Below are 72,089 nucleotides of genomic sequence, written 5' to 3'. Positions count from 1 at the left end.
TCAGGAACCAGGCACCAGACTCCAGACTCTGCTATCCTCAAGCCTTGGACAGCTCCTCGGACACTCACAGCAAAGGCTTTTTTCAGCAGTCATATTAGAAAACCAACTTTATATTTTCTTCATATCAGGTCAACACCCAGACACATTTTTGTCTGATTTAGATCTCTGTGCCTGCATACATCTTTTCATCTCAGTATTCTCACACACAGCCCTTCATGCCTTTCATTCTAGTACTCCCTTCCAACTACTTCCATTGCATGGACCGAAGACACATACATTCCTGTTTCCCTTTTCACTACCATTTATGGATTCCTGAACTCTCTTCCATATTTATTGAAAAATATGAATCTTGGCTTAGGATGGCCTCCATATGGTATCATGAGATGTGAGTGTCAAGAAAAACAAGTAAGCTGGCTTCTAAGGATTATACCATTCTGAATACTTCCAATTTCCATGTCAGTGACCAATCTGATGACCTAGAGTTACTATTTCTTGAACTGTTCCATTCCATTCAACCTTATCCATGCCTGCATACTAACTGGAATCCAGATTTTCTCATTACCCTTTCCTACCACTCTTCTTATTATACAAAGTTGCCCATCCTCAAAAGTATGATTGATTAACTAAATGAGAGGATGTATGTTAAGCAACTAGTTCTGTGTTTTGGTATGTTAAACAGCAACTAATAAGAGGTAACTATCTATCCTCCAGTCTCAATGTTAACAGGCAAATTAATACAATATTGCTCTTTTCATTCCACCACACAGCTTTAAAAAATATATGTTGAAATGACACTACTCAGAGTGTCATAAAATGTGTAGGAAATTGTAAATTTGCCATTAGAGATAGCATATATGCACAAAGCAAAACAATTGTTAACTATTTACATACATAGAGCATGTGTCTATGTTGCTTTTTCTTTGTGAAAGAAGCTTCCTTATTTTTCAAAATAATCTGGTTATGCAATGGTTTCAAGGAAAACACGTATTATTACCTTCAACAACTATTTATTATTGTTTCTATTTATTATTTTATTTTATTTATTATTATAGGTATTTATTATTATTGTTATTGTTTATAGCAAGAGTCATACATGGAGATTGACTAAAGTATTTGGATTATAATTTATATTTGTTTGTGAAGAAAAATTTATTTAGGGGTGCCTGAGTGGCTCAGTTGGTTAAGCATTTGCCTTCAGCTCAGGTCATGATCCTTGGGTCTTGGAATCAAGTCCCACATCAGGCTTTCCGCTCAGTGGGGAGTCTGCTCCCTCTGCCTGCTGATCTCCCTGCTTGTACTCTCTCTCTCTGACAAATAAATAAATAAAATCTTAAAAAAAAAAAAACCCACACCTTATTTATAGATTTTATTTCAAAATATCCATATGGGTCATCTAGAACAGCTCTGTGCTACAAAGTAGTGACAAGATGGTCTTTAAAATTGAAGGTCTATATCAATAGCAGGAATCCATTTCCCCCCAAAATGTTTCTGTAAAAGACTACAAAAAAATACTAGTAGAAAGGAAAATACCTAATTTCTTCTCTCTGATGTAATATAAAAAGCATGAAGATGACTCTCAATATCACCACAGGAGAGTTCCCATCATGTCTCTTGTGGGAAGATGAATGTCAGTTCTACTCACCCTTGAATTATATTATTTTTGGCTCCCTTCATTAATCAACACTGAAATACTTATTGATGTGGTATTATAAAAGAAAATGGTTAAACTAGGGAAAATATTAGCAAAGTGGAAATTCCCAACACGTTACAATATGCTTAAATGCCTCACTGGAGACGTTATCTGAAGTTCGTGTTATTATGATTTGCTTTTATGTCCTTGTTTTCTCTTCATCCCCTATGGACCAATTGACATTTTGCAGTCATTGAAAGGCCTTGCTCCTGCTCATGCTTAAAGCATAAGAAGAAAACAAAGAGCAATTCACAACTCTTCTTGCCTTTTCTACCTAACAGATGTATTTGCTTCTTTCCAGAGAACTGGTTTCCACTTGCTAACTTTTTACCTAAATGACATGCTGTCTTTGATCTCTCGATAGCAAGGTTCATATTCAGTAGGATGAAGAACTGAATCCTCACAACTGACTCCTAAGGAATGAACTGAGGAATATCGTTGATGTTGTCAGATATGCCATATTCCCAATTTCTTTATTCCTTTGTACAAATTTTCTACTCTCTTCAATGACCTCTAAAACTTGTTCAAATGTAGATTCCGAAATGTTTGGTTTGCTTTATGGCTATTGTAATACTGCACATTGACAAATCCAATAAAAGTCAAATATGTGATATCTCTTATCATTTAACAATAGTGAAACAAGTAATGACCACTAAAATTTTAATTATTGTTATAAACAATAAATTATTGTTCTATATTCTACCTAGGTAGTTTAACACTTGTCGGGAAATATTAAAGTTTCTATCATAATATTCTTAACTTTTCATGTATATGAATAGTAATAAAATATTCAGTGGACACATATGCAAATAAAGATCTTGGCTTTTTTTTTTTTTTTTCACTGTTCCCATCTTCCTGTAGTACCTAAGAAAGTAAGGTGACCTATCTGAATTTAGTTTCTCATAGGTAATGCATGAAGAAAAATTCTATGTCTGTCTCAAAAGGATTAAATGAAGATTGGAGAATATATATAAAGTTTTCTCCAATACCCAGAAGTCATTGAGTAAAATTTTCTTACTTTTCTTCTCCTTTAGCTCAGATTTTTTGAAAAAGAACAATTTGATCAAACTAAGAATTAACATAGGAATTATGTAAATATGTAGTGAAAAACAATTAGATGAAAGATTATTTTTTACAATGTTAGCTACTTTTTATTCATCATACTTCTAATATGTACATACATCTTTGCACTGACACTCCCACCAGATGGCAATGTTAAGACTTATGTTGCTATTTGATTAATTATAGATCTGTATATATATTGGAGAAATGATCAGTGAACCAACTAAGTTATTTGTTAATAACATTTATTTCAACTCCCTTTTTCCTTGTTGAATTCATACATGTGTATGTCATTTTTTAAATTAAGTTTTGCATTACTTTCAAAGAATGTGATGGTTGTTATACTAAGAAAATCACTTCTTATTATTGTTACTGGTGTTAGGAAAGCTTCTTTTGAACTAACTCTTAAAAGCATTATGAAGTGGGCACCTGGGTGGCTCAGAGGGTTGGGCCTCTGCCTTCGGCTCAGGTCATGATCCCTCTCTGCTCGATGGGGAGCCTGTTTCCCCCTCTCTCTGCCTGCCTCTCTGCCTACTTGTGACCTCTCTCTCTGTCAAATAAATAAATAAAATCTTTTTTTAAAAAAAAGCATTATGAAGTAGTATAAAATAAGACTTACCTACTGTCTTCTAATATTAATAAAATCAAAACACAGAAGCCAATTAGACATTGCTCATTAAGAGTACCTGAAGCAGGAAAAATATGAAAAAAATTCTCCATGAGCCTTATACTTAAAGGCTTGACTATTATTGGGAAAGTGGAATAAAAGGGGGAAGGAGGATTACTTATATTACACAAAACAAAAGCCAAGAAAGTTTTTCAAAAAAAGGAAAGCAGAGAGAATTAGATGTTTAAGTAGTTGCACTCTCTTGCTACACAGTCTACTTTGGTCAGAAGAAATATTACTCAAATAAAAATTATGTAGATTTTGTTTCTTTCTTTGTTGTTTTGGGATTTTTGCTGTTGTTATTGCTTGTATTTAGTAAATGACTGTTCTCTAGATAAGATTAAGATTCACACCATTCTTTCTCCAAATGTGTGTTTGCAGACTGAGGTTGCCAGACAAACTATGTTATTAATGACAAGGTAAGTTAGAAATTTAGAGTAAGCATTCTTGGCAATTTGGCAAGGTAGTTTTGTCTATTATATCTGAGATTGAAAAAAAATGAAGTTTATGTTTTCTTTTCTCTTTTCTCATTTCATTTTTCTAGCAATTCGTTTTTAATGTGTTTTATGAAAATACGACTCCAGAATGAATTGGGAGATGGTGGTGGCCTTTCCCTACAGGTAGTTTATACCTTACACAGCTATCTTTAAATGATTCCAGATCTTTCTTCTTTACACAGTTATGAACATGAGGCACAAATTCTTTCTCTTGGATTCCACAATCTTTCTTTCCACACCAATTCCAATAATATTGGAAAGAAAAGCAGTGGGATTCTATTTTATACTGACATCATACAGCTTACAGTGAGGTTTTATATTAGCCTATGCCTTTTTCATTTCCTACTCACTGAAAATCAGGCTTCCTTGATCTTAAAAGAAGACCAAAGTCACATTGAATTATAATGTAATAAACTTGAGATGTAACCATCTAGAAGCCTTTATTGAGCCTCTGCTCAATATTCCACAATGCTCAGTATGCAAAAGACTTGAAAACTCTGGAACAAAGATAAATCTACTGAAAATAATTATTAAACAATATAGTTGCCAAAGTGCTAACTTTTATGCTGTTGATTCTGAGTAGTGTAGGAATTCAGAAGAGGAAATCAGTTTCTTCACCTGAATAATGAGGTAATAACCTCTACTTCACATGAGCATGAGTTAATGTATATGACATCCAGTCCAATGACTTGTACATAGTTTCTTTTTTTGTTGTTGTTTTGTTGTTGTTGTTGTTGTTTTAAAAGATTTTATTTATTTGTTTGAAAGAGAGAGAGACAGTGACAGAGGGAACAGAAGCAGGGGGAATGGGAGAGGGAGAAGGAGGCTTCCTGCACAGCAGGGAGCCCGAGACAGGCCTCAATCCCAGGACCCTGGGATCATGACCTGAGCCCCAGGCAGATGCTTAACAACTTAGCCACCCAGGTGCCCCTCTTTATTTTATTTATAAAAAAGCACTCTTTGAAAGGATGAATAGAATTCATACAGAAAAGAAAGGAAAATTTTGTATAAGAGATTTTGCATTGGTAACATGCAAGATACCCCATATTGATTGATGCTGTGATAATTCCTGCAGAAAGAACAGAGAGGAACAAAAACAGCTTTGGAGAGAGTTCCAGAGACAGTATTTTATTTACTGTGATCTGTAAGCTCTGGTCTCCACTACTAAATTCACATCCACTTCTATGATCAATGCAGGTTTGAATATGCCCCTACTTTTTTAATAAAGCTTTTAGTTTGTGACATAGAATAAGACCAAGCAATGATTCTCATCCTTGCTCTCCTTGAATAAGAAAGGGTAGTGATTTTTTTTTTTCAAAAATAAAACTACTGATGTAAGTGATGACACAAGTAACCTAATCGCTTGTTTCCTTCCAGTTAGTTTAACCAAAGTGGAAACTATGAAATAGGGCACAAATAGCAATTATTTCCTGTCTTTCAGCCTCCCCCTGGCCTTCTGCCTGTAAGTCAGCAAAGTTCTAAGATGTTCTAAACTTTCATCTTTTTCCTCGCTTTGTAACTTGAGCTTGATTGCTCCCTCTCTGCTGTGGGAGAAAACCATATTCTGTAATCTTAAAAACAGAAGTTCTAAAAGTTCCATTTTATTTTACAGTGATTTGAATAATGAAAAGGTCTCATTTATTTCCATTTCTCCTTCCTTTTCATTTTTTCTCTGGTAGAGAGCTCACCTTTGTACCAGAGCTTATTTCCCACAGGTACATCAGTCAGGTCTTGGCTCCATGGAAGAGCATTTCCTTTTTTTTTTTTTTTTTTTCCAAATTATTTTGAGATTTTATTTCACTCTCCATCTTTAAATTATTGTTAGTATCAGAATATATAAATAACTTATATGAGTCAAAAGCCAAAACCAAATAATCAATCCCATCAAAATTTGATCAAAAGATATAAACAGACGTGTCCCAAAGAAGCTATCCAGATGGTCAACAGACACATGAAAAGATGGTCACCACCACTCATCATCAGGAAAATACAAACCACATCCACACTGAGATACCATCTCACACTCCTCAGAATAAATAAAATAGTGCAGGAAACAACAGATGTTGGTGAGGATGCAGAGAAGAGGGAACACCCTTCACTCTTGGTGGGATTGCAAACTGTGGCAGCCACTATGGAAAACAATATGGAGGCTCCTCAAAAATTATAGTACTACCACACAAGCCAGTAATTGCATTATTATGCATTTACCCAAAAATACAGAAATAGTAAATCAAAGTGTTATATACGTGCCTATGTCAATAGGAGCATCATCTTTTGGTGGAGATTTTTTTTTTTTTCTAACTGCAATAGCCAAGAGAGCATTTCCTTTTAAAAGCTGTCGGGAGTTTCCCCTACAGACAGATGCTTGTAATTGGATCTCTTTACTTCAACAATAGTGATTCCAAATGGTTGTTTCCAGAGGAAGCAAACATTTCTGGTTCCAAAATGGTGTGGTAACAGAACCCTCCCTTCAACTACTCTTAAGTGAGAGGACTACATAGTTTGAACTTCCTGACTGATCAGGTATTATGAGAAGGCTTTTGGTGTTAGGCAGTTTCTGTTGTGGGAGTGTGCAGTAGTCCCCTCCTTATCTGCTGGGGATGTATTCTAAGAGCCCCAATGGATCCCTGAAACAGCCCATAGTATTGTGTCCTACATATACAGTTCTTTCCTAAACAAGCATACCTATGATTAAAGCTTAGTTTAGCTTATAAATTAGAAACAGTAAGAGATTGATAACAAAAACTAATAATAAAATAGAATAATAATATAGTGTAATTAAAGTAGTGTGATGCGGTATCTCTTTCTCTCTCTCTTAAAATATCATATTATACTCACCATTCTTTTTCTTGTATGAAGTGAGATGATAAAATGCCTACTTGTTGAGATGAAGGGAAGTGCTTGACACATAGGCCCTGTGACCTAGTGTTAGGCTACAATTGTCCTTCTGACCCAGGACAGAAGGAGGATCATGGGCTTCCAGACTGAGGTTGATTTTGGGTAACTGCACAACCATGGGTAAGGGGGGACTACTGTAGTTGGTGCTCTTGCTCTGTAGAGATCTGTGTGAGCAAACTACGAACTGTGCTTTTCTCTCAGCACTACAATGACGGTTAACTGTCCGTCTTGTGCATCCATAGCTGAATAAATCAATTCATAAAATTCAAATCCTATAGTTTACCACATGGAACTCTGAGGAACATTAGATAAAGTTATCAAATACACACAGTAAAGCAAAGGCAGTATGGAGGCGGAGAGCAAAGCTCTAGCATACTTTGATATCAACTCTTGTTGTCTCCTAAAAGACTTCATAGAAAACACTCTTCCCAAAAGAGTTTCATTTAATGCTTGCAAGAAGCCTGTGAAGTTGGAAAAGCAGGTATTGTACCCTTATTTTACAGCTGAACAAACCAAGGCTCTAAGAGGTTGGGTGACTGACTAGTCATGAAGCCAGGACATGAAGAACATCTGCAAATATCCATTCTGAGCCTCTTTCCTAGACACCAGGCTACCTCACCACAAAAGAACCACAAGAGGAATGAGCAGTGAAAAAAGGCATGACAAAAACAACAACAATAATGAAGCCACATATAGTTTTTTTTTTTTTTTTGCATTAAATTTGGTGGTCTAAAACTTCAGATTCTCTTCTAAAATCTGTATTCCAGAAATCCACCATGTTTTATTGTTTATGACCATACTAATTTGGGGCTTACAAAACCAGACCCAAGACAAGGTTTTGTGTGCAAGTGGTTTATTTGAGAGGGAAGTTTGGTGAGAAAGTACAGAAGTGAGACAGAGAAGAGAAGAGGCCCAATAAAGAGTACATGAATGGGGTTATCTATTATCTACATGAGGACCCCATGGGGAAGCCCTTGAGGAGAGTATAAAGAACAAAATAGAAGTGTCTCACTAAGGAAAAGGAAGCTGGGTTGTTTCACACCAACTCTTGTCTCGTTGACTGAGAGTTTCTCTCAGATGCCCTGCCATTGATGGGCTTACTCCACTTTGTATGGACCAAGAAGGCTCAGGGAAGAGAGAAACTCCTCATACAGAGAGAGACAGAGAAAGTTATGGCGAATGGGGAAGCTCCAGAGAGAAGAGGGGATATCAGACAGGGTACCAACCGTATCTGCTAAAATCACCTGGAAAGGAGGTGACACTACAGGGTGTTTTTATAACTGTGCACACCACAGACAGAGTCCAACAGTGAGGCAGAGAAGTTAAGTTTTTTTTCCCCTTGCCTAAATATTAGTCACTGGAATACACGCTTAGTATGTGTGTGTGTGTGTTTGCGTGTGTGTGTGTGTGTGTGTGTGTGTGTATTTCTGAGTATATAAATGTGTGTTTATGTGTTTGGATATGTCTATCATTCCTTCAGTCAGATTTCATCCTACCACATTGTTTCAGTGCAGAATTTCTTCATTTATAGGCCAAAGTTTACCTATTAAGTGGTCAAATTTTATTCTCTGATTTAAAACTAAAAAATTCTAAATAATTATTGATGACTCCAGTAAAAATATTGGACAAATTGCTTGAAAAATTATCGCAAAATGAAATATAAATAGCTAAGAGGCATGAAAAAAAGATTAACTTCACCAATAATCAAAAACATAAATTTACCAAAAACTGACACCAAATTAAAATATGGACTGATTAAAAATATAGTCTTTAAGGTTTTCTTTTTAAGATTTTATTTACTTACTTGTTTATTTGACAGACAGAGATCACAGGTAGGCAGAGAGGCAGGTAGAGAGAGAGGGAGAAGCAGGCTCCTCACTGAGCAGAGAGCCCTATGTTGGCTTGATCCCAGGACCCTGAAATCATGACCTGAGTCAAATGCAGAGGCTTAACCCACTAAGCCACCCAGGGGCCTCAAGGTTTGTTGTTTTGTTTTTTTTTGTTTTGTTTTTAATGACAGAGAATTTCTTAAGTTCTAATGTTGAATTTTTAAACAGGTTCAAAATTGTAGATGAAATTTCATATATATACATGGGCTTGGAAGTGGTTACACTTGGGAGTACTGTTTCTAATTTTCCTCTCTTCTCTGTTCATTTCCCATATTTCCACATTTTTTTTCTTTTTTTAAAATTTAATTTAATTTTATTTTTTTCAATGTTCCAAAATTCATTGTTTATGCACCACACCCAGTGCTCCATGCAATACATGCCCTCCATAATACCCACCACCAGTCTCACCCAACCCACCACCTCCCTCCCCTCCAAATCCCTCAGTTTGTTTCTCAGAGTCCCTCTCTGATTTTCCCCAATTCACTTCTCTTCTCCATTTCCCAATGTCCTCTATGTTTCCACATTTCTTATAATGATGATGTATTATTTTTATACTTAGAAGAAATTCAATAAAAATTAATAATACTTTATATGTGTCAAACTTTCTTGCACCATCTTTAGCCATTTTATTTTACAAATGGTAAAGTAGTTGGGATTTGGGAAATAATTCCATACTCATTATGTTTGCCCTACCACATTCTTATAAACTTGATCTTTTCTTTTTTTTTCCAGGCCAAAAAAGGAAAAAAAAAAAAGTGTTTTGTTCAGTATTTCTCCTGAAGAAGCTTGTTTTCTCTGTTCTTGGACTTTTTCTAAAGCTATTAAGATGTTTTGCAGGTTTTTAATCACATAGAAATATAGAATTAAAAGAATGCACTCACTATAGCTTTATAAAATAATTGTTTTTTGTTTTTATGTTCATTTGTCTACGTTTTTCTTCTCAATATAAGAATGAACTAATCATAATGTAATCTATTATTATCTTTCCATAAACCACAAAACATCTTAACTTAGTAATTCGATACTTAAATAAAATGGTCTAAAGCAGTGTACTATGATGTTAAGTGTAATGAACTTGACATTCAGGAACTCGGTTTCCAGTGAAAGCTGCATTAACTCAGATGAATGGGATCAGTAGATATCTAATAGCTTACCTCTGACTGTAATGCTATACAATGCACTCAACACAAGTGTTTTCCTAAGTGCTTCTAACTTCAAGGACATCGAGGAGACAAAGCAGAAGTTTCCATAAATTATGTAGGTCACAAATTGTGGTAATGCCAACTTGTAAAATGCTTAAAACTCATGAAATACATAAATGCTACTATATTAGACAAGCAATGATCATGAGAGCTCACCATACCCTCAGACTCATTTCTGGTATAAACAACTGCAGACCATTCTTTTATACCTGGGTCTCCATGTTTTATAGCACGTGACACAATCACCACGGTCTCAACTAGGAGCTGAGACCAGTGTCTGAATGATAGGTGGCCATTTTTAGATGCTGATGCAAGTCCTCCTAAGGGGATGATTAGTTAATCAAAACATTTTTTTCTTTTATAGTTTTTGGAAGACACACATGAACAAATCTGGAGGCCTATGGAAGGCAAAGAAACTGAAAAACACACAAGAAAACGAGAGTACACAGAGACTACGAGGCAGTAAAAGCCACGATCAAGCAGAAGCTGTGAGATGCAAGGAAGATCCACACCAAGAGAGAGAAGCAGAGATGAGAAAAACTAAGTGTTCAGAACAGTAGGCTCTTGGGCCACTAGAGCTGCTGCCATGGACAGAATCAGATCCAGCTTTTCTCTGAGACCCGAGGACTTAGATGCTGAGATAAACATTCTTGAGTAATTGATAAACCAACCCGTGTCCCCACAAGTAACCTGAAAAAGCAGCTGTTTCTTGCAATGAAGGAGTACTTAACTAATTTCAGCACAGAGGTATAGAACTATCAGAGATGATAAAGGGACAAGACATAAGCCTCCGCAATTTCATCAGATCTATGAAGAAACGCACAAATATATCTGATTTTATTTTATCTAACATAAATACATACTCATGCTAAAATTCAAGAGAAGTCCATTTTAATACTGCTGTTTAAACATGAACACTGCACTTATTTATAGACTTGAAGCTGGAAATTTGGAGATTTAAGGGGGTGGAGGGGGTGGCATCTGATTACATTCTATTTGGACATCAGAACAAACAAGTGCAAAAGAAAATATGCCTCTATTAATAGAACCACAACTTAAAAATATGAATTATATTCTAAAAGTTTACAAGATCAAGTTGTCTGCAGTTAGATACAAAGGTCTGTTTCTAAACTTTTGTTTGTTTTGTTTTTAATATATGTTATTTTTCTCACTATATAGGTGCAGTTTCTGTGTGACTTTTGGTGTGTGTGATCTGGTTTCCCTAGGCACATCTCTTAAGTTTTATTTCTTCTATGCTCACAGTTCTTTCATTTCCATTATAGCCAAATTGAGTTCTAACTATGTATCTCAATCTCTCGTTTAACTTCTTCTTTCATTTTTTCTTTATCTTTATCTGTGTCTTTTTTTTTTTTTACAAATAAAGCACAAGGAATCAGAGAGAGAGAGACTAAACAGAATGTTATGTTTCATTCTTAACTTTGATATTCACATAGCAAAAAGTCATAGTATTGATATTGACTTATATTAAGGGAGAGGTTTAGAGCTCACTTTCATGTGTGTACAATGGTGCACATATATAAAGTCAGCTTGAGGTCTTAAAACAAAGACTAATAGAAAAATGTCATATTAACAATGATTGCTTTGCTTTTGAAATATGATAAGAAGCAAAGAGGAGGTGTTAGTTTTAAACTTTAGGATGCATTTAATGCTATAGAAATAATTTTATTTTTTCCTTTTCTTCCTCACAAATGCTATGAAACACAGGATATCACTGGCTTAAAATTAGGAAATGAGCTCTGTGAGGTCACTGAGGAAAACAACGGGATGAGCTAGGAATATAATCACATACGGCCTCATATCTTCTTCCTTCCTCTCCTCCTTCCTTTATGACTACTAATATAATATTTTTTCTTTATCTCTAGGAGAAGTACTGTTTTTGCTATTAAAAAAAATGAATCCAGACTGAGAGAAGGCTGTTTTAACTGTAGCTCTTTATTATGATGTAATAAAAAATAGAAGTTTTTTCTGTGTGACAAGAATTAATTGATTACAGTGGTAACATTACTTTGTGTATATGAATTTGGAAAATGTCTTTTGGTTGACTTCTATGAAGTGTTGCTTTTAATTTTGACTCATAATCATACAGGAAGGAACCTCTGATCTAACCCACATTCTAATGCAATCAACTCTCAGAGGCCAATACTAAGAAAAAAAGAAACAAATATTTTTGAAGTCCTAAAATATACCAAATATTTCCTCAAATCATTTCTTATTTATCTCATTCATGCCAAGATAAAACTATTTTTTATCTAATTCTCAAAAAATCTGTGTTGGAGATTAAGTTACTCTCACCAGTCTGTGGGATTTGTAATGGCCTCTGTTCACAGGAGTTTCTACTAGAATATGATACATTCTTACAAATCACAGAACAGAGTCTACAGATGAATTTTAATTGGTAAGTGTTTCCAGGCCTACTCTGCCAACTTAAAATCATACAGAGACAATTTAAAACTGAGGCTTGAACAATTGCTTTGTTTGGGACACACAAGAGACATGATTTGAAATGTTTTCTATGTTTGTCAAAACCATCTGAAGAATATTTCAAAGTCATCTCTAAAAGAAAAGAGAGGTTTTGTTTGTTTGAATTTTTTTTTGTAAATTAAAGCAATTTATATATATTTTTTCCTTTTTTTCCACTTTGACTATAATCTATAAAGTGTTTTAAATCCCTGGCTAGATATTTTAAACCTATGAGCATCGTTGCATGAGATTACTACATTTAAGTCAATACAATTGACATGGCCTCCCTTACTGTTCACTCAAGTCAGAGGTCATGAATTGATAATACTTGTAGCATTTGATAGCAAATGTAAGAAAAAATGGACTGGTCATAAACTTTATTTTAAAACAAAGTAAGTACTCTTGTTTATGTCCTCAAACTGAAATAAATCTCACGTGCTTTTAATCTTTTTCTTTCACCATGTTAGTTTGCATAACCTAGCATTATACTTCTAAAGATTTATTTTTTATTGTTATGCTTTATTTGCTTATTATTTTCCACAACTGTTTATAGAACAATGAGGAATAATCAAATCAAAGTCAGAGATGAAGCTTCAGATGCTTTTAATTCTCCTCTTCTTCCCAACTTAAACATGATGTTTTGAGGAAGCAGCCCAGAAATGCACAAGTTCCTTTGAGTAGCTGACTTAGAAACTGATCCTAAGGACAGACACAATGTATACAAGAGTGAAGAAAGAAGAGCACATATGATCTTGGGAGATAGATCTTCATCCCCCATCTTCTCTAGACCTTTTTTAAAAAAATAAGCAACGTAAAGTTGTCAAAGGTTGAACCTTTCAACAAGATTCAAATCATAATTGAGCAACTTCTATGTGCTAAGTACCATCAAGAAGACACTGGGGATACAATGATGTCTTAGTCTGTTCAGGCTGCTATAAGAAAATACTACAGACTCGTTGGCTTATAAGCAATAGAATTTATTTCTTATAGTACTGAGGCTGGAAAGTCCACAACTGTGCTGGCAGATTTGTGTCCTTTAGTGGAAGGGGTGAGCAAGCTCTCTAGATCCTCTTTTATTAGGGCATTAATTTCTTTCCTGAGAGCTCCACCCTCATGACCTAATCACCTCTCAAAGGTTCCACCTCTTAATACTATCACACTGGGCATTAGGATCTCAACATATAAAATTTGGGGGCATACAAGCATTCAGACCATAGCAAATGATGAGTAAAAACAGAGAATATTTTTCTTTCACAGACTTTACAACCTAAAAGGAATGGCAAATAATAATACAAATAAATGTAAAAATTCAAATGAATAAATGAAACAAAGCAAGGGTGTATGGTATCATGAATGGACTTATTTAGGAAGATCAAGGAAGTCTTCCATGAAGAAAATGGTATTACATTGAAATTGAAGAAAAGTTAAATAGTTAAAAAAAAAAAAAGATAGATTCTTGCCGCATTGTAGAAAAAATATATATCCATGGTGAGAGAAAGCAAAATAAAGGAAAGGTATGTGAAGAAGGTCTGCATGCCTAGAGAACAGAACAGAGGAAGTGTGTGATGTGAAGTAAGACTAGAAAAGTAGATGGGGCCATCACCATGCAGGACCTTACAAGCTGTGAGGACAAGTTTTGTCTTTATCCTAAAAGCAATGGCAATCTTTGTTTATGTGATATGATTAAATATACTTTTTTAAAAAAGAGATCACTTACTAAAATCTCAAAACTAAATTAAGGATGATCTAGGGTAGTTAAAGGTATGCTAGGTGAGAGGTGATTGTAATTGAGGGAGGAATTCATTATGGTAGCTTTAACTGTAGGAGGTAATGGTAGAGACAGAGAGAATACATTAAGAAGGTAATATCTGATGTAACTTCGTGGTGGTTGGATAAGAAATCTGAGGAAGAGGGACCTGTTAGGATGGTCAGACTGACTCCTGGTGCCGGGCTTGTGCGATAGGATGCATCGTAAAGCCAGTCACTGAGGTGAGGGTCGCTGGAAGAGGAACTGGGGGTAAGTTTGAGGTGACTTACAGAGATATTCAAGAGAAGATTTTAATAGGCTTTAGCATGGGGCACCTGGGTGGGGCACTTGGTTAAGCGAAACCAAGACTTTCAGCTCAGGTCCTGATCTCAGGGTGGTGAGATCAAGCCCCAAGTCAGGCTCTGTGCTCAGCATGGAGTCTGCTTGAGACTCTCTCCCCTTCTATTTCTGCCCCTCATATTTATGCTCTCAGTCTCTCACAAATGAAAAATCTCTTAAAAAAAAAAAAGATAGGCTTTAGCTTTGTGAATCTGGAGTTTGGAAGAGGAGACTTTGATAGAAATATAAATGTGTCAGTTATCTGAATAGAGATGTTCATTAAGTCTATATGTGTGAGAGAAAGTACTCAGGGAGTAAGGAGAGAGAAGAGGAGCAAGCATAGTCTTAGAAGGTAAACATACATTCAAACTTAGAAAAGAACTTGAGAGTGAGAACTCAAGCAAGTCACTTCATTCTTTCTTTCCTTTGTAGTTCTATCCTTTTTGAACTTTATTTACCTGATTTGAAAATGGGTATCAGAATATCTTCCAAGGGTGGTTGTCAGTTCAAATTAACACATGAAGTAGCTTCCCTGGGCCTTGCAAGTAAATACCAAAATAGTTGAAGTTTAATAAACAATAGAAATGTTGATGCAGATGATAATGATTGGTGGTGGTAGTAGTGATTTTATTTCCACTGATCAGATAGTTATCCAGTAAAGCAAAAAAACTTTGCTTAAAATGTTAGTCCTTTGAACTAAAATCTTTATAGACATTTCATCAATTTTTTTCTTCAACAATGGAAACTGAAAATAATGTAACCTTTCATCGATGACTCAGGATCATAATTTGAACATCGGTTATTTTTAATGAGCTCTCATCTTTTCAAAGGTCATTTAGGAGTATAAACCTTAACATTAATTAGGGCCAAATTCCAACACTGATTGACGTGTTGTATTTGATGATTATAGAGTTCTGCCATGATCACCCCTAAGATTTTGTTTTTAGTCTTCTTGAAATCAGATAACTCAGTTAGTTAGAATTGTGACTAAAATAGATATAGATAAAGTACAACTTAATGGACTCTAAATAAAAGGTACAGGTTTTGTGACATTTATTGGGATGGATGAGAAATCATAATTGCCTCCTTTCTGATGGCTATCTTTCAAATGGTTGAGATTGTTAGACGGTATACATGTTGTAGGCTTGTGTATTAATTCGTAGTGTGTGTGTGTGTGTGTGTATAATATTCAATCTTAACCAAATTCTCTTTACATAGAATTATATAGAGATACATATTTACATATAGTTGTATATTTATTTCATTTATACTTTGGTTAATTTTTCATATCCTAGGAGAAATACAATTCAACTCTCTGTGTATATTATCTCAGTTATAAACTCAAGAACACATGAAACGTTTTATATAGAAACACAAAATATGTCTATGCATACTTTTCTCAATGAAGTAAAATAAAAATATAGGCAGAGATGGAAAATATGGAGTGTGGAGCAGTATCCATTCCAATATTAAAAACAATTTGCTGATATAATGCTGTTTAGATAAATTAAGATTATGTGGGGGGAGAGGATGAGTATGTGTGTTTTAAGTGGGCAGAAAGAAAAGCAAAAAATTATACACACACAGAGAGAGAGATATATATTCATCAAAATGACAATAGCAGTTACCCCAGGGTGACAGGATTTCAGGCACAATATTTTTATATTTATTCAAATTATTTAAGATGGAATGTACTGTTTATGTCCTCAGAAAAATTGAATTATTAAGCAAAACAAAATTTTAGAAGTGGAGAATCCTCAAGGCCTTAGTGAGCCAGTTTATATTTAGAAATTAATAATAAAATACTCATTATTTTGTTTATTAAATACTGCTGCTCCTATTTTGTGTACTTATTTTTTATTATAATATTTTTTCAGAATAAAACATAATAAATTCAAATAAAATTTGAATTAAATAGTTTGGAAAAAAATGAAAATCAAAGTTCCATTGCTTTACTCTGTCATGGCAAGATGCAACTACTTTCAACTCTTTTAGTTGTTTCTACTATTATTTACCTCTAGATCTCTAAATAATATGTTTCTACTTTATTACTTTATTTACCATATTGACTTCTTCTCAAGATAGATGGGAATTTAATTCACTCAAAGTATCCCATGTTTTCTCTTTCATGTAGTCAATATAGTTAAAATAAAAGCTTTTTTCCCTATTTGTTCCTTTTATGAATTTAAGTAATATATTTACATCTGTATTCCTTATTGTATAAACCTAATTCTTCACATAACTAGATACAGTGATGAACACTCTTAAACCCTTTCTTTTCTCTTTCCTACATTCTATGTCCTACTTTCTCACTTTCACAATGTCACATTTGAAAAGATTTAAATATTGTTGCATATCCACATTCATTCTTTCTTGTGCTTTGTTTATACACTAATTCTTAAAGACAGAAATCAATGAAAACTTTTTAAATTTTTAGTATTAGTTACCTTGCTTCATAACAAATTACCACAAACTTAGTGGGTTAAAGTAATACACATTGTTTTCTCACAGTTTCTGTGCATCAAGAGTCTGGGCACAGATTAGCTGGGTTCTTTGTTTCAGAGTCTCTCACATGGCTACAATCAAGGCATTCACCAGGGCATTAGTCTTCTGTCAAACCTCAGGTGGAGGAAAATCAGTTTCCAAGCTCCCATGGTTGTTGGTAGAATTCAGTACCTTGCAGGTTGTGGGATGTCTTATCTGTTTCTTGCTACAAATTGGCCAAAGGTTGCCCTTAGTTCCTTACCATATGGGTCTTTCTGGAGAGCAGCTCATATCATGGCAGCTCACTATATTAAAGCTGAGAAGGGAAAAGAGTCAGCAAGACAGACACTACAGTTTTATGCAATGTAATCATGGAAATGGCACCTCATTGCTTTTATCATCTTTTATTAGTTAGAAGCAAGTTACAGTTTTCATTTCAAGGTGATTGGGATTACACAATATCACGAGTAGCAGGAAGCAAAGATAATTTTGAGACTTCTTACAGTTTTTCCACCACAAGCTATACAATCACTATTCTTTGCAGAGCCACTAATATACTTTGGTTATGTCCCCTTTTTAAATAATTTTTCCCAAAGTTTCTCATTTTCCCCTTTTTTGTACCATCTTTATCATAGACTCATTATTCTCCCCAAAATTTGATATCCAATCAGATATTAGACTGGGTTCCCACGCCCCCCCCCCAGTCAGATCAATCCTCCTAAAGACTACTACTTCCTGCACCTATTTGCACTAGTTAAGCTCCGAGTTTGCTACAGCATACTAGAACTTGTATGCACAGTTTTCCCATGTTAGTTCCATCTTTAATTTTTGCCGCAAGACCTCATCAATCTGGATATGTTTAGTCAATAAGTGTTGATTGGATGGCTACCGTGTGACAGGCATGGTCTTAGGTTTTGGGTACTCAGTGATGGAAAAAAGTAACAATCTTGTACTTGTGGTATTTATACTGCAGTAGAAGGTGAAAGAAAATATACAAAGTAAATGAGAAGAGTGTGTAGTTTGATATTAATAGATATTTAGAAGGAAAATGAAAAAGTAGAAGAAAAGAAGGCTAGGAATTGCCTGTGAAAATGAAAGTGTTAGAAAGGTAGAGAGTTAAATTTTAAACAGAGTAGGGAAGATCTCACTGAGAAGGCAATAGTTGAGCAAAGACCCGAACGAGGTAAGAAAATGAGCAATGTAGGTATCTAGCAAAGAGCTTTCCAGGCAAAGTTATTCACGTTGCAAACGGTTCTTTACATGGAGGCAAATGTGCTTTGTACCATGTCACACTGCCCTCTCATCAAAACTATAGGATCAGGAATTATTGCCTAAACTAAAGTGTACAGTAAGTGCCTTTGCAGAAAAACTCTGCAAAATGGAGATATAGTCTATGCTAAAATGGGCCTGACCCCTAGATCTGACCCAGTCAGATCTTTTCCAAGGAAGTCTGACCATAACACACACAAAGAAGATCGAAGAAGTAGGAGAGCTAAGACGGACCCAGAAAAGGCCATGAGGCAACAGCACTATTTGATAAAGCAGAAGCCACACAATAGAGACATGCGAAGTTGAAAAATAATCAGAACAGAAGGGAAGCAGAGACAGCAGAAATCTGAAAGCAGAAAATGCTGAACTCCCAAGTTACTGATGGTAGAGTGTCTAGGGTAGCATTCACAAATGTCCATATCACCCTGATTTCTATTGGATGTATTTCCTCTATTCCTTGTGGTCTTTTACCATAAAATCCCATTTCCCGATGTAACTAAAGCTATGCCTATGCCTTACAAAGAACCACTAACCACAAAACAATTATTTTTGCTTTTCTTTATTAGCTTGATTTTTTTTAAATTTAACTATCAGTTTTTCTTTCATTCAAATTAAAGAAAAAAAACAAACAACAGAAGGTAGGTTTGGAATATATATATTTTCAGCAGCATCTAAAGTCATCCCATCCTATACCTGTCCACTTGCTTTTTTCATATTGGGGATATCTGAAAGGTGTTTTCCCCTCACCCCACCAAAGGACTTATAGAGTCTCTATGTCAAAGTGCATTTTAGTGTTTTTCAGACTGATTTCTGAGGTTCTTGTCTACTCCTGTACCTATACTTGTGATGAACATTGTAGGTGTATGGTCTCCGTATGTTTGTTTCCACTAGACTATTCGGAAACACGTTTCACACCCTCTTTTACATAATTACTACCTAGAATTTCAATCCATTAGAGCAACTGTGGGAGGTAACCGCACCATCACCTTGGGTGATTGTCAGTTTAACCTTTTTCTCTCTCCATTAGCACCTCAAGGCGTAGTGATAGTGAATTTTCTTCTCTAGGAGACTAATGTATTTATAATATCTTGTAATACAAATTAGACCAGTGAGGGCATGACCGTTGCACTTTAAATAGTTCGTTAGGAGCAATTACCAATAGCTGGCTCAGAAGCAATGCTTAACACTCGTGCATTTAAATTGCTCCCTGTTCCAGTGGGATAAGTAAAATAAAACATCATTTCTTTTGCTGTTTTCTTCCTGGCAAATTTTTACCTTTCATGTTACAATAGTTGAGGAATGAGTACCCCTAATAAAACGTGCATAAGTGTGGTAATTTAGCAGAAGCATGCACATTAGTCACTGGAGTCGACTTTTAGTAGTCCCCATTGTTCCTCGTGAAAAGAACTGAGTAAAATTATGATAACAGAATGTAACTCATACCACAATCATTTTGCAAAGCTCAGCCTCTGCAGCACAAAAAGTCTGTGGAATTTTTAAAATCACGCTTAAGCAATGCGGTATTTATTTTGGGGGTATCTCATCCATGGTTTCTTTTTTTAAAATCTGAGTGATTAGAAAGCATTTTTGTACTCATAAATTCCTCCATCTGTTAGTATTGTATTGTTAAACTTTCTCTGCTGCTACTTTAGTCTAAACTAGCACAAGGTGGAAAAAAAATGCAATAAATTTTAGTTGATGATAAAAAGACTTTACTAGTCTTTTGAATTCTAATCCAACCTTCTGAATTCTCCAGAGCATTGCCTTAAATCAGCATTTCCGTATTTATAGAATTTTAGTTGTTTTAGACAACTTCCTTGACATCCTATCAACTCACTAGGAGAGCAATTACTGCTTGACAGGGGAGAAATTCTGTCAGGAGCAAAGCTAAGATCCTTAGGATATAAACCATATTTTCATGTAAATATATGTGACGAGGATAATAGGCAAAAGAAATGGAAGGTGGAGCCATCTAAATGAAGCGAAGTGCTTCAGACTGGTAGATCAATACATAAAAATACCTGTCCTTGTTGCACCAGTTGATTAGCTCCCGGCGATAACGCATCCAAAGTTACAGGTTTGATATTTGTGTGGGTCACTTAAATTTTGCACAATTATGAAAACCATGTCACGGACACTTCTCTAACTTCAACAAACTATAGTATAAGCATGAAAGCATGAGGTGATCGGGCAAAAAGGTTTGATGCCCCACAGAATTATTTAATCCCAAGAGTTGGATGACAACTCTGAGCACTGGTCCCATTGAGAGAGGACAGTAGACTTTCATTCCTCTGGAAACATATAGTTAATATTAGAATATCCACATTCTGCTGACTACTTACCATAGCTGGCACTTAACTGCCTGTTCATTAAAGAAATATCTGATTCTGTGGGCTCATATGAAACAGTTATTATACTATTCCACAGATACCTACAGAAATTAAGATAGGTATGAAGGCCAAAAACAGAGATAAGGGTTCTGGGTAGGAGAAGGCAGAGAAAGCTTTCCAGAATTTTACCTGATTAGACTTGCACTTGCTCTACCTGAGCAACATTGAGAGAAAAGTCAAGTGAAAAGGACAATGTGAACAAAAGCACAGAATAGAAATTGCTCTAACATTTTAGAATTGCATAGTCTTGTTACTGAGAAGGATGAAAACTTTCCTCTCTATTGTACCTCCCACAGTATCTTAAGTACTTCACACTATTTTTCAGGGAATCAGGAAACACATAGAAAAAAACATATATTTGAAGCTAAAATTACAAATAGTTCTGCCCTTAAGAAGTCTGGTATATATCTGTATAGAGATTTATAGTCTAAAAAATGTTTAGTTTATGGGCACTACCCACGTTCACCACAACTTTAAATACATACTACACATTACCTTGTGTACCCACATTTGTTGTAACAGAATAAACTTTCTCCTAAATTTTACCAACCTGTGCTAATACTGCTAGGTGTTCAGGGCAATGATGTCGTTTTTAGATTTAATGGAGCTCATAGAAAGATCACTCTGCCTAAGTGAATTCAACCATTTGTAGAGAAAACATTTGAGTAACTGGGAAAAATTTTAACAGTGCTTGGAGGAAATAGAACTTTGTTTAATAGCATTATTGAAATAAGAGCAACCAGGAAATAATAAGAAATGAGAACTGCTAAATGAATTGAAAGAAGATCAGTAATTAGCAAAGTAGGGATATATTTTTTTTAAGTGCAGAAAATGGCTGGTTGAAAGGAAGAAATCAAAGTCCTATCTTTTATAATGTTGATACTCAGAATGTATATAATTCTGATTTTTACCACATCACAAAACTTCAAGAAATATTAGGAAGTGGTCAGTATTATTCTAAGTTTATGAAGTAACCATTTAGCAATACAAATCATGCAAGGTCAATCCCAGTTGTGAGATGAAAATGGAAACCAGAATTGCATACTCAAATTTACCCTGGATTTTCTTGTAGTTACTTTTTTCTTAACCCACCCCCCACCATAAGAGACTCTTAATCTCACAAAACAAACTGAGGGTAGGGAGAGGGTGAGGGTTATGGACATGGGGGAGGGTATGAGATATGGTGAGTGCTGTGAAATGTGTAAGTTTGATAATTCACAGACCTGTATTCCTGGGGCAAATAATACATTATATGTTAATAAAAAAAGAAAAAAAAAAAACTACCCTCCTAACAAATAAGAAATGTAGTTTGTTAAGAGATAGCATGGGAATAATTGTGCTCCCTTCTTCACTAATTGTATTTTTCCAGTTATATAGTTAATATATAACATTGTAGTAGTTAAAAATGTATAACATAATGATCTGATATATGTATATAATGGGAAATGGTTATAATAAAAATATATATTATTTATATAATAAAACAATATTTATTACCTGACATGGTTCTAATTTTTTGTGTGTATGATGAGAACTTCTAAGATTTACTCCCACCAACTTTCCAGTATACAGTACTATAGTTAACTATGCTATATACTACATCCCCAGAACTTACTTATCTTATAACTGTACCTTGTAACTTGTACTTTTTGACTATTTTCTCCCATACCCTGTCTCCTGTCTCTGGCAACCACCAATCTGTTCTCTGTTTCTAAGAGTTTATTTGTTATAGATTCCACATATAGATAAGAATTATTTGCCTTTTTGTGTCTTATTTATTTCACTTAGCATAATGTCCTCAGAGTCCATCCATGTTGTTGCAAATGATAGGATTTCCTTCTCCTTTACGTCTGAATTACATTCCATTGTATGTAAGTACCACATTTTCCTTATCCATTCATCCATCCATGGACTCTCAAGTTGTTTCCATGTCTTGGAAAATAATGCTGCAATGAATATGGGAGTGCAGATACACGTTTGAGAGAGAGAGAGTGAGAGAACTTGTTCCGTTTTCTTCTAGGAGCTTTATGGTTTTAGGTCTTATAATTATTTTTAATTCATTCTGAGTTGATTTTTGTATATAGTGTAAGCTTAGGACCCAGTCTCTTTCTTCTGCATGTGGTTGTCTGGTTCTCCCAACCCTATTTACTTAAGAGTATCCTTTCCCCATTGCATCTGTTTTCCGACTCTCTCATAATTAGTTAGCTATGTGTGTGGGTTTTATTTCGAAGCTCTCTATCCTGTTTTATTGATCTATTTGTCTTTTTATGCCAAGGACATACTGTTTTAATTACTATCACTTTGTAATATACTTTAAAATGGGAAAATTTGATAGCTACAGCTTTATTCCTCTTTCATAGTTATATTGCTATATTGTGTAATTATATAGTAGAATTAATGAGAATAAATTTGAATTTATGACTTTTGCTTTTAATATAATACATGGCACCTGAGATCTTCAATTCTCCCTTCAGGAAATGAGTAACCTAATTGAAGCAGAGACTCTTGGATTTGTCAGCATTTCTATATAGCAGATTTGCTGGAAATGTAAATTAATACTTGGGATATTATTAGGCAAATGACTGCTGCCATCCTCTATCAAGATTACTCTGATTTTTAATATTTGATTTTTGAGTATGTCTATTTTAAAATATTATAATTTACACGAAACCATAGCACATTTTAAAGATGAAAAGTTATGTTTTTCTCATCTTTGAAATTGCCTAATATCGTATATCATTTATCATATATTACACACATTATCTTATTTGATTGCAATAACCCTTGCAAAACACCTTACATTAGATTTTTTGTTTTAATCAATAAGAGATTGGAAAAAAAACTTGTTAACGGACACCCAACAGGCTAGTGATATACCCCAGATTCAAAACCAACTATACTGGAAAAAAGATCCCAATTTTATTCACTACATCACAACAGATTCTTAAAAGTGAAAAGTATGATGTGGGTATGTTTGAGAATCATATTGTCTCCGCGCCCCCCCCGGATGAAATAAGAAATATCTTTCTTTTTTTTTAATTTAAATTCAATTATTCAAATTATAGTATATCATTAGTTTCAGATATAGAGTTCAGTAAATTCATCAGTTGTGTATAACACCCAGTTCTCATCAAGTCATGCACCTGCCTTAATGCCCATCACCCAGGTACCCCATCTCCACTCTCACCTCACCTCCAGCAACTCTCAGTTTGTTTCCTATAGTTAAAGGTCTCTCACGGTTTGTCTCCCTCTCTGATTTCTTTCCATTCTGTTTTTCCTTCCCTTCCCCTATGATCCTCTGTCTTGTTTCTTATATTCCACATGAGTGAAACTATATGATAATTGTATTTCTCTGATTGACTTATTTCGTTCAGCACAGTACTCTTCCTTTCCATCCAGGTCAATGTAAATGGTAAGCATTCATCCTTTCTGATGGCTGAGTAATATTTCTGTGTGTGTGTGTGTTTGTGTGTGTGTGTGTGTGTGTGTCTGTATTCTTTATCCCTACATCTGTTGATGGATATCTGGGCTCCTTCCATAGTTTGGCTATCATTGCTTTATAAACACTGGGGCACAGGTGTCTCTTCAAATCATTATATTTGTATCTTTGGGGTAAATACCTAGTAGTGCAATTGGTGGGTCATAGGATAGCTCTATTTCTAACTTCTTCAGGAAACTCCATACTGTTTTCCAGATTGGTTGTACCAGCTTGCATTTCCCGAGTTGTTAATTTTAGCCATTCTGACTGGGGTGAGGTGATATCTCATTGTCAAATGAGATGGAGCATTTATTCATGTATCTATTGGCCATTTTTATGTCTTCTTTGGAGAAATGTCTGTTCATGTCTTCTGCCCGTTTCTTGACTGGATTGTTTGTTTTTTGGGTGTTGATCTTGATATGTTCTTTATAGATCTTTTCCCATTCTGTCAGTTTTCTTTTGGTTTTGTTAACTGCTTCCTTTGCTGTGCAAAGGTTTTTATCTTGATGAAGTCCCAATAGCTCATTTTTGCTGTTTCCCTTGCCTTTGGAGATGTGTCTACCAAAAAGTTGCTGTGGCCAGGGTCACAGAGGTAGTTGTGTGTGTCCTTCTCTAGGGTTTTGATGGATTCCTGTCTCACATTTAGGTCTTCAATCAATTTTGAGTTTATCTTTGTGTCTGGTATAAGGCAATGGTCCAGTTTCGTTCTTCCACATGTGGCTGTCCAATTTTCCCAACACTATCTGTTTAAGACACTGTCCCTTTTCCCATTGGATATTCTTTCCTGCTTTTTTGAAGATTAGTTGATCAAAGAGTTGAGGGTCCATTTCTGGGTTCTCTATTATGTTCCATTGATCTTTGTATCTGTTTTTGTGCCAGTACCATACCATCTTTATGATTACAGCTTTGTAACAGAGCTTGAAGTCCAGCATTGCAACACACCAGCTTTGGTTTTCTTTTTCAACACTCCTCTCGATATTTGGGATCTTTTCTGGTTCCATATAAATTTTAGGATTATTTGTTCCAGTTCTGTGAAAAAAAGTTGATGATATTTTGGTAGGGATTGCATTGAATGTGTAGATTGTTCTGGGTAGCATAGACATTTTAAGAATATTTATTCTTTCAATCCATGAGCATGGAATATTTTTCCATTTCTTTGAGTCTTCCTCCATTTCTTTATAAGTGTTTTATAGTTTTCTGAGTACATATCCTTTGCCTCTTTGGTTAGGTTTGTTCCTAGTTGTCTAATGTGTTTTGGTAAAATTATAAATGGGGTCAATTCCTTAATTACTCTTTCTTTTGTCTCATTGTTAGTGTATAGAAATGCGACTGATTTCTGTGCACTGATTTTATATCCCTCCATATTGCTTAATTCCTGTATGAGTTCTAGCAATCTTTTGGAGTTTCCACATAAAGTATCATGTCATCTGCGAAGAGTGAGAGTTTGACTTCTTCTTTGCCAGTTTGAATGTCTTTTATTTTTTTGTTGTTGTCTGATTGCCAAGGCTAAGACTTCTAATACAATGTTGAACAACACTGGTCAGAGTGGGCATCCTTGTCATGTTCCTGACCTTAGGGGAAAAGCTTTCAATTTTTCATCATTGAGAATGATATTCACTGTGGACTTTTCATATATAACTTTTATGATATTGAATTAGGGAATCATATTGTCTTAATGAGAATTTAGTTGGAAAGAATTTACTTACAACTTTAGTAGGGGGAGACACAAACATTTTCAGTTAGTCAGATTAATTACAAAAAAAAAAAATGGTAGATGGAAAATAAAGCTAGGAAAGGAGAGTGCAGACGACCAAGGTACCAGAAGCATTAATATTTGACAAAATTGAGGTGTTTTGTGGTCATCTCTTAAAGATTTGGGTTTCATTTTGTCACAGTTGCTCCTTGCCCTTAGCCCTCACATTCCAAAACTGAAAGTGGTTTTTCATAGGTATTGTTTTTGATTCTGCTCTGTTTTTTGTATTACTCAAAAGCACATGTAGGGGTGGAAAACCTTTATGTTCTGTAACTGAAGACTGTAAATGACTACTGGTTACTAGGAGAAAAGAAATAACAAATTTTAATTGTATGAACACAATGAGGGGCTCTACAGAAAAGAAATGAAAACCCAAAGATGCAGTCAGATTTAAGGGTTTTAAACCATTTTAACAAAGGAAAATAAATTGTGCAAAGTGACATTTACTCCTCCTTTGTGGCTACTAGTGGAGTAAATTGTGAGGAGGTAAACACATGGGAAGGTAAGAGTTACTCGGTAAAGTTTATTCATGCAGATTCCTCTTGATACCTTCTTCAACTCTGGTGACAAGTGCTGTCCTCATTCTGGTACAGTTGCTACTGGGGGGGAAAACATCTTACAAGAGGAATTTATGCCCCAATTTTAAGCAGATAAGGGGAGGACAGAGAGCTACTCCTGTGTCTGTTTTTTCTGTTACCTTCAACTCAAAATAATCCTTATGATAAAGTGGCATGTTAGGTTGGCATATTTTGATCCCTTTTATACTAAGCTTCCACATGAAATTCAGAAATAGTAATATTTTCTTATAAACTACTTTGTCCCCTAATATCAAACTCAGATGACATTCTTATTTCAAACCTGACTCTGAAACATTCACTTCCGGGAGTTTTATTATGTTGTTTGGTTTAGAAGTCTTTTAAATCCTGGATTGATGGAAAAATTTAAATGCGATAATGAATATATATTCTAAAAATAAGAACATTATAGTAGAAGGCAAGATTCAGAAATTGTGTTTTAATCTGTGATCTAGTGCAATTTATTTCTTGTATTTCTCATATGAAATCATTTATTGGAGCTGCCTCGTTGAATGTTCTTCCTGTGTCTTCTTTGATCCTTATTCTTTTTTTCATTTTCTTTTTCTGTTTTATTTCCCTTTCACCTCCCCACCCCAGGGTCAATTATTGATCCTCTCTATAACATTCATTTCCCTTAGTAGACTAACTTTGTTTTACTTCTTTATCCTTCTTCTCTAGGCTGTTTCTATAGGGCCTGGAAGATGAAAATTGTTGTTAAAGATGAGTGTTTGCAATCCATTTTATGATAAGCAACAATAATTTGAATTTCAATTACACAAAATGTTATCCCCTCATAAAAGAATTCCGTTTTCTCAATAATAGGCCTGTATTACAGAAAGATCATTCCCTTATTATTATTGATTGCTATATTTGATTTTTGCCAATAAAATTGTGAAAATTAGTTTTCTCTCTTGTTATAAAGTACTTACACAATATCCTTGAATTTGTCTTTTAGAGTGCAAAGTCTAAAATATTCATATCTGTTCCCTCACTAAAAAAACGTTTGCCCATGCCTTGTCTAAAGATTGGATTCACTCAATAGATGTCTTCTGTTTGGCTTTTATAATTCAGAATGTTTATAAACAACAACCACAGAAACTTGTATTACTCTCTTTCCTGAACTTAAGCAGAAACTATAATTTGGCATGCTTTTTAGCATTAAGATATTTGTGTGCTATATTGTATGTGAGTGTGAGTATGTGTGTGTGTCTATTGAACTGGATATCATCTTAGCTCTTAAACAGAGTTCAGGCTTAGAAAAGGCAGGTAATTATTCATAATCTTATTTTATTTACCATGAAAGGTAACATTTTGATGCTAATGAAAATGCTGATCAACGAATATTCTTTAAATAAATGATTACATGAAATGGAGAATTTGAGAGTCAACATTAAGTCATATACAAAATAAACACATTTAATGATCATGCATATTTTACTTCAAAATGAAAGTTCTCATCTTTAGTTCCCTAAAGACTCAGAAATTCTTAGTGAAATGAGAAGAACTGTAAGTGAGAGCTTCAATAAGAAGCCCGTGGTGAGACTGTCTCAGTCTCTTACCCATCCAATGACCAAGGCAAATTGATTCATCCTGCTGAGCCTCCTCTCCCATGTGACTTAAAGTGGATGATCTGTAAGATTTCATCAAGTTCTGATAATCTGCAGCTACTATGGCCAGCTTTCCCCACCAGCAAGTTGTGTTTCTGGTAATCGACATTACTGTTTAAACGAACACAGGTCAGGTACCCCTTCTGAAAAATACCAGTGTTGCTGAATATTAACTTCTTTTTATGAGCTGGATGTGCTTCTCAGGGCTTGCCAGGATTCTCACTTAATCCACAACATGAAGTAGCTACTGTTGCTTTTTTTTTTTTTTTTTTTTTTAAGATGAGGAAAGGAGGCTCAAAAGAGGTTAAGGTGATTTGCCTGTAGTTAGAAAACTTGGAAGTGTCAAAACTGGAATTTAAATACTATTTTATTTCAAAACCTAAATTACTGACAATGAAACCATATAGTTGCATGATTTAGTGGCCCCCTCCTGAAAATCTTCTCGTTTCCTAAACGTGAAGGAATTGCCTTTGAAAGGCAAAGCCTTTCAGTCGGTCCTCCCTAAGCCTTCAACACTCAACTAACCATTTGACATGAATTAGGAAACGTAGAAAAGCAGAAAGAGTATCAGAAGGGAAGTGCTGTCCTGAAAGAGCTAGATGAACACCCTGCAAATGGGAACTTTAGCTTGCTTATTCTGTTGCCTAAAACATACCTAACTTCCTGCTTTATCTGCTATAGCAAAATACTGTGGACTAGGAGACTTCAACAAACATTTATTTTTCACAGTTTTGGAAGCTGCAAAGTCCAAGATCAAGCTGCTGGCAGATTGGGTGTCTAGTGATGCTCTCAGTTTACAGATCTCATTATGTTTTCACACATACTTGGAGAGACACAGAGACAGCTTTCCCGTCTCTTACTCTTTTTATAAATGTCACTAACCCCATAATGAGGAACCCACCTACATGACTCAATCAAATCCTAATAATCTCCCAAAGGCCCCCTTTCCAAACAATATCAAATTGGGGCGTAGGGTTTCAACATATAAATGTTGAAGGGACACAAACATTCAATACAAAGCATTCTGTTTTTTATAATTTTACTGGAATATCTTTACTAAAAGTTCACTTATTCCATGCCCTTTTGAAAGAACACTTTACCCTTAAAGATCAAGAAAGCACAGAGTTGAACTAGAAAATGTGATTTGAAATTCCATTTAAACCCATAGCATACTATGTATCTCCAGGTCCTATCCTCAGTGAATGTCATGATTACTGCAAAGACTCTCACTATTTTTTTTCCCTTCTTTTTAGGTAAAATCCAACCATCAAATTTACATATTTGATGACCTCCCACTTTTTAGCTTATTCCAGAACAAATCAAAGAATTTTTATGTGGGCGTGTATATACCTTTGAATTACATTAAAATTTTTTTTCCCACTTTTTCTATCTCAGTTAACTCATGAAACTGAAATTATTCTCTTTTTAGTTCCCAATAAAATGATATGAATAAGTGTTCCTAGGGTGTGTAGTGGGAGGGTAGTAATGAGGGAGGCATGAGGGAGGCCAGATCCAATGTGATGATACTTATAGTAACAAAACAAAATATACTGCAATGAGGATTCTGTACCAGAAACACATATATGGATTTATTTTTATATAAATGCAGATGTCAATTTACATTGGTTAAAAAAAAATCAATATACCATACGATACCCTCTTCTAAAATGTATTTCTTAGATCATCACAAAAATAATGAAAACCTTTATTATTTTTTTTTTCTTAGAGCTGTTGGGTTAATGAAACCCAGCCAGTTACAGTGGTCTTGGTGTTTTTCTCCTCTCCACTGAGCACAGTTTACTTGAGGCCTCATCTGAGGCAGAGTGTGCCAACACAACTGAGCAAGTCTAGTGTAGAGAACTTTAATGTGGTTGGACAATATCCAGCACCAAACAAGAATCTGTGTCAGGCTCTAAAACTGGTCATATTTTCTTCCTCATAACCCCTTCTTTGTTCCTGCAGTCATTCCGTCTTTGTCTCCTTGAGTCCTCAGATTGTCACGATTTTCAGAAAAGTTCAGTGATTCCTCTGCTTAGGTGACATGCCTGGTGCTGATCCCCAGCCCTTCTTGAATTCAAGGATGTCCTAGGGCAAGACTTTTCACTTGCCTGCCTGCTTCCTCATGTGAAACGTGGGGGTTTTCTAATTTTGTGCCAGTTCACGAGTAGGCTGATGATCTGTGTGAGATCAATTATCTTTGTGGGAAGGAAGACCTACAAATGCCAAGTTGTACTAAATTGGTGAATAACATCAGGCTGCTAGGTCAAGAGTTAAAGAAAGCAGTCAAACCTACCTAATGAATTTGTTACATATTTTCAGAGCTTGAATCAACTCAGGAAAACCAAAGTCAGATTAGTTTAATCATCATCATCATCATCATCATCATCATCAACGAAGTACTTACTATATTCCAGTGACTATGCTAAAGAGGTTTATATGAATTAATTTCTTAAACCTTATACTAACCTATGAGTATGAGGTAGGTGTTGCTGTTATCTTCAGGTTAACTACTGAGGTAGTTAACAGGCTTAAGAACATCGATGGATAAACGGTGGCATAAAAAATAGAACCTGGGAACTTTCTGGTTCTAGAACAACTACTGTATTTCTTATATTGCTTGTAATGTAGTCCATTTGACTTCCAGTAATAACAGAACTTCCTGCTAAGAACATTTAGAGGTTCAGAGTGAGCTTTGAAGAATGCCTGCATGTCTCTGCCAGTTGCTAACTGTGCACTGTAGGGCAAGTTACATTACCTAACCTGTGAAATGGGCTCAGTAAGTGTCCTTCACCCTAGGGCTGCTTTGAGATTTTCCATGTGGAGCATGTAAATGAGAGCTCAGTACTTAGTAAGCATTCAAGACATTTTAGGTACTATTATCACTTATTTAATGACAGTATCTTTTCTAGTAATCATATTACCACTTTCAGCCAGAAAGCATGTGTACAAGTAAACACTAATTCACAGGTCTTGTTTGACCTATTGATTCCCACTTGCTGATACAATCAAAATAAGATAGTAATAAGGCAAAATAGCCTCTTACACAGATCTGGCTTGGTTGTAAGATTTAAACATCAGTTGCTACTTCCATCCCAAGCCATGCTGAATGAGCTAATAGTTTATTTGGGAGCATTTTAGAAGAAATTATAGAGTAGAATGAGGTATTGGCTCCATTAGGCACATTAAGGATTTGGATTCTGCATGATCAGTGGTTAGGAAAGACCTGGAATTATTTCAAACTATCCTTATATTTTATAATTGTATATCTCTTCCTTCTGTATAACCAGATAACAACTACCAAAACCTCTAATTAAACAAAGAATAGACATAAGAAATCGTGTATATTCACATTTGTTTCTACATAGTCCATAGAAGCCACAGGCTGTTTCATAACCTTGGAGAGAATATTGGAAATATCCTGGGCTAGTGTACTTAAAGCTAATGCCCCTAAACTCAGACCCCCTGAGGACACAGGTTCAAATTAGCCTTGAGTTCGAATTCCAGTCCTGCCATCTACTAGAAGGATGACCCTAGATATGTCAATCAAGCTTCTATTTCTTCACTGGAAATATAGAACCTTCCTCATGAATAGCTGTGGCCTTTAAGAGAATCTGTATAGATAGATTATATATCATGGCATACCGTGTTCTCAATAAGTTTCAGCCAATGCAATTTTGTGAGTATTCTTACTGCTTCATTCCACTCAGAATGGAATATTACTGTAATTTTAGTCTATATTTAGATTCTGCATGGTTTTAAAAAGATTAAAAAGGAAAGCAAACCATGTTCTATGAAAGTTAAACTACTTAAGGAGAATAAGAAGATCTGCCTTTTTTTTTTTTGCAAAAATCTTATATTCCCCTAAATTTCAGGTAATAAAAGCCACATTTTTTGTGCTAAGTTTTTTAATCATACAAAATTATCCAACCATCAAGTAAGACTTACAAAGTGCCTGCATGGGTGTGGCATCATGCTGGGTGCTATAATACAAAAATTAATGTTGATATCATGTATAAGCAGTGTTTTTAAAAGTTTTAAATATGGTTATAAACTAATTACTCTCAATTTTTTACTCTTTTTACAAGAATAAGGGACTTGAGGTTTAATTTCAATGGATAGGATTCAAATTGCTAGCCAGAAGGCAACTGAAGGCTTCAGATACCCAAGTCCAATTCCAGAGTTTAGTCCATGGTCAGGAATATCAGATATTTTATGTGCCTCCTACCTAAGTTGATGGGTTTAGATGTTGAATAAGAGAACCGATATGGGAAAGGCATTCAAATCCAGCTCTTCTTGAAGTTTTTCATAAATGTTCCATTCTTCTGTGAAAACTATCCCCTAAGTTTATAGAAGCAAATTACATTTGACCTCTCTCTCTTGGCACTTATAAAAAAACATGGCTCTGAAAACGCAAAACACTATACAAATATATCAGGATCCACAATCCTTCCAATTTTCATTTTTCTCTTGCAGGGAGCATATCCTTATAGGAAAGCCTACAAGCCTGGCCATCAGCATCAGGGAGATGGGTCTTAAATCCCAAACCCATCACCTTCAAGTTGTATGGCTCTGGAAGTTAGATAAGCTTTTTTACTTTATCTCTAGCCTCTATACTTCATTTGCTATTTCTAAAATAGGGATGACAGTAATGCCAAAGTCATCAGTCTTTTTAAGGTTATTGTAATAGTAGAAATTAAAAACAAAAAATTTGTGTCAAGTGCATTTCAAATCTGCTAGCAATACAAGAATCTGTATAATCCCACTATATCCAGGAAGATTTATACAGGGCATGTTTCATTCATTGTACACACTGTTTATAGCTAGAGTTTCTGAGATAAGTGATTCTCAAGCTAGACTACACATCAGAATCCCAGGAAAACATTAAATACACTGATTCCCAGGCCCCATCCCTAAATAATCAAGATGTGATCTCTGGAAATGGGACCCTTGGCAGTCACTGACACTTTATTAGAAGTAAAAAATCCATCTTTGATGTTACTCTCTGAATTCTATAGTCTCTTCTCTTATCTCATTGATCATTCCATTCTGAAGTTGAAGATATTGCTTTTCTTTATTGCATGATTAATAACTGCTTGGAAGTTGCATACATGCGGATGTGTTACAAAGGAATATAGATTTGATTACATTTTCAGATTTCAACATTTCAAACATGACTTCTAACAGGAAATCTTCACAAAAACTCAAATTTTGTTTCTACCAGCACTCAATTTTTCCTTTTCCTCTGAACCTTTGTAAAAGTCATGATTTTATCTGATCCTTCTGTTTGTAATCTAAATATTCACCATTCCTAAACTTTTGCTTTCCTTCTGCAAAGCAGAATAACTTATAGTATTTGCAGCATTGCCCAAGTGCAGTTAGACACTCCTGCGTTAGCCTAAACAAATATATATTAATTTTGTTTCGTGCAGTGGTTTGTGACTACTTGCGAGTTCCCACCAGTGCTTCTCTGGTTAAATAAGTATTAATTCTTATTTCTGGATTTGGTTCATAGGTAGGAAGACAAGGATAATTCATTGACACACATCCAGACACAGGAGGATGAAACACCATCCATGAGTCTTAAACTCAGGGGAAACATCTATGTTCATGAATGAGATGGCGTCTAATAATTTTGTTTACTGACACTATCTTCAGGGGTTTAGATCATGTTAAACTAGGCTTGGAATAAATTACATGTACTAACTCTCTTACTATTATCTAAAATTTTACGTAAAAATTTATTCCTTTACTAAATGAATTTCCCAGTGAAAAATAAAAAATGCTAAGACATGGAAAAAATGAAGCTTCTTTTAACTATACAGGATAAAAGAAGTATAGACATTAAGTACTTCTGCCTCCACCACACCCAAGGTGACTGCTCATTTAATAGGGTTCATAATGACAAAATTTATTCTGCTTTGAATAGGTGCCTTTACTTAATGAAAAGGAAGAAAAACATATAGAAGTAAAAATGCCAGAGAATATACTGTGATTTTGTTGTTTTTGTGCAAAAAGTACAGGAGAAGTAATATATAGGGAAACCGTTATGTAGATCTGAGGACATTTCCCATCATCACAATACAGACACAACCTAATTTAAGGAATTTGTAGTTTGCTTCCTAACTAACACACCAGAGTTGCATAGCTTTGAGAGCTCTGATTAGGTTCCATTATATCTGTCATCTGCAATCTGTATTTTTTTTAATAATGCAATTTATTCATTTTCTTAGGTTAAACTGTTTTTCTGGAAGCATTTAAGAAGCAGTGCCTTCATCTGAGAGGTATAAATAAGCTTTATAATGTGAGAATCCCAAGTCATCCCGAACAAGTCCTCTTCTATATCTCTCATCTTTCCATATCTAACTCATCACTAACGTTTGTTTCTGTACAATGTAGACATTTCTCCAGTCTGTTCTATCTATACTTCCATCCTCACTACCATAGTAATCAGGCTACTAATGCTTCTAGACTGGACTGCTGCAAACACCCCATGAGTGGGCTACCAACACCCATCCTTATCCCCTCTCGTGCATTTTCCTACTGCATCTAGTGAGAGAGAGCTATGCAATCATTTTCAACACAAATCTGATTTTGTGTTGAATCTCATCTCATCCCAGCCTTGAAACCCTTTCATCTCCCACCCATTCTTTCATAATTGTCCTGACCTCCCCCATCTTGCTTTGATCTCCAGCCTATTGTGCTGCTTGGTTAGCTCCCTCACCACCACTAACCACAATTGGGATTCAAAGGATAAAACCCTCTCATCTCCTCCATCTCCTATTTTACCCCTATTCATCCTTCAGATTTCAGATTAATTGTCACTTCTCTGGGGAAGTCTTTCCCGATCTCTCTGCATAGGTTAATTTCCCTACAACTTTGTCTCAGAGCACCATATATCTTAGCACTTAATGTAATCACAATTTTACAATGACTGCTAATTATTTGATTAGTATCTCTCCCATTAGACTGTGTTTATTCACCATTATAGCTTTAGTGCCTTGTACAATCTAGCTCTCAATGAAACACCCAATAAAGTAAATATTAATTGGATGAAATAATGAATCAAACATCTCTATTCCCCTATATATGAAACATTAAAAAGAAATTCCACAATTAGGTTACACTTACCCTTATGTATTGCAGTAAATGTTAATGAAAAAATGTCCTCTGACAGGCAACTACTACATGGATTACAGTAATCTATCACTTCCTGTCTAATAGGAAACTGTGGTTCTTATGAAGAAAGTAAACACAATTATGAAGCATGGCATAATGCCAAATAGGTTATAATCAAAAAGCTCTGAGGGTAATAGAATTCCTAAGTTCCAGGGTTGGCCAAACCAGTTTCCAAGTATATATCTTATATTTGAAACAAAATGCTTAACATTTGACCCTCAATATGTGTGAAATAATTCAGGAGTCTCATGTATCAAAGGTTAATGATGTACTTTCCCAATTAGTTTTCTTTTATGGATACCAAACCACTACTAGGACATTAACTTTGAAAATATTTTTAAATAAATTAAGATTTTTTATTTCAATTTTCTAGAGGTTTGGAGGGCTCTCCATATCATTAGCCACTTCCAGGGTGTTTAAACACTACGCCTAAATTCCTAAGAGTGGAATAATGGAAATATCACAAATTCCAAGCTTTTATTTTAACTTAGAACCCTGGTACCTGTATTTATATCACAATCATAATTTAGAAAAAGTTATTTTCATATCTCCACCCTTCACTTGCCTCATCAATAAAATGATATAGGACTAAATTTAATACTATGCACGAAAGACCTTTCTTGGTGTGAAGGGAAGGGTGTCCAATAATGCTAGTTCCTGTCCCCTTATTCTTCTTCCTTATTTGTCTCATCATTTGGATTATTCAAGACATTTGAAAAGTATGGAAATCTATGTGCCAATTTGTATATGTTTAGTTTCGAATCACATCACATTTCATCTGTCCAGGAGATGGATGTAAAAGATCTTGCAACTAAAGATTGGAATGACTTTTTCATTCTGATAAGTACATCTATTTATAGAAAGATAGCAATCAAGAGCACACATGAAAACTGAAAGACAGAAAGACCTTTGAAAAGGAAGAGGAAGAGGTACATGTAACCTGTGTCATTTTCAGATTGAGGTTCTCTGACATGTGGTTTGCCTGAAGGAAATAATAAGTGATACCAAAGAATTTAACATAACCTCTTTTACATCTAAATTCTTCTCTCAGGGACCACCTTGGTGTGGAAATCTGAGTCACACACCCAACTTCTCTGTAAAGAGTGATTTTGAAACCAACAGCTAATTTCCGCCCCTCAGCAAGGGAAGATTCCCCTTGGCCATGTAATGTACATTAGAAAGAGCAATTGTTTCTCCTCCCTCTCTCTCTCTCTCTCTCTCTCTCTGCAGTATCATAGTATCTTTTTAAACATAGTTAAAAATCACTTAAACCTTCTTGCTCAATACTTTTCTTTTGCAAATTGAAGTGAGAATCCGAGGGTTTAAATCTATAAAGAAGGCTTTTCTTGGGTGTTTTATCTCAGCCTTCCAATCAAGTTCCTCTGATTAGACTTAAATACAATTTTAACATTGAAGTATCCATTATGTTGGTCCTTTCGTAAAACAAAACAAAACAAACAGAAACTTAGATAGCTTGCAAGTAGAAGTACAGGTTTGAAACAAATCCAAAATAATGACTGAATAAAACCTCAGTTGGAATATAAATTGAATCACTGACATTTGGCAGAGCCATCAGCTAACTTAGCCTGAGGTGATGAATAGCGCCTCTCAAAATGAAATACTCTGGCTTAGATCCCATTACAAATAAAAATACAGCTCTCTGTAAATAATGACTTTATTCCATGGAAGCGATACTTGCACAAGAAAATGGTTTCATTATTACCATATATTACCCCAATGATACCCAGCAACATTGCTCAGGAGTAAAGAATATGGACCCAAACTTCCGTTTGCCTGAGTTGAAACGCTGACTCCATCAATTACTAACTGCGATCCTGGACAAGTTATATAATCTCTCTCTGCTTCAGGTTTCTCATCTGCAAGATAATAACATCTTGTAAGACGGTTAAAAGTTTAACCGACAAAGCATATATATGTATATCAGTAAGAAGTGCCAGCTAGAATTTGGTCTTGAAGTCTGAAACATAAATAAATGTTTACCATACAAAACCAGCATATGATCAATTAACACCTGCACTCGACAAGTTAGAAGGTCACTTTGGGGAGTTCCCATAGGATGGTGCACCATCCCATTGGGCTAGAATCGTGAAAGACTAATTGGATGATAGTTTCCAAATCTGCAACTGCCCATGTGGCCAGGTGGAATGGGTTCCACACTCACTAGATTTAAACTCCCAAGATTACTTTTCCTGGGGTATGCTAAAGGTACAGTTTTGTTTAGCATAAATCTAAGAAACAAATCATTAGGACAGTGCATCACAGATTTGCATAGCTGAAATGCTATGGAAAAACACTGTCCTTTTTGCAATTCCATGCCCATACACTTAGGAAAAAGCAGGTGTTGTGGAAAGGAGACTTCTCCTTGATATCTTCTTCTAGGGCAACAGATGGAGTCAGTGATATGCTCCTCAAAAGATGAGAATAGAAAATTCTTCTTTTCTAAGAGTTTAGGTTGAGAGATCTTAGGGTCTTCTGTTATAATGTAAATGTATTTTTTTCCAAAGCAAAAACCAGTTGAGAGCAGTGTAATATTGATGCTGAAGAGAAAGCAGAGATTCAGAACCGATGACACTACTTTGGAAAACTCAGACTAAAATCTTAGAAATAAAATAAAATTCTGGTAGAAGAATTTGAATCCAGATCTATCTACAAAAGTCTTTGTTCTTTCTGTTTCTGGGTATTATTTTATAGTTCCTAGTATGTGCCAGAGATCATGCTAGCTAGAGAATTGCCAGATTTAGCAAATAAAAATACAGGATACCCAGTTAAATCTGAATTTCAGATAAATGATGAGTAATTCCTTAATAGAATTATATCCCATGCAATATGGGGGACATATTTCAAAAAATAAATTATTTGTTGTTTTTCATCATTAAATTCAAGAATTCAAGAAATTCTTGAAATTCATGAAATTCAAGCTGATGTACTAGATTAAATGCAGTGTACCCAGTTAAATCCGAATTTCAAATAAACAGTAAATAATTGTTTGGTGTAGGTATGTCCCATGCAACAGTTGGGACATGTTTATATAAAATAAATTGTTTGTTCTTTTTCATCATTAACTTGAAATTAAAATTTAATTAGGTGTGCTATATTTCTTCTGGCAACTCTATGTTTTCTCTGTACATCCTCCTTTAATCCAAATTTACAAAATGTAGAAGAATTTGTCATTTTTTTCCAGATCAAGAAGATAATAAATGATCAACTTTGAATTCAAACACTGGTTTATTTTACTTCAGAGTGTGTGCTGGGGGAGATAGTGGGTTTGGATTGCTTTAGGAGGTAGATTAGGAATATAGAAAGGGAAGGAGGTAAGTGCCAGGACAGAATCCACCTACTTCACCATTTTGATACAGTCTCTGGTCTTGCACTCCAAGCTCTCTCCTTTCTTAAATTCAGCATCACTCTTCACTCAATCTGTTCTATAAGTTTGGTTAAATGGAAAAGAATGGACAAATATTTCTACTCTTATAAACACATAAACAGGGATGCCTGGTTGGCTCAGTCAGTTAAGTGTCTGCCCTCAGCTCAGATCATGATCTCAGGACTCTGGGATCAAATTCCACATCAGGCTCCTTGCTCAGCAGGAAACCTGCTTCTCCCTCTCCCTCAGACAGCCACTCTTCCTGCTTGTACTCTCTCTCTCTGTCAAATAAATAAAATCTTAAAATACAAAACAAAAACCTTAAATAGCATACCAATTTCCTTGAATCAAAATTCAGGGCATACACTCTGAAAATAATCTGATAAATGAACAAAATATTGTTGAAAAATGATGGTCAGAAAAATCTGAGCTGAGGGGGAGCCTGGGTGGCTCAGTCGGTTTGGTATCTGCCTTTGGCTCAGGTCATGATCTCAGGGTTCTAGGGTAGAGCCCCACTTCAGGGTCCCTGATCAGGGAGCAACCTGTCTCTCCCTATCCCTCAGCAGCTCACCTTGCTTGTGCTCTCTCGCTCACTCTCTTTCTCTAATAAATAAATAAAATCTTTAAAGAAAAGAAAAATCTGAGCTGAATAGTCACTCAACTCAACTCCAATTCCTTTATGAGCCCACAAGAAAATACATTCCTCCCTGGGGAAAAATATATATGTTTATAAAAAAAAATTTTAAAAAAAATAAAAAAAAAAAAAAGAAAATACATTCCTTCATTTGGTGGTATAACTCTGTTTTCCTTATATGAGTTCCACTCACTAGCGTTAATGTAATTTCTCATTTGTGTTTAGTGGTTTGCATTTTCTACCTATCAGTATCAGAATCCCTAGACTAGATTAAAAGCTTCTCTAAAGAAAGATTTATAAAACATGTAAGAATTATTGATAATAATAAAATACCCCCCATTTAAATTCATTTCAAATATATTTCTATCAGTTCCCACAACTAATTCAAATAATTGGCGTAGAGCACTGGAGTTACAGAGAAATCTAAACTGGAGCTTCATGTGATAGTCTTTCTTTTTGTATAATAAGCCCAAAGTACACACGGGTTGATTCTTGGTTTTGGTTTCCTGAGTGGACATGATCTTCTGCACACACCTCTCAGTCTCTCCCTTGACATCTCTCATAACAAATGATCTACCTTGGTTGGTTGTTGAATATGGGCTGGATGTTGGTTGAATCGGTTGGATGTTGAATATGTGTTACTGCAGGAAATTCTATGCCACTAATTAATGCAATCCAGCCTAGAAAGAGATTAATAATCTAATAATATAACTTTAATATAATAGATACCAAAGTATTATGTAAAATATACTCATTAATAAATATATATTTATTAATAGATTTAAAAAAAAACTAATGTTTGTTTCTGATACTATTGTACTTACTGTTGATTTGTTTAAAAAAACTACTTAGAAATCTGAGGGTTTTGTTTTGTTTCGTTTTTTTTTAAAGTATGGTTCGTGACTCATTAGCAAGGGGGGAAAGCCACTCAGAATAGGAAAGGTGAACATGCATTGTACACAAAAATACCATACAAAATACTATGATTTTATACTCTTTAAATACATGGATGAGAGTCAAAAACATTTGAAATTCATTGTATTTTTCTAGCTTGGCAAAATAATAGATAATTAAAAAATTAAAAATGTTCCCTTGTGTAAGTGTCCTCTTAAAATCTTACCTAAAGGGAAACATTAGCCTAACTTATTAGAAAATCAGAGTTATTGATATCTTTAATAATTAAAGGTAACTTTTATTATCCTTTTATCACTTCCATGGAAGACAGATTTAAACAAGCTATTTATATCATAACTGTGGCTGCCTCAATCTTAAACACTTCGAGATCCTTTAAAATACGGAGTTTGTCCCCCTACCCCCAATGCTAATATCCTATCCATTTCTGGAGTTGCAGAACGGCCAGACCTTGTATCTCTTCAGCATCTGCCATGAAGCTCTATTCTAGGCTGGGCCTTTACTCCGTGATCTTTCAGTACAGCCTCCTAATAAACGCCACCTTTTTCCAACCTCCCTTAATCTCTCCCCCAACTACTCTCTCTTTCTCCCCCTCCCCCTCTCTTCTTTATTTTATGTGAATGCTAAAGTACTACATAGTGGTTTATGTCACTTGATTGTTCCAAAAGATCTCCAAGGTAGAAAAGAATGATGGAAAGAACTCTGATTCCACCAGATGCCTGCCGTATGCTAAGCACTGGTTGAGATGTTATCAAGTATAATCCTCACAGTGTGTTTGTGAAGAAAGATGTAATTGCTTGCCTATCATTAAATTATCACACTGAGGCCCAGAGTGGTCCACTGGGTAGGGGACGAACAGACAGACCAATGAGGATGCATAGAAGGAAGGTCATTTGTAGGCGTCATGAGAGAAAAACAGGGGAAGCATGACCTGACTTCCAGCTGGGTGCTTGCTCCCTCCCCCTAAACACTCATAGACTTTTGCACCTTTCTGGAGAAATGATAGGAGAGTTAGGCAAAGTGGCTCTGTGATGAGCATTTCCTTCTAATGCAGTGGCTTCCAACAGCATTTTTATAGCGTATCTGCTGTTTTAGCAGCTTAGAAATGTGAGAGTGATATGTATCGTTTTCCTAATCTAACAACAGCGACGATAATAATAGAATATCTGGTTTGCTTCTCATCATTTTTGTGTATTTATTTGTTTTCATTTTGATGAGACTAGGAGGCTAGATAATAGAGCTCTCAGTTTTTGAGCCATTTCTGTAGTAACAGCAAGAATTGATTTGTCCCATCATTACCCCAAAGTGCCAAGTTTAAAGTTATAAATTATTCTAATCTCGACAGTATTCCACTTCTGATTGTGTCTGAACTGGATGAGATTGTCAGATTCTAAGATTTGAGTCGCAAGCTGCTGTGATGAGGAGAGTAAAAAACATGTAAAATAAATGATCTGCCCAAAGGATTCACATTTATGATTAATTATTGATCTCTTGAAGGGCTTTCTACAAGTAGAAAAGTTTCTGCATTAAACCTTATTCTAGAACATGATCTAAGCATCTTTACTTACAATTTTAACATTGTAACATTACCTATTTTATTTTGTAAAGACTTTATTTATTTATTTGAGAGAGAGGGTAAGAGAGAACATGAGTTGGAGGCGGGGGAGAGGGAGAAGCAGGCTCCTTGGTGAACAGGGAGCCTGATGCAGGACTGGATCCCAAAACTCTGGGATCCTGACCTGAGCCGAAGGCAGACACTTAACTGACACAGTCACCCACGAGCCGTATTATATTTTATTTTAAAGATTTTATTTATTTATTTGAGAAAGTACGAGCAGGGGCAGGGGCAGAAGGAGAGGGAGAAGAAGACTATCCAGTGAGGAGGGAGCCCAAAGGGATGCAACCTGGTGTTCAATTCCAGGACCCTGGGTTCACGACCTGACCCAAACGCTTAACCAACCGACTGAGCCACCCAGGCATCCCCTACATCGCCAATTTTAAAGACTTGTTTGGGTAGAAAACTCTAGTGCCATTGGCTCTCATTTTGTGTGACTTCCTTGCTGCCTTTGACATTATTGACAACCTCTTCTTCAAATTCTCTTTCTCCAGGTATTTGACACTTTATTTTTCTGATATACCTTCTTACCTTTTTGATAAGTTCTCCTTAATTGGATTTTCTTCCTTCTACCTTCCTGCGCTGGGGTAGTCGTTGCTCCTCTGTTCATTTTACTGTATTTTCACACTTTCAGAAAATTAACCTCCTTCTATGTCACTTTTCTCACAATTTTTTCTCTGAATGACTCCTGGCAAAACAGTCATTAATGCAGATTCGTTCCATCCTCAGTTTTACCTTAAAAGTGTTCTTTTTTCCTATTTCACAATACTTCACTGCAAGTGTGCATAACCATTATTTTTGAATTGAGAAAATTTTTAAATATTTTCTCCATATTTTGAAATATATTCCCAAGGGCTATCTCATTTTATCCATGGCTTTATGCACCCCCTGGCTCTAAGCCATGCGCTCTCAGAGCAGAAATACCATCGGAAAGGCTCTGTCTTAAACTATCTTTGTCTCCTGCATCCCAAGTCTAGGCAAACCTCTGTCTGGTCAGGATTTTACTTGGTAATTCTGGCAAATAACTGACACTCAACCTGTTTATAGCCAAATATATAACCTTTCCTTCCAAACTGACTCCATTTTCTCTGGCAATGGTATTATGATACTCTCAGTAACACAAGATTAAGATTTCAGCACTCTTTTCAATTTCTCCTTTAATCTGTGCATACAAAAATTAAATTGCATTATTATATTCTACTTCTCTCTCTTATTCCTTCATAGTCTAGCATGTTCCATAGTATGCAAGGATCTTTAACCTTCATGGAGTCATGGACTGTCTTGGTCATTGGAAGCCCATGTACCTCTTCCCAGAGGATCTGTATTGTAGTACATACATTTTTAAGGGGGTTCAAATTCCCCACCCCAATAAAATGCCTTTACCAGCCAGTTTCCTTTCCTCCAAGGCTTCCAAATTGCTGTCAGATTTATCTTCCTGAAATACAGTCTTTATCAGGGACACCTGGGTGGCTCAGTCGTTAAGCATCTGGCACAGGTCTTGGGATGGAGCCCTGAGTCGGGCTTCCTGCTCAGTGGGAAGCCTGCTCTCTTCTCCCACTCTCCCTGTTTGTGTTCCCTCTCTTGCTGTCTCTCTCTATCAAATAAATGAATAAAATCTTTAAAGAAAAATACAGTCTTTATCAAGCCATTAGCCACCTCAACAGTTTTATACTATATGGAGTATAAACCAATTACAGCATAAAATGGAAAAGTTGAATGTTGTTTTAATATGTATTATGGGTTTATAGGGCACAACCACTTTATACACATTATTATAGTTAAGACTCACAATAAAATTACCTAATAATATCATCTTCTTTGATAAGGAGGAAAAGAGACATACGTGTATAGGAGAGCTGGACTACAACTCCAAGTGTCTCTTAACTCAAACCTTATGATTTTTCAATTAATCCAAGTTGGTTTCAGTTCCCATCTTGTCTAAAACCCAAACACCTTATTTTGCCTTCCATAAATGGTTTTTTTCCCCAAAACTTTTTCCAACTTTGTATTTCATGACTATTTTCATGTTTCTGCTCCAGCTGGAGTTCTGTATTGTTCTGCCCCAAACTTGACATGCATATGAGTTTCCATATGTTGCCTCCCCACCTAAGAAAGGGAAAAAACAATCAATGGCCCTTGCTCTTCCTATCCAACTCCTTATCATTTTTCAAGGCCCACTACAATTTGTGATTTCCTCTTCCATAGCTCCTGCTATGAGCTTCCAATCAGTACTTTTAAACATACACTTCATTTTCATTTCTTTTTCGTAATTTTTCTGCTATCATTTTGTACTATTATTAGCTTAGTGCTGTGTATAACCTCCCAACCCATTAAACTATAGGCAGTTGAGGGAGCCATATAATTTAATTTACAAACAGCAGGGGCTCCCTATATCTGTTGAATGAATGATTACGTACATATGCATAAGTGACCCATTTTCCTAGCATACAACCCAGCCACAATTGTTTAATCTTTATTTTATTTGAGCTGGTTCCCTGGTGAATTCTTTATGAAATGCAATAACAAAGAATGTTGATTTTTTTTCTTTAAATGTTATTCAAGTATTCCCCTTATCCACACTGGAAACATATATCGAACCCTAAAGGGAGTCCTTCACTTAAAATGGTGAAAAAGGAAATTTCATTCAACTCTATGGTTCTTAAATAGGCCATTAGGTTTTCCTACTGTCAATACTTATGTTCCTCAATCAGAATAAGAGACTGTTCCAGTTTCCCTTAAAAAACAAGAGAAATAGAACCTGTTCATTCTTAAAAATCTGTTAAATCACATGGTTTGTGTTAACTGGCTTAGGCATTGACATGGAATGTTGAGAACTAGGCCCAACATGCACACATCTGCATGATCCCAACTAGAATATTCTCTTTGGTTGATCTCTGGGTACCCAGGGAGTATGTATAATCCATTTTCAGGGAAGCAAGAAAAATTTGAAAATCTCTAGATGATACACAGTAGCTCAAAGACAAGGCCCCATATGAAAAGATTACTTCTTTTCTCCCTATGTCAGTACTATCTAGTTTGCTCTGTCCCTATATGTAAAAGAACTGGACTCCTAAAGAGATCTGAAACATGAATGATAAACATATTTATTCAGCCCTTTATTTATACCACCTTTTTCAGTAGAAGAAATGCTTAGGCAATTCATTCATTCTTTTAATAAATAGTTATTGACTTACTACTCTATGCTATAATCTCTGCCTTTTCTATCTATTCAGAATTTATCCTTCACTAAGACATTGACCCTTTCTTCCCAAATTGCATTCACATCTAGAAATCACAGACAGCTATCGGCTCCCCTTTCAATCAACACTAGAATATGCATTTATTTCAGAAACTCAGCAGTATGTACATTTAAAAAGATTTTTGGTTGAAATATTACAAAAATATACCCCCTATTAATTTTCAGAGAGGAAGTACATCCAAGAAATCATCAACTTCAGGAAATCAAACAATACGATCACTTCTAAAACACTCCTTGTAGTACCGCTTACACTCCACCCTCTTTCTGCAAAGGTACAATCACTATCTTGACTTGCCTATTTTTTATATCTCTTGAAGTTTACCTGAAACGTTGTGTTTACATGAAACTCACCACCTTGTCATTTGCATCCTTAAGGCTATTAACCACATTTGTTTTAGTGTCTTTGATTGATAACTGCTCTATCTAGCTCTCTAGTTGGGTCTTTCTATTGTTAGCTTGTTTTATCTTGGTCATTTGATCCCACGTCCTGGTATAGCTGATAATTTTTTGTTTTGAATATCAAATGTTATGTATGAAAAATACATCATATTTTTGTATTTTGATGTTTGAATCTTTGGAGGATGTTACTTTCCTTCAGATTCAATTTCTTTTGCTTCTGGAATTTAATTTGAGACTGAGTTTTTATTTTCCTGAGGGCTAGTTTAATTCTGATTTACTGAAATACACATTTCTTCTCATGGATAGCAATAAAGTTCATTTTTCTCTAAGCAGTTAGGTATGCTCTTTTCATTGCATTATAAAAGTTACATGGACTCATATTCTGTTTGACAAATACCAGGAAACATAGCTGTAAGTGCCGTGTTTACTGAAATCATTCTATTTCTTCTGCTTCCATCATTATTTGACTTTTGCTTTTCTTTATACATTTGTGATTTCGTTATGTTGTTACTTCTTATGTAAATTTCCTCATTTTTTTTTTGTGGAAGTAGATGGGGTAAAAATATCAAAAAATAAACACAGCCATATGAGGTTTGAAAAATGTTCTGGGTATATTTCAAGGTTGTTCCACCAGATAATTTTAATTTCGTTTTTGTTGGTGGTGTTCATCTGTTTGCTTAGCTTTGGTTTGTTTGGTTTGTTCAGTATTTCTTCTTAGGAATTTTGTAATAGCATCTGTGTTCGTTGGAAAACAGTCCCTCTCCCACCCCCATAGTTTTGGTGGGTATGCTAGTTTCCTAGGACTGCCGTAACAAAGTACCACAGACTGGGTAGCTTAAGACAAGAAAGTTTTTTTCTGTCATTATTCAGGAGGACAGAAGTCCAAAATTAAGGGCTCAGCAGTGTTGGGTCTTTCTTGTGGTCTCACAGGGAGAATCAATTCTGTGCCTTTCTCCTAGTGTCTAATGTTTGCTCGCAAATATTGGTTTGTAGATGCATCACTCTAATGTCTGTCTTCATTGGCACAGGATGACCTCCCTGTGTTTCCACATTGTCTTCCCTTTGTGTGTGTCTGTCTCTCAGTGTCTCTCTCTTCTCAGAAGCACACCAGGCATATTGGATTAAGGGCACACCCTACTCTGGTATGACCACATCTTAACTAATTATGCCGATGATGACCCTATTTCTAAATAAAGCCACATTCTGAAGTTCCAGAAAGACATGAATTCTTGGGAGACACTATTCAACCCAGCACAGTGGTATGACCAACCACAGCATTCAGCCTTTTGGTTATAGCATTAGCCAATCAAATTCCTCCAGGATTTTACATATGATAACAAGTAAGATAGGATTTCTCTCCTTCTTCTTGGATCACCATAAGAGAAAATGCAAGCCGGAAAACTTTCTCAGCAATGTTTTTAAGAGAATGAGTCTAACATAAAGAGAAAAACGAATTCATGATGGGAGGAAGTGGGAGTGTGGGGAGGGTTGGAAAAGAGAGGGATCTGGAATTCCTTAAACTCAGAGCAGAAACAAATAGATCCCTTTATCTGTTTATCTATGAGATTGTTTTCTGCAACTGGAAATTGTTATTTATTTGATTGTTTAAGAGAAAGGATTTTCGGTAAAAGCAAGCACAGGGCAATTCTGAATTTTAGTGAGAGAGAGGGAAATATATGTGAATTGAAAAATATGTTCAATACACCTATTGGCACAATTTTAATCATTGGGTCCATTTCCAGTTTTTATTCTTCCAACAGTCTAAATATGTGCCAGTGATGGCATGGTTAAAAAGGTTAATGTAATTTGCATTCTAAATATTGTGCTGCTATCAAAATTGTGATGCAGATTTATGTGTCTATGGAAAGAGCTCTAATGTTATATAAAAATATAAGTCATGGAACAAGGTGTATATTTTGATACCATTTATGAAGACCATGCTTGTGTGCATATGCACCTACACACACACTCGGAAATATATACTGGAAGGGAATATATAGAACTACTAATAACAGTTACTGTTAAAAAATGTGGAGACAGAATTTGGGGCAAAGAGAAGAGAAAAGATTTCTATGTTTATCCTTCATGGACGTATTGTTCCTCCATGTATTCATTTGCTGCTTGTTTCATTAAAGTCAAGCAGATCAGCAGCACAAAAGGAAATAATTTTGGCACCGTTGCTTGCCTTCTTTGATAGGCTGTGTTTTCCTTCATCTCCATGTAGTTGTAGAGACAGTTGCCCTTTGAAAAGCATCTATGTGTGTCACACACTTAAGTACCCGCAGGGAATAAGTTATCAGCGGAGAATAAAGAACTCCAAGCCAAGACTGACGTGGACAGGAGAACTGTTCCTTAGCCATGGGCTACTGCCGCCATGGGGCCATCATGACCCTGCACTATGATCTTTATATATATTTCTTGGTGCACGTTTCTCAGTCTGTCTGCAGGATAAATTCATAGAAGTTGTACTGCTGAATCAAAATAAATATACATTCTAGATTCTGATGGATACAACTAAACAGAAGAAGTCAATCACTATTACTGGTTTAGCATTACCTTTCCTCTGTTATTTCGGTCAAGTACAGATTCTGGTTAGATCTTGGTGAGCGCTCCCTAAATATAATGTGGCATTTTTATTTAATAAGAAAATTTGCTTTGCTTATGTTTCTCCCTAAGTGGAAATTTGAACTGTTTAGCGTCAAAAAGTAAGGACAAATGGCATCCGTGCTCCCCTTTTGGTCCCACACACATCAAAGCCGGTATAGTCGTTTCTGAAAAGTAGACATCTTTCACTCACGATGAAGCCAACAACAGAGACAGAACCGATCCTCATAGCCACAAATCAGATGCCTCGGGGAGAGCCAAGTGGAGCAGCACAAGGCCCTGTGCCAAAAATCTGAAGAGGCAGGAAGTGCCCTGGGATGGGCTCCAGCTGCAGCGGAAATGTGAGAAGCCTCAAATGGTTAAAAGGAAATAGTCTGCTGGAGGAGGGACTTGTGTGTTGCAGGATGTGTTGCTGCAAAGAATTTCTCTGGCTCTTTGTTGTTATCTGATACCGTGCATATCAATTTTCCTTTTACTGAATTTTCCTGCATGAGATACAGAAGGGGCATGGAAGACACATATTGATTCTACCTCTTCCGCTGAGGCCACACCATCTCATCTCGTCTGTAACATCCCCATGAAAACACCATTGAAGCGTCAATGAGCTGTAAAATGGTTACTTTTATCCTCCAAACTAGTAATTCACTAATGTCTATGCTTGGAAATTCATACAGTATTTCAAGGACATAGATTTATTATGAAATGTAATCTTCACTCTTAGGCAAGGCATAGACTTTATCATTAAAGAAAAATTTCATCCAAAGGGCCATTATAAACAGAGATGAATGGATTCATCAGTGTAAGGTCTATATAACGGGGGAAAGGGAAAATAACATTACTCCTGTTAAAGATTCTATATTTGATCAAATGAGCTCCAGTACAGTGTGACCTTAACCGAGTAAGATCTGTGATGGAATCTGGAATATTCATAACAGAGCTTTTATTTGTGAAGTTTCTTGTTGGTATCAAAAAAGTTTCACATACCTAACTTGAGATCTATGCCAATTAGCAATCTTGTGAGTTTTCCAAAATAGGTGTTAAATTTGATTTACCTATGTTACCTCGAGAACCTCCATAAGAAGGTCATAGTATAAAATTTAATAAGCAATTTCAAGATGAGAAACCCAAGAGATTACATATACTACCCGAGGACTTCCTAGTTAGTAACAGTAAGGCCCACACTTCTGCAGAGCTCAAGGGTACAACCACTGAAGCCCTACTTGCTTTTATTTTTCTCTCTTCAGAGACAGTGTGTGCTCTTTCTTTGAGGCTTTTCTCCTGCTCCCTTGGTCAGTAATGGGCGTTATGGTTTCAGAGCCTTTCTCCACAATAAGAAACTTCTCATCCTGCACTAATTACTATATGTGTTACCATGGGGCATTATTGTACAGTTTTGGCTACATTGAAGGAATATTATTCTCCAAATGAAAAGATAAAATACACATGAAAAGTCCAAACACAGGTAAAGGGAGAGAATGAAAGAATAGCTATTAGCTTTTAATGAGCTCGTACCACTAAGGCCTGAGAAACTTCGGTGTGATGAAAAGAGCACAGGTTCTCGGGCGAAAGTTGGGTTTGAATTTCGGCTTTTATATTTTTTTTGCTGTATGAAATAGAGTCGGTATAGTTTGTAACTACTTTTGAGCCTTGGATTCTTCAATGATAAAGTAGGCATGATGATAGCTATGTCCTAGGGTATTTCTAAAGCGCTAAAATAATGTACATAAAATGATTGTACTTCATGTGTACTTAATAAATTGTAGTATCACTAATGAGGTGTGAAATCAACATACTGAACTGACTTAGAGTGCATGGGATTTCAAGAATATATTCTAATTAATAAATGATTTATCAGAACTTTGGGAAAGGTAACTGAGTATTAAGGCTTAGCAAGAACCAAAATCAAATCATGATACCTCCAGAGAGTGGTGCTAGATCAGGGGTCAGCTGAGTAGAGCCTAAGGGTCAAATCTCGCCTACAGCCTGTTGTATGGCCTGAGAACCAAGAAGGTGTTTATAGTTTTAAATGGTCGGAAAAAAAAGAATTTTTAAAGATATTTCATAACCTGTGGAAATTAAATGAAATGTAAATTGCAGTGTCCATAAATAAAGTTTATCGGGACACAGCGTTTCTCATTCATTTGCATAGGTTTAAGGTAGCTTTCCCATTAGAATGAGAGAGTTGTCTAGCGGCAACAGAGATCATGTGATGAAAAAGCCTAAAATATTCACCATGCAGCTTTTTATGGGGAAAGTCTGCAGACCCCAGAGTCGAACACTGGGTCAGAGAAACACTCCAGACACATTCTATCTGCATTTCACAAAGTGTTTAAATCAGCCACCTGTGACAGAGGCAGCTCACTGAGGAGCAAACACACATGGTGTTTGTCTACATTCTCTATCTTCCTGGGAGGCGCCTGCCCACTATGATTCTATATCCTAGTCTCCTTTCTTCAAGGCGTGGCCATGTGAAAAGGTTGGCCAATGACATGTGAGTGAAAATAGTATCTATATCCAGGAGAGAGTTTTCAAGAAGTAGGAGTTCCTTCTCCTGTGCATTTTACCCAGCAGGCTCTTGGGGATGGCAGAGCCACAGGACATGAAAAGCCCGGGTCCCTGGACCACATGTCAGAGGTAGCAACCAGCCCACCAGAAACACCTGTTTTGGCCTTTTATTTGAGTAAGAAATAAAGTTCTATTGTATTACCACTGAAACATGAGGAGTTTGTTTATTAGTATCTCCTAACTAATTCACTCTTAAAATGCCCTGAAAAAGATAAGGCAACGGTGTCTGAATGAAAACACTTCAATACGTTTAGTGATGAGCATCTGTGCTCAGCCAGTGTTGCCTAATCAGTTGATGCCAACATGGGTGGAAGGTGTCTTGCCAGAACCCCTCCATCCTTGCTCCCACACTAAAAACCAATTCTCTGAGACACAATTAGTCATTTTTAATGTTGTAAGCCTGCCCCCAGAGGAATTCTTCTGGGCCTTTTTTTCTAAAAAGCCCAAGTGGATGGAATCACTATGGCAAATATTAGTGAAGCAGATTTCAGTTTAACATAAAGAATAATTAAAAATAAAAAAGACTGCTAGGGCACCTGGGAGGCTCAGTGGGTTAAGCCTCTGCTTTCAGCTCAGGTCATGATCTCAGGGTCCTGGGATCGAGCCCCACGTTGGGCTCTGCTCAGCGGGGAGCCTGCTTCCCTTTCTATCTCTGTCTGAGTCTCTGCCTACTTGTGATCTCTCCTTTATTAAATGAATAAAATCTTTAAAAAATTAAAAATAAAAATAAATAAATAAAAAAGACTGCTGCCCAAACGCAGTTACCTTGCCATGTACTGTGCTCTCTACAAAGTGGTGAAGCAACAAAGAGAAAGTCATCATTAAATTTAAAAAAGAAGATTCTATAGTTATACAGGAGGCTGGATTAATAATTTCTCTAGGGGCGCCTGGGTGGCTCAGTGGGTTAAAGCCTCTGCCTTTGACTCACGTCATGGTCCCAGGGTCCTGGGATCGAGCCTCTCTGCTCGGCGGGGAGCCTGCTTTTTCCTCTCTCTCTCTCTGCCTGCCTCTCTGCCTACTTGAGATCTCTGTCTGTCAAATAAATAAATAAAATCTTTAAAGAAAATAATAATAATAATTTCTCTAATTCTTTCTAATTTGCAGTTCTTTAATTTTATTATGAAATGTCTTCTTGTTTTCATCATGCATGCATTGTCTCATTTCAAGAAATTGAAAGATCAGTAAGTTTCACTTTGGTTTTCTATAAATTTTCTATAAATTAACTCACTCTCACTTTGGTTTTCTATAAATTGACAGTATGCACAGGTCCAAATAAACAGTTCAGGGACTTTGGGTTACGTTATTCATTTTGCCACACAGTAAATAAGGTATTCCGGGGAATAGGAAGATATGAAGAAGGACTGATATATTTGGCAGGGTATGTCTATCTGCCAGCAAGAAAATACCAATTAACAGTGGCTTAAACAATAGAAATAAAGATATTTAATAATTTCAAATCAAAGAAGTTTGTACGTGGCTGAGACCACATTATCTAAGAGATCAAAGTTGCCATCAAATACAATAAGATCAATTAGTAGTTAGGTAGTAAGTCATATTGACATCATATACCATATTAGACATACTGAAAGGGACTTATTCGCATGCATGTGAATGGGGGTAGGAGTAAGGAGAAGCGAGGGGAAGAGAGAGAGAATCTTAAGCAGGTTCCATGCCCAGCATGGAGCCCAACATGGAGCTCGATCTCACAACCCTGAGATTGTGACCTAAGCCAAAATCAAGAGTTGGACACTTAACCAACTGAGTCACCAAGGCAACCTTAAATATTTTTTTAAAAATAAGGAATGTATGAATACCAATTTAATGTAAATCTGGACAAATGCTTTTTTTTTAAGATTTTTATTTATTTATTTGGCAGCAGAGATCATAAGTAGGCAGAGAGGCAGGCAGAGAGAGAGGAAGGAAGCAGGCTCCCCGCTGAGCAGAGAGCCTGATGCAGGGCTCCATCCTAGGACACTGAGATCATGAACTGAGCTGAAAGCAGAGGCTTTAACCCACTAAGCCACCCAGATGCCCCATGGTCAAATGCTTTTTAAAGTTTATTTCCCCCTGGGGTTTGGGGAGATCTCTTCACATGAAGGAAGCAAAAGAGCTTGAACAAAATTATATCACTGTCCACTGAAGAAGATGCTCAGGAAAGGGAAAGTCATTTGCTCATCAAGAATTCCTTCAACTCTTACAGAGCCAACATGAATGAAGACTTCCTTAGGCAGCTGGAGACAAGTTTTATGGATACAGTAAATAAATTTTTATTGCTAAGTAAGCCAAATTGTAAGCAGGAATGTTTAATGATACTCTAGATACCCTGGGAGTGAACTTTCGCCATCCTTCATACATTGCTGACAAGTCAACTACAGCACTTCACACTTGACTGAGAAGCTATTAAAACAATTACCAGGTCATTAACAAGGGCTTTTAAGACCAGTTTTGAAACCATACTAGTGAGAAAATTTGCTTTGATAGGCATATTAGCCAAGAGGGTGGCCTAGACTTGGACAATTTCCAACTTTAAGGCCCTGTCCTCTGGCTTCTCTTCTCTTGAGTCTTCTGATTTCTGGAGACATTCCCAAAGGCAGGTAGATGATGATTTTAAATTTCATTAAAATGCCAACCATTTATGCCTGAACAAATGGAAGACTACTGCTTGAATGGCTGGGGTTCTAAGTATCTAGATTCAGATAGGGTTTCCTATAACTAACTTTGTCCTGCCTCTTTCTCTCACAGCTCATGGCCTTTTGTTACATCCAACACCAAGTTCACTATCTTCATAGGGCCTGTTTTTGTCCTAAAGCTTCCACAGAAACAGCTCATCCTCCCTGCTCTTCCGAATGTCACCAGGTTCCTCTAAATTACCCTCTTTTGCCTGGTGGCAATATTTCTCCCCCTTCTCTGCTAACTAGGTACAGAGAAGAACGTGTATGCATCCTGGTCATATTAATTTAGAGAGATTATAAGTCTCTGACATGTCTAACCAAAGAAATATATGTTTGTATTTTAAAGAGAAGCCTGACACAAATGGATTAAATGCTGTTTAACTTGTTAGCTCTGAGGACAATAGCACTGTTTTATTGTATTGAGGGAGAAATTAAAGAACACAAGGACACAGAGGCCAGTTACGAAAGTCTTAATTCTCTCTTAATTCTTGATTAAATTAAAAGTTAAGCAATAGCCATTATTAGCAGATGTCCTTTTATCTACCTCCCCTTTCCCCCTAAGGTGGGATTCTTTATATAGAGGCCTGACATCTAGAGATAGAGGGATGACGATGCATGCCAAAGAGATGAGCTGTAATGTAGCTGAGCTCTAACAGCTCAACCAGGTGGCCATGCTAAGTGGGTATTCTGACCCTTTAATACTTTCCACAGGACATTCTGTGACCACTGTATTGCTCATCCGGGACATTGAGGAGGAGGGCCTTCTTACTCATTAGTGGAAACATTAAATACTTGGCCAGGGTGATTTCTAAACAAAGAAATGTTTAAAGTGGAGAACAGATATTGCACGTTCTTTCTTCTTGAAGGCACCTAGCCTATCTCAGAAAGAAGACAGAAATTTTGTAGAACTTCACTTAATAAGCAATACTCAAAGTCTATTACTAATATGGAGACTCGGGCTTCTTCGGGGTTTTTTTCACGCACGATTGCAGAACAGGTAATAAGTATCCTTTTGATTAGGAAATTCTCCCTCTTTTTTTCACATCAGTTTGACTGCCAGCACATCTTCTCCCACAGAAAGTAACTGAGTAGAATCAGACTTGATATTCTGCTCATAGAGTCTGGCTGCAATCAATTGCAACTCTCATGGGAAGTAATGCTGCTATCAGTTTTGTTTCATTCATTTCTCAGACTAGCAAAGAGATCTACTTCAGTACTTTGAAAAATAGAGGTTGTTTTAGGTCTTCATACTGTTCAAAGAAAATTAGTAATCATAGAAAAGTATGGTTGAACTCTTAGTAATTATTTACAATAATAAGCAATGACAAATCTATCATTTTCAAATGCAAATGTTGCAGTTTGAAAATCCAGTATTTTTTTCTAGACATAAACACATGACATCATAAGTCCTTCTAGTACATATACTTTGTTATTGTTAGGTCCCCCAATAATGGGTCTGTGATTAAAGGAGCGAGACTGATACAAAGCGAAGGTCAAGCAAAGCTTTATTTCACGCCAAGCATGGAGAATCAAACCGAACGCTCGGGGCCGCGCCTCTTACAAAGAGGGCAACCTATCTCCGCTTCACAGACTAGCTTTTAAGGGCAAAGGCCATGTGGTTGGGCCTGGCCACGCACAGGTGGCCAACGAAATTGTAACACACAGAGAAAGCTGCACAGTCATGTTAGATCACACATAAGTGACCAATTGAATTACAATTTACCCTAGCAGATATTTGAACTAGACTATCACCTTGGTCAGAATTGGTACCCAAAAGGCACCCAAAGGGTGGGGCCCATACTCCTTGGTAACTAGGGAGACAGTATGTGCCCCCCACTGATCGGAGGTCTCCACCTGGCCTGACCCACACTTGTATTTGGGCTTTGTTACCTGGGACTGGTTTCCTGGACTTGTTTTTAAGTAAGTCCCCTGGGGGAAGGGGAGCAGGGACAGTTTAAGGGTTAAACAACAAAGTTATCGTTTAACTGGGTGGAAGCACTCTGGCTAAATAGGTCCTTATAGTTATCTTTCAAATATCTTTTCAAATCACATAATTATTTAATGCATTTTTTTCTCAGTGACAAAATAGGCGGTATTAACTAACTGTTGCTATGTAAAAAATTACCTCATGATTTAATGCCTTAAAATAAGACATCAGAAAGAATAAACATTTCTTCTCAGTTTCTGTGGGTCAGGAATCTGAGAACCACTTAGATGGGTGATTCTGTCTTTTTTTTTTTTTTTAAGATTTTATTTATTTATCTGTCAGAGAGAGAGAGGGAGAGAGAGCGAGCACAGGCAGACTGAATGGCAGGCAGAGGCAGAGGGAGAAGCAGGCTCCCTGACAAGCAAGGAGCCCGATGTGGGACTCAATCCCAGGACGCTGGCATCATGACCTGAGCCGAAGGCAGCTGCTTAACCAACTGAGCCACCCAGGCGTCCCGGGTGATTCTGTCTTGAGGGAAGTCTCTCTTGCAGGGTTGCAGTCAGGACGTTACACGGGGCTACGTTCATCTGAAGGCTTAACTAGACAAGAAAGATCTAAATCCAAGATGGCTGACTCACATAGCTGGTGAGTTGGTGCTGGCCGTTTACAGGAAGGCAGTTCTTCACCGTGTGGATTTCTCCATTGGGCACCTTGAGTATCCTCTTCATAAAGCTATTGCATTTACCCAGAACAAATGACCCAAGAGAGTATGGTAGAAATGACAGTAGGCTTGATGACCTAAGCTTGGAAATGACACAGTTTTGCTCTGCTGTACTCTGCTGGTCACATAGACAAATTTTGACACAGGTGGGAAGGACTACACTCAGGCATGAAAGGCAGGGAAGCAAAGGTCCTTGGGAATCATCCTGGAAACTGGCTGCCAGATAGCCATAAGCTGGAATAATAGCTAGCACAGAGAAGACACCCAATAACTATTAACCGACTGATTTTTTCTTTTTTAATAAAGTAGGAGAATGAAAAGCAGAAATTGGAATGTCCAAAAGAACTGACAATGCTTGAATTAACACCAGGTGCTCTTCTCTATTGTCTACCGTGTTCTGTAAATAAATAAGAAAATGTAACTCTAAATTATTCACATAGGACATTATTTTTACTTTTGCTTTGTAATAAATATTTTTAAAATGAACAGTTGGGGAAAGAGTAATAATTTTAAAAAGTCTCTTAAGATATTCAAATATTATAACTTTGTAGTTTCCTCATCTGGAAGTGTTTGATTTGTAGTTTCCTCATCTGAAAGTGTTTGACAAAACTAAAGCAGGGAACTGCTGAAATTAAAGTAATTTTTAAATGGCTATCAAAATTCTTTTTAAAAATAATCTGTAAATCGGTTTCTACATTGTTTTAGTACCTTTCCATAAAGTGTTCAGTGGCTGTGCATAAATTTAACAATCCTGATTATCTCACTGCAGCATGTATAAATTCTTCTAATTTCATCTTTTTAAAATAAAGAAAAAATAAGGGGTACCTGGGTTGCTCAGTTGGTTAAACATCTGCCTTCAGCTTGGGTCATGATCCAGGGTCCTGGGATTGAGTCCTGCATAAGGCTCCCTGCTTGGTGGAAAACCTGCTTCTCGCTCTCCCTCTGCTGCTCCCCCTACTTGTGCTCTCTGTCAAATAAATACAAAAAATATTAAAAATAAATAATTAAATAAATAATAAAATAAAGCAAAGAAAACATAAAAATAAATAATATTTTTAAAAATCTTCAATGTGACTGAACATTTTAAATAAATACACACATTTTCCTTCACTTAAAACATTCCTTTTCCAAAATCAATTGCCTTCTCCACTAGAAGAAGGAAAATGAATTTTGAAACCAACTCTCTGCTTCATCATTTCCTCTTCAAGTCCTTTTGTCTTCAGAATTAGTAAAAAGGTGAAAGTTCTCTTAGAAATCATTGGTACAAATAAGACTTTGGCTTGAAATTTTTAAAAATTTTCCGAGAAGTAAAAAGTTCTCAAGACACAAAGAGCCAACTTTGTTCTTTTGAAAATTAAACATAATTACTTCACTTGGAAGATTATTTCACAATTCAGTAGATTCATTTCCAGGGAAATTGTCTTGGTGTCAAGCCTAGTTTAGTTTTTTTTCTTCTTTATACCAGACTTACAGTAGCTCTCCTTTATTTCGTGAGGCACCCTGCAAGGAATGGGAATGCTTTGCAAATTAAACACTATTTGAATAAATTCAACAAGGAAATGAAGGCCTTTATACTAGGAATTATATTTAGCCTCTGTTATTCTCCTTTGTGTCAATGGTGAAGATCAATTTCAACATGGATATTCATATTACTATAAATTTGGTGCTAAGAAATCTCTAATATTGCAAGTGTTCTGTGAGAGTATTTATGTATGATTAGTAGCATTGTATGTTCTATTTCATATTACACTTTTTTTTTTCCCCTGTCCTTTTTGTTTGATCAGCATTCTTAAACAGTCATTTTGTAACTACATACACTCTACTCTGCTTTTTTGGTTCTTTTGTTCTCTCCTAATAAATCATTCTCTCCAGCCTCTAAAGGACTTTTTTTTTTTTTTAATCTGAACTCATCCAGATTTGTTTGTTTCTTTTAATTTTGTTTATTTGCTTATTTTCTTTTAAATAATGAGGTGGGCAGTCTTGATTGTACTTTCAGAGCTTCGTTGAAAGGAAACTTGTATATTTCTGGCTTGACTGATGATATAGACACAAATGTAGAGAGAGAAATAGAGAGAGAGAGAGAGAGATCCAGAGAAGAAACAGTATATAATATAGTAGGAAGAGCAGAGGACTATAAAATAGGAATGCCAGTTCTAGGCCTTGCTGTTACACCTGCCTGTCGAAGGTAACTGAGGAAATCATCTAACTACTCTGGTCTGCCCTGTCTTCATTTACTCACTCATTCATTCAAAAGGCACCTATGTTCTTGGGAATAGAGTCATGTGCAAGACAGGCTAGGTTTCCCGTTTCTTGGAACTGAACTGTAGTATTATAAACATGTAACAAATGTAAATTATGAACATGTAAACAAAGAATTGACAAATTGTAAAAAAGTAAGCAAAGAATTCAGAATCTTTAGATTTGATGAATTTAATGAATAAACATGGTAATCTGTTAGAAAATGACAGGGGGTGACTTGCTAAGAAATACTAGATTCTCCAAAGAGATCATATAGATTTCTTTGAGATTTCCACGTGGTTTTACTTTTCAACTTCCTAGTGTTGAGGCCATTTTTTCCCCCTCGACATACTATTTCATACTTTTCCAACTTAAGAGAATACTTTGTTAATTTTGACGTGTTGAAGGGAAGTATATGTTTAAGAAAGAGCTATTAGAAGTTTGAGATCTGGTTCTGATTCCACGTTGGTAAGACGTGGTAAGAACTTGGGTGAAAATTTGGACAGGCTATTTTAATCATTTGTGCCCAGTTTCTTTCTGTATAGAATGTAAACACTGAACTAGATCAGCCAGTTGTGAAAAGATTTTAATTCTAGTCAAAGGAAATCTCTCATGGAATCCCAATGTTTTGTCAGTTATCATTTATTTTGTAAATGACAGAAACTAATTTAAGAAAAAGGCATTTATTATAAGAATATCAGGAGGTGACCAGAGTGTTAGAATTATGACTGATTTTAATAGGGACTAGACATAAATAACATAACTACTGTTCTCTCAGTAATCTGCAACAGAATAATGTTTATACATTATCACTTGAGAAAGACTCTTTCATAATACATTACCTGAGGAAATAATGTTTGTAAAAGCCCAACAGTCTGTTTTCTTCTTTCCCTTTTCCCTTTCTGAATAAGGACAAGGTAGTTCTATTATTGACCAAAGGGCAATGCTCCCATGTTCTCTTCTCAAAACCATGCCCTAACCAAACTTACCAAATAGCTCTGGTTGTTCTCCCCGACTACCTTGCCCCAATTAACTTAATATTATATGCCAAAATTCCAATGAGCTAGCACCAAGTGAAAACCTAATTACTTGGTGTGGTATATGTGTAAAAAGAATCTGCGGGGTGGAAGATGATGAAGTCCTTACTCTGGAAGAGACCTCATGAAGACTTTAGCACAGTAGGCCAAATAAAACAAAGTGATACCAGTGCTTCACTATTCCGACTAGGAAATTTCCTAAAGTATGCCTAGAAATATAATAAATGTATCCTTCTTTAGGGTTAAATATTTTTTCAAACTACCTCTAAGTTTTTAGTCACTCTCCATTGAAATAATATTTGCTTATCATTAGGGAGTCCAGAAGGAGCTGTTCAGAATGCAATTTTCTCCCTGGGGCCATTCTGTTCCATGTTTATTGTTGTATCTTATCATGTCCTCCAAAAAATAAAAATAGAAACTGCTTACTGGCAGTCATGACAGATGTAGTCACCATTCCTTGCCAGTAATCATGAAATTCTTTGCACATGAGAGTTCTTCAAAGTAATATCTTTTTTGGCTACGGGGTTCAAATCTTTTTTAAAACATCTATCCATTTTTTATTCTCACAGGATTACTTTAAGGCCAACCGATAGCAATTCTTAGCATATTGATTTTATGTATAAATAAGCTGACAAAGGTTAATTGATTTGCCCACAGCCACACAGCATGGTTGGGACTGAGATTAGAAACCTAGTTTTCTTAGCTTCCCAGTTTAAAGCCTTGTATACAAGAATGAAGATCTCACACATACACAGTTTACAAGTGGTATGTAGGTTGCAGAGCTATTTCCAACACTGGGCACAATTCTTGGAAAGCCTACCAATGTAACTGCTTTTTGTTTCTTGGTTGAGCCCCTCAGAGTAGAAATTCTCACAGGCACTTCCTCTCTGTAGTCTCCGACTTTGTTCTTCTCAAGAAACTAGTGCCACACTGAGGAAATCTAAAAGGGAAACATACACCTTTTACACACAGAGAATATTCTGAAATAAAAAGATTGCTGCCATTAATTCACAATGACTTCAATAATGACCTTTGTTGCAAAGGATCCAAACATATATTGAATGTGATCTGGATAATAAAGCCTCAAGATTGTTCTGGGCCCCAGTTCAGTCAGGATGCCTAACACTTTACCCCTAAACAGATCCAAAACCTGAGAGAGGCCACAGGATAAACTGACTTTCTTCAAGTCTCTCAGGTGGGGATAAACTGCTTGCCTTTTTGGATTTCTCAGATTTACCCCTGTATTCTGGCCTTTAAAATAAACCATAAGCCTAGGGATAAAACAACCTTGGACAGCTTCTGCAGGGAAGCGGAACAGGTAACATCTATTCTTTCTCCCTTTCATCCATAACCAAGTACTTTAGGAACTGTTTCTGGTTAATCTGATTACAATGTGTTGTGAAAATACCCAGTTCAGCATTACACCTTTGGACTTGGTAAAACTGGCTTAGTTTTAATATCCTCAAAATGAACTAATTGAACTAAATAAATACTTAGATCCACCTGACCTCTAAATTCTAAATTCTTCAATACTTCTAGAATAGCATCTATCATGACAGAATATGAGGGGTAGAAAAGGCCTTGGAGATTATCCAGCCCAGAAGTTTTAAACTGTGATCCAAAGAAATCCTTCAGAGGTCAAAGGAAGTGTGGGAAGAAGTGAGAGATTTAGCGACTTACAGCTCCATGTCCTAACCCATGGAATTCTCCAGATAAAACTCCCGATTTTAGTAGTGGTAGATGTACTTCCCTGCCTTAAAATACAGAGGCTTGAAACAAGTAATCTAATCCCACACCCTCCTTATAGATGAGAAAGTAACTAAGTCCTAGAAAATCTTAGTAGCTTGTCCCAAGTGACACAGAAACGGCCTTGTGCAGCATTGTCCATTAATGGCAGACTAGGAACATTAGATCAAAACTGACAACTCGGTCTGCCTTAGAATTGTATTAAAAGGGATTTTTAACCTCACTGGGTCAGCTGGCTACACTCATGAGCTACCGTTCCTTTCCAGGGGGTCCCTGCCTGCTGCCGGACAATCTTGAGAAGAAAAGGATGGCAAACAGATCTGTCCATTTAAGAGTGTGTCCTAGTTATTGAGAGAGATGAAGTGAAAAAGTCATTTTTCCAAATTCTAGGGATTGACTTCAAAAAAGTTTCTCAACTGTTCCTTTTGATTCATGGTGTAATTAGCAAGTGATTAACATTTACTACCGAGTGATTCAGAGTTCATTTATTCCCTACTCCAAATGTTACTTTAAAGGAAAAATTAGGAAAACTTAAAACAAACAAACAAACAAACAAACAAGGAAAAAACTATACTAAATCCCTATAGCATACACTAAATTGGTATTCTTTTCCTTCCAGTTTAGGGGGCTTTGTGAAGATTGTACCTGACTTTGAAAACGACAAATATTGTGCCCAAAACGTTTTATCACTTTATCAGTGTAAAAGCTCAAAAGAAAAAGCAGAACTCGAGGTTGGTATTTTGTTTATGAGAAAAAAAAAAAAAAAAAAGATATATAACTGGTTTTGCTGACAGAAAACTATAATTTAATTTTTAAAGAGATTTAACTAACCATTATTTCTACTTAATTCAGAAAGGTTCTTAAATTTTGTTTTAAAATGTTCACATACATGCACACAAAACAGGCTTTGAAATCTTTTGATGCCTTGGACAGATGAAACTAATACCAATGGCTTTCATTGTTCTTTTTTCTTCTTTATAATCTTTTTTTCCCCCATTTAAAAATTTTAACCAAGTAGTAGGACATCTGGAACACTTGTGTTTTTATTAGTGTTCTGACAGTAAACCAGAAAAAGTCTGGAAACTCATAAAATGTCTCTAGAAAACATATAAAATATATCATTCTTTTAAAGGAAGTTTTTTTTTCTTTGCCATGCCAAAAACTGATTTTCTGTATGTTGAAGTAATCATAAAATCATTTGAATTCACAAATTTTCTCACAGAAAAATTTTTTTAACCTTTTTTTTTTTTAAATGAATGTATGTTCACGATACCCAATGCTGCCAAATAAGCTTTTGTTCTTGGGCTTCGCTTTGGCAAATTCTCTTGGCAGTGCTCTTGTCCCCTAGACAACCAGCTAATGAAAATATATATATTGAGGTTCATGTGACACAAAAGAGGCCAGCAGAGAAAATGAACTTCCCTTTCTCATTTTTTCAGCAGATACTCCTCTGGGATGGAAGCATCTGGCCCAAATGATTAAAGCTGCTTCTACCTGCCTTAAGGCAGTTTATAATCCAATTTTGAATCTAAATCCAGGAATTTCACTGCTGTGGATAATCAGAGACGAGCTCAGAGTGAAGAATCAGCCTGCCTCTGCTTGAGAAAAGAGTTTGCTCTTGAGTTTTATAAAATCCCTCTGTTGCCTTCGGAGTCTCAATCAGGACCCGATGTGGCCTGGGGACCGTGAGCTAGTATGGAACTGGCTTTCTGCATTGCAGACCAGGCACTCTCCTGAGTTCACTGAACCAGCAGTTTAAAAAAAAAATACATTGCTATAAATCCAAATTCATGTATTCCTTAGAAGTCTCACACGTATCAGACGACTGCTCCTCTTATGTATGCCGTGTACGTAAAATGTTATGTTCCTTGGCTTGGTATTGGGCGCTGGGCTGAAAGTGGATAAACTTGCCTTAAACAAACTATGGGAAATGTCTTTAGGAGACAGGATGCCCACCCAGTAGAAAATGTGTCTCTATTACGGTCAATCTGGCTGCAGCAGGCACTTCCTAAGAATTCCTGGTTATATCAGATGAGAAGGAAGGGAGAGGGGGAAAAAAAACTTTCCAAGAAGTTATGAGTAATTTTCTTAACATTTTAAGCCAATGAATATTTAAAGAAGAAAAAGTCTACACTGTGGCATACTGACAAATGAGAAGGACAAAGTCTTGACATTTCCTGGAAATCTTGTCAATTAAGAAAAAAAAATGTAAAAAACAGAATTAAAACTTATCAATCTCTCACCTATATGAAAATTGCCACCATAATATAAAAGAAAATTTTAAGCAAGAAGCTTTAGTTTCAATGTTTGTTAAAAAGTATCCTTAAGAAGGGGGATTGCCCTATTATGTCTGAGTGTTAAAAATGACCTTTAAATTTTTTTTCAGGTAAAATTCTGCCTGACTCATCAAAGCATAGGAGACAAATGAAATACATTCCTCTTCCCCGAATTATAAATGCTTTTTTCTAGTTCTTGTGTAACTATTTTTTGTTTGAATTAAAATCTCAGAAATGGCTTCAATTCCCCGTTAAAGGAGAACACAAGTATCTCTGATTTTAGAAGAAAAAAATTACCCACTTAAAACAAAAAAAATTCTGTGCAGTTCTATCCCATGTTCTTTTACTAGGTCAGTCTTAATCCATCTCATTGTATACACTCATCAAATTCTCACCTTCTTCAAAACATATCCTGAAAACCGTTGACATTAAGGAAAAAGAAAAAATGAAATAAAGATACTCAAAATTCCTCTGGAAATCTTGTACCATCTTAGCAAAGATCCTTAATCCTTCTAAAAACAGTTTTCTGTCTGACTTCAGTTTTTATTGTTGTCATTATTCAAGGAGTATAAAGGTTCTTTCTGGTCTCTCTCTACATGCTTCCATTAGAATGTTTTTTACAGTCAAATCAGTGAGTTGGAGTAGATGGTACGTGTTAGAATAGACTCATTATTATAACTTCCTTTTCTGCCATGTGACTGACAAAGTTAGAAGAAATTAAAGCTGAAGACAGATAATAGTGAATTACTGGGTTAAAAGGTAAACAGATTATAAAAGAAACCCTGTCAGAGAAATGAAATATTATCAGAGCTTGTCAAATAGAATGAAATAATATCCTGTAACCTCTTCACCATTTTGATCAATCAACTATAATCCTTTGTGTGAATATCTTTGGCATTTTTTCACATGCATATTTTCAAAAGTTGTAATCATGCTTATTGTGTGTATATATGTACATACATATATAGATACACATATATGTAAGTATGTATTTTAAGTATCCATTTTTCATTTTTGCCATTGAATAAGTGTGCCACAATCTATTTAACCATTTGGGTTTTTTCCAAATTTTAGTTTTATGCAATAAAATTCTGTAAATTTCATTATTACAATGATGCTTATAGGTAGGATTACTGAGCCAGTCAGTGTGACTATTTGGACATTTCTTAATACCTATTGCCAAACTACTTTCTAAAGATTGTGCTGGTTTCTTGATAATGATGTGAAGACTACTAATGTAGTTGATTCTGAAAAAATTTTTTTTTCTACCTTAAAGGCAATCAAACAAACAGTATGATGAACATGATTCCATTGCATTCTTTTTCACACTCAGGAGTAAATAAAAGACTTCTGTGCTTTGTAACTCCTAGCCTGTCATTTTTCAGGCATCTTGAGGTTAATATTACTCATTCGTGCATTCATTTATACATTTATTTATTAATTCAAGAGTCATCTATTGAGACCTTTTGCAGAAAGCCATGATACCAGATATAGTAATGAAAACATAGTATTGAAGATACAGCAAAAGATATAGAAAGATATAGAACTGGGGGTGTAGTGGTGAATAAGAAAGAACCAGATCAAACTCATAGTGCAGATTCTGGTAAAAGACACAGAGATTAAACAAATTATTACACAATTAATTATTTCAATATAATTATTATATAGCAATGACGCATACAACTTAGATCTACTGAAAAAATACAACAAATTAGCCTTAAATTTGTGTGAGTAGACTGCACTTTCCCTGAGGAAGTTTTATTTTAAAAATTAACTCCAACTCTTAATCTCACAAAACAAACTGAGGGTTGCCATAGGGAGGGGGGCAGGGAGAGGGTGGTTGGGTTATGGACATTGGGGAGGGTATGCACTATGGTGAGTGTTGTGAAGTATGTAAACCTGGTGATTCACAGACCTGTACTCCTGGGGCTAATAATACATTATATGTTAATAAAAAATAAAAATTAACTCTAAAGAATGAGGAGGAATTCATCATGTCATGGGCAAATGGATAGAAGTAGAGAGTTAAATGTGAGTGTCTGTCCTCATGCAAGAACTCGGAGAGTCTAGCAACAAAAAATTGATCCCCAAGGGTGAAGACCTAGCAAGAAAGTCAGAGATTTTCAGGATATGAGGTCTTCAAGGTAAACTAGGGAAGAGACCGTGCAGGGCTTTGGGACTGTAATAAGGATTGTTAGTTTTAGACTAAGTCCAATAGAATTGTAATCTAAGAGCCAGGGGGAGGTAGAGAAGACTTTCAAGAGCAAAATGATAAGATTAGACTTGTCTTTTTAAAAAAGTTCTTAAATAACTATTTGGAGGATAGGTTGGAAGTAACAAGAAGAAGGATAACAACAAAAATAGGTGAAGATCCATGATTTAAACAACTCTTGAAGGAAACCAGGATGACAGATGTAGGTAGTTTGGATGAGGGAGGCAACAGAAGATATAGAGAAAAAAATTACTAGATTCTAAATCTATATTGGAAGATTGTTAACAGGCTTTGGTGATTAAATTATGTACAGAGAAGAAGCGGGGGGAGTCACAAAGCTGGCACTTGGGTTTCTGGCATGAGCAAGCAGATGAATGCTGGGGTCATTTACAAAGATGGGAAATAAAGTGAAAATCCTAATACAATTAGACCATTTAATTGGAGTACGTATGTTAAGTTGATAGTTGGATACCTATGTGAGAGGCTCAGAGAAAGGGCTCTGGGTTGAAGAGGTAAATCTGTAGTCATCAATGAAACCATAGCAGTGGCTGGTATTCATCTGGGGAGAAAATGTAGAGACAGATGAAAAAGATGGTAATACAGAGTCTTGAAGAATTCAAATATTTAGGTTTATTTTCTTTTCATTTTTTTTAGAGAGAGATGAGTATGTGTGTGCAAAAGTGGAGATGCAGAGGGAGAGTCTTAAGCCAACTCCATGCCCAGCACAGAGCCCGCCATGGGGCTTTATCCCAGGACCCTAAGATCATGACCTGAGCCTAAATCAAGAGTCAGACGTGTAACCAACTGAGCTACTGGGGCGTCCCTCAAATATTTAGGTTTAGAAGGAAGATATTGAGAAGAAGGAACCAAAGAGGTAGAAGAAAATCATGGAGAGTGATTTTCAGAATTAAAGAATTTTTTTTTTAAATGTCAAAATTGTGGCAAATGTTGGTAAGTGGATGAGTAAGACAAAAAATGGAAAATGGAAAGGCCAGGTGACCCTTGAAAGGCTATCCTGATGGAGTGAGCTAGCTGATTTGAGAGGGGTAGAGAGCATGAAAGAGGGGAGAGTGGAGATGGTAGATATGGCTAGCTCTTTGAATGATTATTTGAACTGATGTTTTTGATGTCCAAATCACAATGATCAGAAACTAAAAGAGCAATAGGAAATACATTTCAGGTTGTACTACCATTTTAGAGGATTTTCATATTTTCAAAGGACTCTCTTAAAATATGCATGTTCGTCCATGGCTTCAGGGCACTAGCCCACTGCAAATAGTATTTTTAAATATCTTGCTTATCCTATTGCAAACTCAAAGAAATGTAACACCAGTGAATCTTGACTGGGGGAGAAGGTAGAAAGCTTGGAGTATCAGGCAATGCCAAGAGTTATTTATGATTTCTTCAGGGACAGCCTAATGTACCCTATTACAAAATAGGGCTTTGTATTCTCAGCCACTTAGGCATATTTATATATGCAATGTATATTATATGTAATGCATTTGCCATTTCTAAATAGGTAAAATGAAACTACAAAGTCTAACTCACCCTGGGCAACTACTCAAGGGCTCAGTGTTCATAATAATCTTTCCGGCATTCCTAATATTCCTAAAAACACCATTTCCAGTGTGAATACCATTCATTTAACTAAGGATATAAAAATCTCAGGCTCAAAATGTGTTCAAGTATTCAATTATTTGACATATTAATTAGTTATTTAGATTTAATTCCAATTTAAAGTTGAAGATGCACCTTTGATCCAAATAGAATATTCTGTTTTACTTCCCGGGCTCACAGAGGAAGCCAGACACTAGGCTATTTTTCCTGTGAGTGTCTTTTTTTTTTCTTTTTTAAGGAAGGATTGTAACTAGCAAGCCTGTGCTCTCACCTACAGAAATCCTTCTTAACCCAGCTCTCTCTTTCCTGGGCTCCTTCTCTTTGCCTGAACAAATTCCTGTCAGTAACTAATTTTCAAGCGTTTTCTGGCTCAACTGCTTCTGAGCAACCAATGTTTGTCTTTCAAGATACCCCAGCAGCCCTTCCATATTTATCTACTCCATCTGTTTTCTATTTCAGTTCCTCTAAGCTCCCTTTTACTTGTCAACCCTAATCGCTCCCCTGCCACTGTCCCTCCCTAATCTTAGTTTATCTGGGCTTCCCAAGAGACAACTGCCATGTAAGTCATTTGGCAGGATTGTTCCCTTCTCTGTGAAATGGTCACAGCAGTACTTCTGAGCCTATTTTACAATGGATCATTTTTATTTTTTATGTGGAGTTAAAAAAAAAAAGGTGAAAACACAATCCAAAATGTGTATCAAAATAAAGCTCTTTCACCACAGCCAGCAACTGAATTTCCTAAGATCATATCCAATACAAACTACAGATATCTTAACTGTACTTTGGTTTTTTGCTTTCTAATTTAAGATTATGAGAGTAAAGAAATAATTTTATATTTCACCAATCTCTTCTTAAAGCAGATAAGAGATGCCAGGTATACTCAGAATTGAAATATAAATGTTAAGACATTATATCACGGTTCAAACTATTTACCAGATGAGTAAAAATAACACATTTTTATGTGGTAAACCACTTAACTAGCAATGTATAATTCTACATTATTTGCTTTTTTTTTTTAAAGAAGCCAAACATCTCTAGAACAAACATTTCACTGTGTCGATTAGATTTAGAGTGCCAACAAAGTTTTGTTTCTTTTCTTTAAAGCATATTTATTTTTAGAACTTTCAATCCACTATTGCAAACAGATGTGCCCTTTTTTTTTTTTCTCCCATGGAAGAAAATAAATAACCAAGGTTGGAATTCCCTTTAAATACTTTTTAAGAAAGAAGAGAAAGAAAGAGGGAAAAACAATAGGCGTTTTATTTCAGAATTCTGCTCTGTGCCAAGCATCCAGTCTGTAGAACATTTTACCCTGTTGGTTTGGGGATGGGGAAAGACATCTGTGTGTGAGGCATCAATCTGTTCTTTTGAAACAAATTCCAGTTCACAGAGCTGTGATCTGTTGAGTGATAAACACAATTTTCTGAAGCTGCTGTTCAAAAGGCAGAAATATTGACAGTGTAAATCCTAACACCTTAAGACAAACTTTAATCTAAACAAAAACAATAATAATAGCTCATATTTATGGGGCCTCACATGCACCAGACTGTGAGCACACTGCTTCATGTACATTATCTCAGTTAACATTTACTTTGGGAGGTCGATGCCAGTATTAGCTGCATATTACAGATGAGAAAGTAAGGAAGCAAATGGTTCTATAGTTCATACAAATCACTTGGCCAGTTAGGGTTACAACCACGTAGAGGATCCAGTTCTGCCTTTTTGTCTAGCATCTTTTTTCTAAAATGAGCTATCTCTTTCAACTGAAGTACACACTAGAATAAAAGGATGAACCTAGCTGGGAGTCAGATTGGATTGCTGCAATAAACTTTCTTTTAGGGTCAACTAGGGAATCAAACAGAGGAAGGGAAAGACTGGAATCCATTTATTGCACCTGCAGGAGTCCAGGCATTACCTTATATATTTACCTAGAAAAGCTTTTTTATGGAGCAGAAACAATGGTAAAACAGACATCTCCTTGGCATCCTTCAATACTCATTTATTATATATAAAGAGAGGTCTTCTTATCATCTCAGTTCAATGGCATGAAATGATCTGTAGTCCAACAATTCCTTTCTTCAGGCCTGGCTTAAGGCTATGAAAGGTTGTCTTTAATATTCAGGTAATAAGCATCATCTCACATTTAAATCAGGCATCTGTCTCTAAAAGCTCTGAGCTCTTACAGGCATTATATCATTTATCTTCTCAACAACTTTATGCAATGAGGAAATGAACTTCAACTTTCCAGGCCTCACTCAGTGCTAGTCAGTAGGTTTGCATGTTCATGTTCTTAATTTTCCCTGCTGCTTCCTAGAAACTAAAATGAAAATTCCAGGACTCTTGGCCACTAAGCTTGGTCCAAGCCTTGGGTAGGTCCCTCCCTGTTTTTGGCTGGAGTTCTATCTGGTATGCAATGACGATATCAGGCTAGGTAAGCTCCAAGTTGTAGCATTCTAGGATTCTGGGCTGCTGGAATATTTGTGATATTTAGTGGAAGAATTATCTTCACGTCTTTGAAGAACTCTGGAGTTATATTTGCCTCTCAAAGTATTATAACTGCTATTTGTGTTTCTTTAGTAGCCAGACAATCACACAGCAAGGTCCTTTGAGGGCATTGGCAGGACTGATGCTTGGGTAGTAAAAACTGGAAAAGAGGAAAAGGAAACTGGAAAGAACTGAGAATAGAAAAGAAGGGTTATTAAGGAGAGAAGGAGGGGAAAGGGGAAAAAGAAAGACCAGAGAGTGGGAGGAAGAGGGAGGGAGACAAACAAAATGGCAGGAGGGAGAGAGGAATGGAAAGGGAGAAATGGAGGATGTCAGGAGGTAGGAGGATGATAAGGATAATGCCCAATGCTCTTTGTGCTGTTCCTCTATCATTATCATTCTAATAATATCATTATTACATCAGAGAGGAGATTGCATTGGCTAACCAGAAAGAGCATGGGTTTTATAGTTAGACTGGGCCTGGATTCAAATTCTGCCTCTTCCACTGTGGAGCATTATTATGTCGCTAGGGAAGTTACTTAATTTCCCTCAAACTTAGTTTATTTTTTTTTAAGATTTTATTTATTTATTTGACAGACAGAGATCACAAGTAGGCAGAGAGACAGGCAGAGAGTGAGGGGGAAGCAGGCTCCCCGCCTAGCAGAGAGCCTGATGTGGGGCTCAATCCCAGGACCCTGGGATCACGACCTGAGCCGAAGGCAGAGGCTTTAACCCACTGAGCCACCCAGGGCCCCTAAACTTAGTTTAATTTTTAATGATAAAACAAGAATAACATCTCCCCTCCAAAATTTCCCTACTTTTAATGTAGATTTCCTAGCCACAGAGTAAATACATGATATTGTTATTATTTATAAGTGATATGTGGTAATCACTCTTCATCTGCCAGCATCAATATTAACTGTACCTTATAAGAAACACATAAAATAAGCTTTTTATGTCTTTGTATGCCACTGGTCTCTCTATCCTTATCTGTCTTTCATATGTTAGCCATTAATTTCTGCTACAACATGCATGAGTGCTTAATGGCCATGGACCTTACAAATTTGGAGTCATTTCTCCATTTCCACTGGCATCACTCCTTACCAGCAGATGAAGGACTATATGCAGACAGCACAAGGACATTGTAGGGCTTCTGTGGGCTTTGTCCTCTCTATTAAGACTTAATGTGTCTCTTCACACACACATGAAATATCAAATGCTTTTATTAGGCCATGATCTTAAGATAATTTGAAAATTCTGTGGCTTATGTATCTACTAACTTCCTCATCTGTGCACAAGTGATTCCCACTTTAATTAACCCCCATGACTGCTCTGTATGTTCTGAAAGAAGAAGATATGAATAAGAAAAACAAGCATTTCCCGCCTAGATCTCTAGAGAGGCAGTGGGACTTACTGGAAGATAAATTGTACGGTACAGCTGCCTTCTTAAATGAAGAGTATAAATGAGTGCTAAGAGAAGCGGTATACAGGCATCCTGTTCAGAATTAATATGCACAATTTCTTCACATACTGAACTGCTACACTTGAAGATTTTCTTTTTCCGGGACTTCCTTATTATTCATTCAACTGGCAAAAATTATTGAGCTAAGTGAGAGACTAATCATGTCAGTGGGGAAAAGTAAAGGTTATGGCAATACATGACCTTTGTCCTCAAGAAACTTGTGGTCTATTTAAAAGCCTTCAAGTGATTTAATTCTTTCATCTATTGTCTCACAGTTGACACCATTTAGTTTATAACTATTAGGGCAGTTCTAAGATTCCTTACAGGCCGAGCCATTCAGTTCATATTACTAAAGTAGATGACAGGAATAGTCTGGAATAACACTGTCCAATGGTAATAGAATAGAATAGAAAAAAAATTACATATGGTATTTAGAAATGTTCTATTATCCATAAAAAAGGTTAAAAATAAAATTAAGTTGAATAGTTTTTTATTTAATCCAACGTATCTAAAATACTATCTCAATGATGTAGTCAATAGGGGATGGAAAAGTATTTCCAGTGTGTATTTTATACTTACAGCATATCACAATTCGGAGTCGCCACATTTCAAGTACTCAGTAGCTATATGTGAAGAGTGGCTAGTGTACTGAAAGCACAATTCAAACACTTCCTCCGGGTTGCCAGGTAGTTTATTCCTTTCATTTATTTATCTATATTCCATTGTTCTCCTTCTGCACTTATCCTATGCTCACATCTCTATTATTTTATGAGACAGAGAAGTATGTGTCCAAATGGCCTGACGCCAGAGACAACAATGTAGGGCTCAGTTTTCTAGAACTCAGATTCAGAGTTTTAACTTATAAGCCACCATGCTTTGAAATGTCTTGCTAACTCTATTTAGAAAAGTTTAACAATCAGGGCAAAAAAGCCATCATGGCAACATAAAATTACAGTCCTGAACAGGAAATGTCAATGGGTGATGTAAACCACGGAAAGAACACCCAGAATTTAGCAAAGCAGGAGATATAATTGTCATCCTCATGGCAGCATTTAGCTGGGTAATACCCCTCTCATTACCTTTCAAGACCACCAACAGTGGCACTCTCACATTTATATAC

Source organism: Lontra canadensis, unplaced genomic scaffold (genome assembly GCF_010015895.1).
Source record: "Lontra canadensis isolate GAN:19392208 unplaced genomic scaffold, GSC_riverotter_1.0 scaffold6, whole genome shotgun sequence".
Lineage (NCBI taxonomy): Eukaryota > Metazoa > Chordata > Mammalia > Carnivora > Mustelidae > Lontra > Lontra canadensis.
The sequence above is the reverse complement of the archived record's forward strand: the minus strand, read 5'-3'. Positions refer to the sequence as shown.